Source organism: Alligator sinensis, unplaced genomic scaffold (assembly GCF_000455745.1).
Source record: "Alligator sinensis unplaced genomic scaffold, ASM45574v1 scaffold337_1, whole genome shotgun sequence".
In the NCBI taxonomy this organism is placed as follows: domain Eukaryota; kingdom Metazoa; phylum Chordata; order Crocodylia; family Alligatoridae; genus Alligator; species Alligator sinensis.
This window is the reverse complement of record NW_005841927.1, coordinates 1-51,654: the sequence shown is the minus strand read 5'-3', so window position 1 is coordinate 51,654 and position 51,654 is coordinate 1. Positions and strand designations below refer to the sequence as shown.

Sequence of the window (51,654 nt, the reverse complement as noted above, 5' to 3'; positions counted from 1 at the left end):
GTGTTGTAAGCCCCGAGTCCGAGCGGCTGGACTGAAAATCGCGACTTTCCCCCATTTTCAGCCGCGGGGAACCGGGCCCTGGGGGCAGCCCCTGGGTGCCCGGGGGCAGGGTGCTGGCATTGCCCCCCAGCTTCCAGGGTGGGTTTAAGACCCCAGTCCGAGGGGCTGCTCTGAAAATCCCAACTTGCCTCTCATTTTCATCCATGAGGCAGCCCCGCATTGCGCCCCTCCCTGCGGCTCTCGAGGTATTTTCAGACACGGATCCCAGGGGCAGCTCTGAAAATCGCGCCTCACCCCCATTTTCATAGGGGCTCCCTGCGTCCCTGGGCTACGCACAGCGTTCAGCCCTGACCCGACCCCGCGCGGCGGCTCACGGCGAGCGCCTTCCCTGCCTCGGAGGGTCTCTCCAGACTTCGCGGGGGAGCCGAAACGCCATGGCCTTTCCTCGCCGCCCGCTCCGCACCCTTGTCTGCTTGCCGCTCTTCTCCAAGCTAGCCACCTCCATCTGTCCAGGTGTCGCGGCATCGGGCGGAGGCGTGCCGATGGGCGCCGTGAGTGGTGCTTGGTCATTATAGTGACCTAAAAAGAGTCAGTTTTATTTCAATGGGGATTTTCCAAGATCAGCGACAGTCCCGCCTTGCACGGGGGCTGTGCGAGGTGCCCCCCTGCGGTCCCTTCCTCGGATCCAACCCCCCAGCCGGTTGTTGCAGGGATGGACACTTGCAACTGTTGCATTATCAGTTGTTGCACCCATGGACACTTGCAATTGTTGCACTGGTACCAGTTGTTGCACTGATGGATACTTTTGAAATGAAATATTTCCCCTCTTTTGATCCCTCCCCAATATCCAGTTGTGGATTTGCTCTGCTGTAAAGCAAACCTGTGTTTATTTTTATGGTAAAAAAAAAAAAAAAAGAAGGTCCCAGCCAAACATGGACGAGGGAACGATCAGCCTTCGTTCGTCCGTGAAGTGACGAGTTTTCTTCGGCGAAGCAAATGGAAACTGCCTTAAATCTGACAGCCGGCGCCTCTTAAATCGGGAGTTCTTCGCCTTTGAGAAATAGGTGCGTCCTTGACTCGTCGCCGGTAGATCTTGCTCGGCTCGGAGGGAGGCACAAGGCTGAGCTGCACGTGGTTCGGTCGAGTGAAAAGGATGCATTGCTTCGTGGAGTTAGCAGGTCGCCCGGTGCTAGTCTAGTTATCTGGGTTTCACAAAGGGGGAAATCCTTGGAGGTTTTTAAAGCCCGGCTCGACGTCCCAGCCAAGGCTTTGATGGAGTCGGGGCTGGTCCTGCTTGGAGCAGGGGGTTGGACTAGAAGTGACCCCCTGAGGTCCTTTCCACCCTCGTTTTCTGTGAGTCTCTAGTATCTGGTGTTGGTAGTGGTTGAGCTCTGACCCAGGGCTGGCACCTTTACCCCGGATGAATCAGGGCTACGTATCTTTTCCTGTGGAAATTACTTCTGATGCTTTCAAATGTTCACTCTGCTTATTTGCATGGAGCAGCCACAGCATGAGGTGCTCTAGCTTTGTGTTTCTTATTTTATTTTTATCTTCATTTCTTTTATTCACTCCTCCCTCGCCCTAGGGATTGTCTAGGTGGGGAAGTTTGGCTAGTTTTGCCACTATGGGGTGAACTGGTATAACCGCTCGTGCGCGCTTTGACGGCAGTGCAAGAACCCATCTGAGCTTGGAGCCAAATGATTCTGCGTGTGAACGCTCGTACGGAGACCTGTGCGCGGTTATTCAGGAACAGCTATTATGCTTTTAAGCAGGCAAATTTCACGTAATCCAGATTTAATTATAAAGTGGGGAAAAAGCCTAAAGAGGATTTTTTGGTGTGGTTCAAACTTCTCCCCAGAGGACGCGTGTTAAATGTAGAAAAGCACTAATGCCAGGCTGTTTCTATTGTGACATAATGTTGGCATAATTATCTTGGTTTAAATTCCTACCTTGGATTATACCCAAAAAGCCTGTGGGTAAAGAAGACCTTAACATGACTTTTCTCACGAGATTGAAACCATGTAATTTGTCTGCTGTGGGCTAACATGGCTTCAAATGGATAAGCCTGCGTTTTACTGGAGTTTGTTAACGGTAGGCTCACATGTTAGAAAAGATGTACCTTTTTTGGCCTTCATGGTACACTTCATTTATGTGCAAGGTGGAACAGGTTGGAGCTCTGGGAAGGGAGGGTAATAACGCGACTAGATCGGGATTTGGGGGCGGGGGGGGGGCATCAACATGGACAGGCAAAATGTGATTGCATCTTTGTTTTTGTGCTGATGGCTTGGAAATCTGTGCTTACACAGCCTTCTCCTTCCTTCAGGCAATGGTAAACGTGATTTCCAGTTGAATTTGCTCATCTTGAGAGCTGCATTGATTGCATTTCAACAAGTTGCATTTGTTGAGCTCATGCTCGATTGCTTTAGCTGCATACGTAGGCATTAAATGTATTAAAAATGGCAAATGCTGCCATTTCCAGTTGCCCGTTTCAGCAGCGTTGCAGTTGGTTTTCAGGTAAGATGGTCCAAGCGGGGCTCGGGTATGAGACGCTGTCTCGATGATGCTTAGAGAAGACTTGTGCGGCGGTGGAGGTTATTCGTACGTCAGTCTGTTGTTCTGATATAAATGGACGCTCAGCCGAGCGACGTGCACGTGCAAGCGCAGGGAGGATGCACTCAGCCGTTTTTTTGGAGCAAAGCAATAGTAACGGACTGGGTTGGAATGGGCGGAAAGTGCTGTAAATTAGATAGGAAACTGAATGTGGCTGAGGGGAAAAGTTAAGCTCTTGGCTGTCTATTAATTGGACTGGAGTTGATGGGAGAAGGTGGTTAATTAGGAGGCTCTCCGTATTTTGTGGGAGCGGGGCCCTCTGCTCTTTGACAAACAGGATGACAGAATCCGTGGCTAGCGGGTGGGCTTGGAAACCAGCATGCTGTATGGGTGCAGCGCTTGCTTGGCTTTGTGTAGAGAGAAAAAAGCCCTTTCAGAGCTCAATTTTTATCAGTTAATTAGTGGTGCTTGCTGATTTGCCATTGCTGGGCGATGACTATTTCCAGTTCTTTCCTGCTCGGTGGGGTTAGTCCATCGCTGAATGTGCAAACCAGCCGTTGGCACCTTTGCAACTGCTTCTAGTACAGGCGTTCCTCGGTTCCTTCCAGCGCGTGCCCCTGCATCAGCCGCTAGGCTAGCAAAGTCAGCTCTCGGAGTCCTTTTTGTTTTCTCAAGTGAGGTTTCTGTGGCCTCCGTTTAGCAAAACGTGAGTCTGTAAAACCATATAGATGCAAAAGCGTGCAGGTCTTTCACTCGGAGGATCTCGTTGACTTTTGCTGAGCAGCAGAATTAGGAAGGAGAAACCTCCTAATGCATGGCAAGGAGCTGCTGCAGGGTTTGTGGGCTCCTCCAGTGACCGCCGAGTCCCTCTTCAAAGCAGAGAGGGCAAGTCCGCCAGCGCAGGTGGGAGGTCTGGTGACAGCCCGAGTCAGGAGCTGCTCTTCTCTTGTCTCGCTGATAACTAGCTTTAAAGAACTAGCAGGCTATCTGAGGATACTGCTCTGCACACAGATTTTTCTATTGCCTTCACTGTTGACCCTCCTTGGATCTCAGGGGTGCTCAGACACCAAGGTGATGGGCACCTTTCAGACCCAGCTGCATCCTTGGTGACAGCGTTGTTTGAATGCCTTCGTGCTATTTCCAAGCCACAGTAGAAGACAGTTCATCTCCTGGCATGGTACCAGGCCGATGAACACGCGTCATCTCTCGAAGAAGGGTGTTTGCGCCCGAAAACTTGCAAAGAGCAATTTTTCTGACTGCTTAGTTGGTCTAATAAAAGAGATAGCATGCACCCAAAGAACCTCATCAGCCCATGCTTCATCCCTTAATTGGATGATGAATGAATGAAGCATCCCTTCCAAAGGGATAACTCGTCTAAACGAGTATTTTCTCTTGCTGCCAGTGGTTGCATAGCGTGTTATTACGTAGTTAACCCCGTTGGCCGCCTGCAGTGCTGCGGGTGAGGGGGAAAGGGCTGGAACATGGCTTGTTCATTGGATTCTTTTGTGTTTTGTGCCTTTGGCATGCTGCTTTCCAAACACAATGGAGAACCGCTTACCTAACAGCTGCGAGCCACGTCGGAAGTGGAGATGGGCTAGCAGCTCTCTATGCAGTGACCAGGCCTTTTGAATGTCAGGGGACAAAGCAACACACCGCAACAAGAGCCTGGTCCCCGGTCGCACTCTCCCAGGTATTTGTACCCGAAACCTTTCAAAGAAGAGTGTTTCCAACTATTTGAGTTGGTCTAATAAAAGAGATTGGATTTGCCCAAAGAACCTGTGTCCTTAGACAGATGCGGCTACAACTTATACTCTCCTAGTGCTTCAGTCTGGGATCCTAGGAATCCTACTTTAGGGTAGATCGGGATTTTTATTAATTTATTTTTTGCAAGAGGGAGGGGGAAATGTGGGGAAAATGCCTGTGATGCAAAAGCTGAAGTCAGTTTTCAAGTTGGGCACTTCAGTCTAGCTCAGGTGCCCAAGTCACTTTTGCAAACGGGACTCTAACTCCTAATTCACTTTGCATTTGCAAATTTTACCCATGATGTCTGTAGGATTTTTTTTTTGTCTCAGCATTTTTACCTTGGCAAAAGTGCTATGGAGGTGTCATTTATATCCCCCGAGAAGTGCCGGTGCTGGTCTGAAGTGGCGTCCCTTGTTTTCCAAATGCACGTAAGTTGTGCCGGTAAAGAACTGTATTGCTGGTACCCGTGCTAGGAGGATTTGCTGACCCGCCAAACCTTTTCTGGCATCGAGCTGGCCGCGGTCGGGTTACTCAGGAACACGCGTGGTGGGGAAAAATGTCAGCCTAGGGAAGCGATTGATCTTCCCTGAACTTTTTGGAGAACTTTTAACTGTCTCAAAGCTCTTCTGCTAACGTGATTCGAACGAAAGTGTGGGTGGTGCCCGCATGTCTTAATTGCCACCCATAAATGTCACTGGTGATACTGGAACTGATTTATCTGGTAGTAGATGTGCTTTCATTTTCAGCTGGGACCTATAACAGGATGATAATTGCTGAAATAAACTGAACAGGCCAACTGGCTCAGGCAAACAGGGTTGGTCTCTGCTGTCACGGCTGTTAGTATAGTTATCTCCTGCGAACACAGTTTAATTAAGTGCTGGATAGGAAAGGGCCTGTTACCCATTTGGGTTCGCTTCTGTATACAGGATGTTTGCACGGTGCCGAGAGAGAGGACACGGACCTGAACGTGGAAACAAAACGTGTGTGAGAACAGATCTGCTTGCTAGGTGATGCCGTATGTCTTAAATCACTGATGCCTCGCGTGGATCTGGCTGTGAACTCGGATTTAAAAGCCCGCTGCTAACCTGGGGTGCCACCCTTTTCTCACCGGTGATACGCCAGGCCCCTGGTTCGGTAGCTGGCGTGGACCAGGCTGGAGCGTGGTAGGATGCATTATAAAAAGAAATGCGGCGATGCGTGGCCTCGTGCATGCAGGCCAGCAATGCCGTTACGAAACCGGGGCGGCTGGCGTGCTCCAACATGATTTCTGAACTCTTCTCCGGTTCACACGGGCCTTCAGTGTGGACCATCAGACTTTGTGTGGACTTGCCAAGTGAGCAACGTGCGCTGCTCTCTTGGCGGCTCTGCCTTGCAGCAGAGTTTTGAAATGTAGCTGGGGCTTCAGGCTATTGGTTTTCTATCCACTTTCTCTGCTTTGGGCTGACGTAGCAAGAAAGGCCAGTCCAGGCATGGCTAGTCCTTTTTCAGGAAGTTCGTGACTTAAAAACTCAGTGCAGCGCGTGTGGTCAGAAACGGTGGAGCTTGCACTGGTTCTGCGGTTTCGTTGTTGGGTTTCATCCATCCGAGATGATATCTTTTATTAGGCCAACAAGATTTTTGCAAAAATGTTGTCTTTTAATTGCCAGGTTTCAGGCACAAACACCCTTGATGAAGGGTGTTTGTGCCCGAAAGCTGGCAATTAAAGACAGTTTTTTTGCAAAAATCTTGTTGGCCTAATAAAAGATATCATCCCCACTATGAGTCCTGATTGGTCTAGAGGAAAAGGCAATACGGCTACAACCTGGATATCTGTCCGAGATGCACTTTTGCCAAATATATGGGATAACTAGGATGGAGGGGAAATGGAGAACTGAACTCAGTCACAGGCAGCCTCCTGAAGATGGGTTTTGACATCTGAAGGCTGCCGGAGCTATTTTTCCACCTCGTTCAGGGAGCACTGGTGCAGGCGTGTTAGGCTCTCCGGCTTCCCCAAGACACGCGGATGAGCTCCTACTGAACGCATCAGGGGGATTCCTGGATCTTCACGAGTCCATTTGAAATGTGCTTTTGAAGATGTCTTAAAAGCGGGAGGATCTCGGCTCCACACCGACTTTGTGGAAACGGGAGACTCCTCCCTAGCTTGCTCCTGTGACCCTACGGGGAGGGCGAGCGAAACTCGGGGGCGTCTGACCCCCAAGACTTTGAGCTTGGGCCTGCACACGTGATGCCCGCCAAAGGATTTGGAAGCATCTGAAGCCCCAGGCTGGGGTGGAGGATGCTCGCCGGCAGCAGGGCCACATATGGCTCTTGAATGATTCACACGGATTTGGAATTGGTTTGGCTGATTTGACTTGGGATGCAGAAAGTTTTGCAGTAATAAGACTGGAGATTCAAGTTCATATATGTGTGTGTGTGTGTGTGTGTGTGTTTGTGTGTATATGTATATATGTGTGTGTTTGTGTGTATACGTGTATATATGTGTGTATGTATATGAACTTGAATCTCCAATCTCATTACTGCAAAACTTCATATATAATATAACAAATATGAATTGTAGCCTGTTATGTCCCCTGTGCTCTGGGTCGGCAAGCCTGTAAGTCTGTGCTGGGCTGTGTTGCTCGCCGTGTTGCTTGATGTTCCTCGGGTCATTTCTCCCCGAGCCTCGGTTTCCCCTCCCAGGCGGCGTCAGCTCTTTGTAACCTAGGTCTTACTGTTTGTATCCGGGGTGTGATGATTATTCGAGGCGCTGTGTGATCTCCGCGAGGCCTTTAGGTACCCGCTCGCATCCTGACAGTAAAACATGCGTGTATCCTAGTGAAAGGGATGCTGACTGTTTGAGTGACTAATATTTTAATTTAAATTCCTGTGAAGCTTTGAATGTGTATTCAGCTCTAAAATATTTCTTTCTGTTTTCTAGTATTGGTATTGGGTTGAGGTTTCATGTTTGATTTCTCAACTTCCCTTGCATCTTTCTTTTTGTGTCATGACACATTTTCCTTTTATTGTCTCTGTCTCTGAAGTGGGAGGTATTTTGAGCTCTCTGTACTCTGATATGAATGTGTTTTATGATTATGCTTTTATTCATAGTGATGTTATGCAAAGTGAGGGGTTAGGTTTTTTTTTTTTTGGTGCTGTCTTACTGCATTTCAGACCGAAAAGAGAAACCTCCCCCCCCCCATTAAGATTTCCCACAATTTTTTTAAAGTTGAAATATATGTAGAGAGAAGAAAGCCTCTGCCATAAGCACTGGTTGTGTTAGCATTTCAGACTGGTAAACTCATGGATCATCTCTTCTTTTGAAGGATTTATTTCGATGCGAGAGCATTAGTCTCTTGGGAGGGGGGAAAACAAAGCTTTTTAAAATCAGTTTGCTGCCCAGACTGGGAAGCTCTCTGCCGAATGTCTCCCCACTGGGTCGACTGGCAGTGCCCCGTGTTGAAATTTTAGACGGGCCGACAGCCTGGCAAAATAGAGGTGGAAATTTGGGAGGCAGCAGTTGTGCGCCGTCGCTTTGAGGGAGGCAAAAGGATGGTTGTTGAACACGTCGAAGTAATGATTCAGCGGCAAAGAATCCCGAGTGGTCACATTGATTTATTTTAATTGCATGGAAAAATAATCCCGGTGCAAGCTCGCGCTGGAGCTGCAGACGGACTTCCAGCAAAAACTCAATTAGCGACAGGATTTGACGATCGTTCGGTTTGCTCGATGCTTGCCCATAACTCGCCTTTGCGGAAAGTCTTAAAAAGCCGGCGCATTTCATAGCTCGAGGCGACTCTTTTGCCGGTTGGTGAATCCGGGCTGTTGAATCTGGCAGGGCAGGAAGAAAAGTAACCTTTCTGGGGACGTGGTACCAAACCCCTTTGAGATGTTGGGCAGGGGATGGTTCCCGGACCGGTAGCAGGACAGGACTCCGCTAGGGAGGAAACGGAAATAGTGAATATCTCGATTTCTTGGGTGCGGCTTTCTTAACAGGGTAGGCCTTACTTCCCCGTGTCTCAGGTCCGGTGTTTGTATTCTGCATTTGCACTTCGCTTGCCGACCACTTGTTAAAGGGATGCTTTGGAGATTAAAAAAACCCACAGCCCAGGCGGCGCCAAGGCTGGAAACTTTATTCCTGTGTTGTTGCTACACTTGTGTAACGCGCGCGTGTGATTTTGGACACCGCTGTTCCTGGGTTTCTTGTGCGACTTGAAAAAGCTAGCCAGGTGCTAGATTTGATTGCGTTTCTGCAGGACTGCTCTTCTCCAGCCCCGCTGATTTCTTGGCCGCACGCTGCCCAGGGGAGAGTTTGGTTTTTAAGATTGGATAGACATGAAATGTCTCTTGATGGCTGCAAATCTCAGGTATGCCCTTGATCGCCGAGGCGCACCTCCGGTTCGGGTAGTTAATTCATGGTTTGGCACTTTTAATCCTAGTTTCTATAGCAGCAGACTCTTTAACAAGCGGGTGGAGTTCGTGGCAGTAGGTATTTCATACTTTATGGCTCGTGCGTGTGGTGCGGCTTGCTTTTTTTAATGGAGAAGTTACATCTCAAACCATGTTTATGATGTATGTATTGAACGGAGTTAGATACTGCTGACTTTTGGTAATTAGTGAGCAATCACTTGTTGCATGGGAATTGTATGTAGTCCTGTTAAGTCTGCATGACGTACAGGTCAGTAAATGGAGCAGGTTTCCTTATGTCCGTGTGACGGGGCAGGACTAGTAGGACTACGTCAGTGCATGTAACTGAATGACTTCCTGCAGGTCACGCGTTTCTCCAAAGGGTTGGGGTTTTTTTTTGCTTTCGCTTGCCCCTTTCTCTTTTTAAAGTTCATCCATTTTTATCATAAGTTTGTAAAGGACACTGCAGAAACATTTGCTGGATCGAGTATTATAGAAAACAGTCCCCGCTTCATGTTGGCGTGAAATATTTGCTATGCGACTGTTCTGCAACCCTCACTTGAGCTCTGATTTTTTTAATGACAGCGGCAAGCGTTTCCACGTGTAAAATCAAGACGATCTGATGGGCGAAGTATGCCTTTTGCATATTCAAAACTTGTAGCCTCCGTGCTATGCTGTGTCTCATCAAAAGCCTGGTGCTGTTCCCGATCTCGCGCTGTGCGCCTGCCCATGGTGTCTCGGTCGGTGCATCTCATCATGTGGGACAAGCCCATTAGTTGGGTCTTTTGAATATGGGGAACAATTTGGAGACAGTTACGAATATTAGCAATGAAGTGCTAGATTAAAGGGGGCTTTGGGATGATGCCACTCTAACGTGAATGGAGTTGGTGGTTGCCACAGGGAAAACGGCTGCAGGTGTCCGCTGCTACCTACATTTTGAAGTTGCTTCTCTATTGGCCTAAAAAAAATGCCTTTATTTCTAGTTTCTTTGGGTAAATGTGATATCTTTTTTTGGGCCAGCTAAATAACCCATTCTTTGCAAGCTTTCGGGCACCCTCCTCCAGGCCTAGGGAGTGTCTGCTGGTGGTTTGTGCTCTCCTGGGTGGAATAAAAGCCGTGATGCCAAATGCAGGTCTGTGAAAATGCAGATGTGTGGCCGGGAGGATAAAAGGTGCTGGCCAGCATGTGGATGCAGGGGATTAATAATAAATAATTCTTTAAAAAACAGACGGATTTAGGCTCTGAAACCAGTAGGTTTTCCATGCGTGTCTCTTGTTCCTGATAACACGGAGGAGTGAGTTATGGATCTGTTGGGGTGGCTCGGCTGGTTGCACGAGACCAGCGCAAGGGAGGGTTCAGTCTTTGAGCTCTTCCTTGTGACTAGAGGTAGGATGCTTAATACTTTTGCTTTATATGTTGTTTTTTTTTAAATTTTAAATAGCTTGTCTCCCCTCCAGGAGCTTGAAGAGGGAGGTGCCTCCTCTTCCCGAGCTCTTCTGGGGGCAGCTCCCGGGGTAGCAGCCTGACTCTTGCCCAGGGCTCAGCATCCCACCCTGCCTTTTGCATTTCTTTTGGCTGACTCGGCTCAACCTGCCTCTGACGCCGTCAAGGGGCTGATGTGTGTGAGGAGCCGATGTGGTGCCAGTCAGCATTTTGCCTGGCTGTATTAATTTCTCCTTTTTAATGAGCCTTGGCTCACCTATATATTGCTGCATAGCAGGTGCCTGGCTCATGCATTGCTCCCCAGCAGCTTCAGAGCTCATCTGAGAGTTTTGAGCTCCATTATATTTCTCTCTTACCTTCATTTATGTTGTCTTTGACCTTCAGTTTTAGTGCTGAGCTACTATACCGGTCTGCTACCCCCAAAACTGATTCAAACCCCTTTATTTTGGTACTTGACATGCAGGGCTCCTGAAGATCCCTTTTTTTGAAGAAAGGTGCATTGTTTTCAGGCTCCAACAAGAGAAGAGGTTAGACCTGCCACTGCTTCTCTGCTTTCTTCACGTGCTTTCTTCCTCCCACTCTGTCTCTGGTGGGCTGAATCTGTCGTTCACATTTTGCATTTAATAGACAGGCGCTATCTGACTTGAGTTTCCTGCTCTTCTGTGTAGGAGCATATAGCACAGCCCCTAATGTATAGTAATCAAGTCATGATCTTCTACACCTTCATTTGCAGTAGCTGAAAGCATCAGGGAGGTGCCTTACACATGGCTTTGAAAGCATCTTCATATACATCGTCATGTTAACACAGTGAGTCTCAACCGGGATGCCGTGAGATGCTTTCAAGAGTGCTGTGGGGAGTTAGCACTGTTAAGTGTGCAAACACAGTTCACTAGAGAAACCCAGATTTCAAACAGCAATCTGTACCGTTAAAATGTCCTGGCCTCTTGTGGTCTCTTGAGTTCTTTGCAACAGAAAAATTGTTTTTTAAAAAAAAAACTTTTCTGTAGTCCCAAAACAAGTGAAACCGAAGAGCTGGTTTTTCGGAGAGGTGCCTTGCGTCTACAAAGGTTGACAACTGTTGTATGAGCGTTTTGCATGTGGTGGGATGATTTGGGTGCTTAAATTCAGTGTGCTAGCAGAGCCGTTTGGACAAATGTTCAGTGCTCGAGAAGGGCCAACATTTCTGGGGCTGGTATTACAAGGCCGGACGGCAGCGAGCCGCGCTACAATTGCTCTTTGCCCATGTTGACACTGGCCGGAGAAGCTGTTTGCCTTTTCCTAGCTGAGTGTTGTTCAGAGGCTGTTTGAATTCAGTGCACACTTTCTTCGTAATGTGGCTAGGTTTCTTCACACTGCATACTGAACGCGATAAGGCTGTTTTTGCAAACTTGTACTCACCCACTCAGTGTGCGAACTTTTAATTTTGACAGGCAAGTAAAATGCCATTCTGTTTTCTTATGACTCAATGTGGTTGAAGAATAGCAACTCTTTTGCGCTTGGTCTGGGTCGTCTTTAGTTTTTTCTTTCTTTCTGTCTGTCTGTCTGTTTTTTTTTTTTTTTTGCAAGGACATTTAAGTCTGAAAATGAAGCTTGAAAGCGGAAAGGTAACGGAAACCATTTTCAATAGGAAGCAGCATCTCGTGCATTGCTCAGGATGCATCGTCTGGTTGTGTGGACCGAAAGAGTTTGCTCTTGTGAGACGAGAATAACCAAATTGCAGGCTTCACGAGTTCTCCCTCTTGCCTGTGCAATGATAGGGGGACCTTGCCCATACGTACTGAAGGCAAATAGAGCTGCTCTATCTGCTCCAGCTTGTATGCAGGCTGGTTGCAATACCTACTGCTCCCCGTTGCTGCTCTCGGTGTGGTTGTGATAACACGGTGCCACTTTTTTGGTTGTCCATAACGTGGGATAGCAGGGTAACACAGTAGTATCACAAGCAACAATAAATGCATGGCCCAGAAAAATTTGGGAGCAGCTTTTTAAGAGCATCTAATGAAAAGAGATATGCATTATGCAAGGTTCGCTGTTCTGGGCCAGCCGGTGGTCTGTCGTGGTGGGGAGATGGGTTATGGGGTACGTGGGCCCCTTTACCGGTCAGGGCTCTGGTTATGTAACGATGATTAGCAGTTATTTTGCAGATCTCATTAAGTTAAGCAGGTTGCTTTGTCTTTGTGCAAGTCTGAGCTGGGCTGTCATGGCTGGCGTGGTGCGACGTTATAAAATGATCCCTGAGCAAAGCAGTTTTACTAATATAGTCAAGCCCTGGTGCTTGCGGCCTTCTGCCTCTGTCCCCTGAAGTAGAAATTATTTGCTGGATACGAGGCAGGATTTCTGTGCAGCGGGTCCTCATCGCATCCATCTGTCCACAGTTGTTGGCCCAGAATTGGGATTTGGAGTTGCTCCCTAATTATGTCAGGATCAGCATTTCGGTGCCTCTTCGTCGCATGGGTTTGAATGCAGCTTGCTTAATTAGTCCGGGTCAAGTTGTGGGCGACGTTTTGGAGCGTGCAGGGAGAAAGCATGGGAGTGTTCAAATTGGACTTTGGGTTGTGGTGGACCTTTCGAATTGTTTTTGATTACTCTTGATATCCCACCAGGAAGCAAATCCGATTCAAAACGTGAGGTCTGGTGGGCAGGACTGGGCAGGCGCTTCTCGAAGTGTTTCGGATAGTTTATTTGTATTCTCATGTGCATTTAATCATAAGTCTACAGTAAAGAGATCAGAGGGGTTTTTTTCTTCCCCCAAAGGTAAAAATTCTGATGTGGGAGAAGGTCTGCACCTGCATTGTGCTAAAGAAAGGCTTGCATTGATCGATCTTGATTTTTATACAGAGTTTATCAGAATATACAGATCTTGACTCTGGCTGGTGCTGTATAAACTGGATCCAACTTTGCCTGGTAGATGCAGGATGATAAGATCAGTGAGCTATTGCACTCTCAAGGGGCTGAAGTCAAGGGATGATTAAGGTAATCAACTTTGAGATTGTTATCTGCGGCTCTTACGTTTTTTTTCTCCTTTGTATTGGGGCTTCTTCCCATGCAGATTCATAGCTGGGCATTTCCCCTGCTTTTATAGTGTTATAACTTGTCTGTAGTGGTCACAGAGTAATCCTGCTGCTCCGTGAAATATCGGCACTCTTGGTACCGAGGGCAGATTTGCTGTCGAGTAGGTGTGTATGTATACATACGGCCATTGGGATTTTACCGTGGGAGACCTACCTTAAATAAAGATTGCTAATGCAAGAACAGCTCCGGCTCTTTGCCTGCAGCCTGAGACTAGGCTGGAGTCTCTTGTACTGTTAGAGGTGCCAGCAGAAAAAATAGGACCGTCGCATCCCTGGCGCACAGGCATCGGCACCCAGCCGGAGAGGCAGCACGCTTTAGCGGTGGAGCGCCGCGTCTTCCCTGCAAAGTTAAATTGAAGATTACCCCGAATTCAAGTCCTAACCATGCATAAACCCTTCCCTTGGGTTGGCTGGCTCATCAGTTGGTTACCATTTTGGTTAAGAAATCTAGTCTAGTTTTTAATACGGTTGCTTTCTCCAGCTATCCAGTCAAGCTGCACAGATAAATGGATCGACTACACACCAAGTTGAGTAATTGTGTGGACACACTTATTAAGGAGTAACGCCATCCCTAGACGAGTACCAAGACCATTTAGCTTGGATGCTGTACGTAACTCAGAATGTATTACTTGGGTAACTCGGTGTAAAAAGGGAGAAAGATGCAATTCGAAGGTGCGGAGTAGAGAACTTGGGGATTCACGAGGTAAGGTTCTGCCTGGATCCAGCTTCGGTCTCTGTCTTGCAAGAAAACTAGCACGATTAAATCTTTTAGTCTGATAACCCAGGACTCTGTGTTGTGCGTTAAAAAAGTGGGGCGGGGAAGAGAGGCAGGGGGAGTTCAGGGACCTCATTGCATCCAAATACAAGGTGCCCTTGGAGGGGAGTCTGACTTGACATGCAAGAGGTGAGAAATGATGATGCTCTCGGTGTCCAAATGATGGAGGGGCAAAGGAGATGGGAGAGGATGGGCTAATCTGTCTGTTGGACTAATAGGGTTACTCTGACTGCCTGTAGGGTTGCTAACCTCGTTTGTGTGTCCGGTTGTACTGCGCGTGGCTTGAGCTGAGCCTGCTCCCAGGGTCTAGATGGGCAATTTTCTTCCGCAGCAGAATATGGTTTTCTGAGCGAGCCTGCGGGATGGAGAGGCTAGGAGTCTCGGCTAGAGCCAGGACCACAGCTTTCTGTGAGTGCCACAGAGGCCTTTAACAACACAAAACACCAGGACCGGAGTGCGAGTTGTAGAAAATGTCACCGTAGCAAAGATTAAATCCCTTTTTAAGTTGGTTTATGCATTGTGCCCGGGGAATATTTCTCCGAAAAAGAAACTACTTCCCATTTGCTGCCCTCCCTTCTGAATATTTGCACAAGGAGGAGGCATGGAAACAGAGGGCTTCATTTCTGTAGGCCTGCAAACAGATTGCCTTTAAATCCAGTTCATTCTCCACCTGTTGATACTGTGCATTATTTCGGCTTTCTTTTAATGGGCCCAGCTGTTGCGGTCGGATGCTTTCCTTGGGTGCCTGAAGTCAAGTCTGCAAATTAATACGTGGACACACAGACCGAGTGCCTTCATTTCCACAGGTGCAGAGGAGCTTGCAGCCACCCTTGAGGTTTTGAGAGTTTGGATTTGCTGAAAGCCTTTGTTAAACATACAAGAAGCAAAGAGGATGAAAAGTTAATTCCCGCCCCCCCAGGTGAAATTTCTAGTTACGTGTTAGGAAAAAACCTAATTTTTTCCATCCTGGGCACTTTAAAAATGGGTTCAGCTCGTGGTTCAGATTACAGTCGGTGGGTTTTTGTTGTGGGTGAAGTCCCATTCGGAAGGATTTAACAATAGCTCGAACTATACTTTGTTTTAATGTTCTTTTGGGAACATTACTCTAGGTTGGCAGGAAGCGTACAATTGTAACCGGCCCTGCCTGCTGGCGTGCATCAAATTGGCTTGTTTGCTGAACAAACTTTCAGTTTTCGGCCTTGTTGATAGCGCTGCTGGAGAGAATGTGTTTAGGTCAGTTGGGTTTTTTTGTGAACCTGCTCTTTTGTTCAAGGACGCAGCATTCAAGGGGAACAAAAAGCCTATTGAGAGGGTCTGCCTGCAAGAAGATAAACTGGGTTTAAAAAAACCCATTGCTACAGTTTAGGTCTTTTATTTATTTGTTTTTTTTTCGGGGGGGGGGGGGGGGGGGGTTAGGATCACTTTGCCATTTTTTCCATTTTAGTTTGCTTTTGTGCCCTTGAGGCTTCCTGCAAACGTTGAAACTTGCGGTTGCCTTCGAGGCGGTGGGTCTGACTCTTGTTTTAGCCTCAGGTGAGTTGAAGCGACGTGCCCAAGGACAGCCAGCGAGAAGTCGATGTGGGAAAACAGCCCAGCTAGCCCGAATCCCAGCTTCCTGCAGCAAGCTGTTGGATGTTGCTGGTGTGTTGTGTTTTTTTAAAGACATTGATTTATAGTCGCTCTTGCAAGCCCCGCATTGCGAACCAGGATTGCTCCTCCTCCTCCGCAGCAGTTCCTGTCCCTGAGTTCGATCTCAATCTGCAGATCTAGGTACAGTTGAGGAGGCGGACTCTTCCCCCCGTCCTGTCTCGCTGGTTAATCAGCTGAGTTGCATTTGACTTCGGCTCTTGGGTTTAAACTCTGCTCCTTCTCAGCTGATAAGTTCTTACTCGTGGGACCTGATTATTCAGGCAGCACCATTTTACCTGCCTGCCAGGCAGGCTTCCTCGTTCAGTCATTTGCATGTCACGGGGAAGATCCCTCGTAGCAGGAAGGGGGCCGTGATCGCTTTGAGCTTTTCCTATTGCCGGGACCTGTAGTTTGGGCTCTCGTCTTGCAACGGTGTCATTTAGGGGTGTCTGAATAAAGCATGTTTAAAGAGTGATTGAATAAAGTATATCTAAAAGAAGTCTTCCTGTCTTTGAAAAGGCATTTGGGAGGTACCCATGCATGGAGGAGGGATGGGGTTATCGCTGACAGTCTCTTGTTTCTGGGTGGCATGATGGCATCATGAAGAGGGAGGTTTGGGAGATCAACCTCTCCCGGTTGTAATGAGCAGGGGTTTGGGGTGCCTTTCTAAAAGTTTTGGGCTGCCCTGTGCTGAGCAGCTGGACGTGGCTCTTCCAGGAGTTGAAACAGCTTTGAGACATGCTAGGCTTCAGGTTTGAAGTACCAGACTCACTCTGAAGTATTAGATTTGGTCTGAATGGATAGATTGAGATCAGGTATTGAGCACGCCGCGTTGATCATTACCAATACTATAGGCTCGTCGGATGGGTTGCATTATTACAGCAGCTTTATTCTCGTGATTTGAGCATCCCGTTGACTACGCTGCGTGGGTTGAGAGAACAATCGTGTTCACCACATTGCTTCAGATGTGTTAAACTGAGGGGGAGTTTAATTTCCATCTGCAACCTTTCACTACCCGTTGTGTTTTCTCTGGTCCTAGGCAAAATGGGTGGCAGTGCACAAGTGAGCACAAAGTTCGTGTTGGGCTGGGTTTCTTTGAAAGGTCACTTATTATGATATCATAAAGTCATTGCTTGGGTAAATCATTGTGGGGAAAGAAGTGGCACTAGACCTGACTGGCAAAACCCAGCTGAACCCTTTAGCCGGCTGCTTGGAGCCCTGCTTTACTAGTCAGGTTTGCAAACCCCCGGGCGCTGCCTGGCACCCTTGCACAGAATTAGTGATGATTTCCAAACACCCAGGATGGAAAATTAAAGTTCCCACAGGCATCGTTACCTGTTTGCAGCGTGCTTCCTTGTTAAGGCATGGAGCCGTGGCCAAGAAAAAAAAATAGCTCAGCCGTGTCCAGCCAAGGGATAGGGACATGAATGTATATTTTTTTTTTAATTCAGATGCAACGAGCAGCTTTCTGGCATGAATTTTCTTCACTTGTGCAAGCGAGGGTGCTTTGTTGCTCTCACGTGAAACTCGAGGAGACGTGCCCTTGTACTTATTTGCATGCGTAGGTCACACGGTCTGCTCCGATTGTGTAAGCCTCGGGGATTTGTACGTCCCAGAGGGCCGTCTTGCATGCAGCAGTGGAATATGCAAACTCCACGGTGTCCCAGATAAGGGAGCTGGCATGCAGATTCAGTTTAAACGCCCGCCCGCCAATGCCGAGTCCGGCCACTGACTTCCGTGTTGCTTCCTGGCGCTTTGGGAGTCTCCTGGAGTAGCGTGGTTGAGCATGAGCTGCCGCTGGGCCGTGAGTACTTTTTGGCAAGGCAATTGTCACTTCATTTTTTGACTCTCCGTACGTTGCTTGCTTCTTTCTGGGCAGAGAAATACAGGGTTTCCTCTTGTGCTTCGGTGTAATATGAAGTGTAACCAACACTTTCTGGAGGGTGTGGCAAGGCGTTCACACACTAGCTCTTTTCTTGACCTGGCTGTTTCGGCTTCTCCTTGCCTGCTATGCTGCATATCCGTAGTGGTATCGATTGCATCTGGGGCAAAAGAAAATCTCTGCTCTGTTTCTGCTGCAGCCAGAAGCGGAGAATTGTGGGTTTGCTTTTACACGGTGCCGTCCCGTGCGTGAGAGCTGGCTGACCTGGTTCCCAGGACTTGACAAGCCTGGCGTGTGTAGACACTAAGCAGCATCTGACAAGCAGAGTTGATTGCTCCATCCTTCGTTTAGAAGCCACGTGTTAACAAAATACCATGTCTGGATGCAAACGGTTTGGAGCGGACTCTGCTAGTGCTTAGGGAAGATCAGATGATAAGGGTGTAAACGAGGCAACGTGCCGTGCTCTGCTGTCATTGCTGGGTTATGCAGGGTGAACATCTTGCTATCCTGGAAGCGGCACGGAGTAGGGGTGCTCGGGAACCACAGCCTGTTTGCAGCGCTCTGACAATTTTGGCTGAACTAAGTGTCGACACAGGCAGCCAGCTTGACGTGGTCTGAGGGTGGGGATGGAACAATTTTGGAGTGGAAACTGTGGTTTCAAATAAAATGGTCTATCCACTCATCACTTGAGAGCCAGTGTCATGGCATTCGGATGTGTACCCAACCACTGTATTTTCACTGAGTTTGACGAATATGGAAACCACAAAACTGAGGCTAGCGTGGTTTGTGCAAGTTACCCCAGAAGCAAATATGCAGCCCTCTTATTACGCACACGTTGGGTGCATGCTGTCGCGTCATGCAGGAGTGCACAGGATGTAGCCCAAAGGGCACATGTAGCCCACAGGATCCTGGAGCACAGTTGAGTAATAGCAGGTTGTAGATGGATGTACAGCTGCAGATTTTCATTGCTGGCATTATCAAACCAAGATATTTCTTGCATATGGAGGCAGACGAAAGGGTGAGTAAACACTGGGGTTGTGATTGCAGTTTCCAAAGTATGCATCCACGTAAAACTGATTTTGGCAATTCGAATGCAGCCTGTAGGTTCCTGGCGAGCTGTGCATGCGATCCACCCTGTTTCAAAGGCAAAAGTTTCCTTCTGAAATGGCAGATCTTGGCTTTGATCCAGTGACAGACAAGGTTCTTGGTTAAAATGTGCTATCTTTTATTAGACCAACTAAATAGCTGGAAAAATTGTTCTTTGCAAGCTTTTGGGCACAAACACCCTTCTTTAGGCATAGGGAGAGTCTGCTGGTGTGTGTGCGCTCTCCTGGGTGGAACAGAAGCCACTATGCAAAATGCACAATGTGAAAATGCAAATGTGTGGCAGAGGATTAGCAGCCATGGGAGAGGGTAGGTGGGGAGGGGAAGAAGAGTGGGGATATTGAACTGGCGATGGAGTGTAGCTTATCAAATCTAGAGAGGTTATCTGGGGTTATCAGATGACTGGCAGGTTATAATATGCCATAAATCCAATGTCTATCTTTAGTCCATGATTTTTTGTATCCAGACTTGTGAAGTGAAGTTCGTAGGCTTGTCTCTGAAAAGTGTTTTGTAAATCTCCTTGGAGGATTAGAACAGAGACTGGGAAGAGAGGGTTGTCTCGTGAGAAGCCTGCACCCACAGGTCATTGGGGATTTTTCTTTGATAGACTTCCAGTGTGCATTCATTCTGGTACGCAGTTTTTTGGGTTTTCTTACATATTTTCCGTTGGGGCATTCAGTGCACTGGATGAGATGTATAACATTTCTGGAGGTGCAGGTGTAAGATCCAGGAAGGGTGATGGGTCTGTTGTGGGGTGTAGTTATCGTGGGGGTGGTGGAGATGTGTTGGCAGGTTTTACATTTCTGGTCCTGGCCTGGTCTGGATGCACTCGGTGTGTTTTGGACCATAGGAAGTTTGCTTGTGGGGATGAGGTTGGCGAGGTTCGGTGCTTGTTTAAAGGCTAGGATGGGTGTTGCAGGGATGCACTCGGCAGTTGAGTGCATCACTGAAACGGTTCCAGTAAAGCACTTAACAGTAACTGGAAGTGAAGGCAAGGGGTGGGGGGGAAATCTGGTCCCTATTTCATGGGGCAAGGGAGTACTTGCTATAGCTGTAACCAAGAAAGATTACCTTTCTAAGATAAGCATGCTGCATATGAAGTTGCCTTTTCAGAATACAGTAAGGGGCAAATATGCTCTGCTGGAATGGATCTGGTGCACTTGAACTTGTCTAAAATACAATTTAAAGGGGGGGGTGCTAGATCAAACTGGTGAGGGTGATCTAACCCCTTCAAACCCCGTCAGAGCCAGGTGAGCTGTCGCGCTGGTCAAGTTGAAGAGACTAGAGGGGTTTTGGGGGTGTTGGTTGTAGCCGTGTTGGTCTAAGGACATGGGCAGACAAGGTTTTTTGGGTAAATCCGGTATCTTTTATTAGACTATTTAAATAGTTGGAAAAATTGTTCTTTGCAAGCGGTTGGGTACAAACGCCCTTCTTCAGAGGTGCAGCTGAATCCAGCCTAGGATTGCAGAAGCTGGGCTGATTTTTCTTTACCTATTTGCACCAGCACTCCTGTGACCTGAAGAAGCGTGTTTGTACCCGAAAGCTTGCAAAGAACAGTTTTTCCAAGTATTTAGCTGGTCTAATAAAAGATATCATGTCTACCCAAAGACCCTTGTCTGCCTAGAGGGGCTTTGGACACTGGGTGTAAAATGCATCCGTGACATGTGATACGTGGGCTGGCCTGTGCATGCGGGCACCGAGCAGGGTCAAGCTAGGGCAGTGGCGTCGGAGGGCATCCCCAGAGGTTTCTAGTACAGGAAATGCTGGGGGTAATGTGCTGAGTGACATTTTTAAATTGGTTTTTAGTGCATAGTGGGTGCAGTTAAAGTTAACTGGTCAGTGCTTTGATTTTTGCAAAGATTATCCCTAGCGATCCAGCAGGCGCGTGCACGGGAATTGATAGCTCTGTGGTCCTGATGGAGTTTTGGTAAACTCTGCATACCTCCGATTTCCCCGCTCTCTGACTTGCTACTCCTTATTTCTGCATGGTGCTATGCTCGGCTTTTAAATTGCTGCCTGCTCCCTTCATTTTAGGAATAGCAGCAAATGGGACCTATAACCCTCGCCACCTCCGTCAGGTGGGTCAAGGACAGCGTTTGTACCGTGCCGTGCAAGAGCGCGCCAAGGCAAGTGGCTGCTTGAAGACGTGGGATTTGAGTTTCCAAGCAAATCCTGAGAAGCCCTGCTGCCTGCTTTGCTTGCAGTCTTCGTTGTTGTTCAAGAAGATTGGGCTATTTTAAATGGGAGCATGACATGTAAAAAACAGTATGTTATCTGGCTGTGTATTGGTGTTGAATCTGAAATGCGACGTGTCAGTCTTCATGTTTCAGGCATGCATGTTGTAGCCATGCTGGGCTACAGGCAAAAGGAATCCGAAGTCTTGGTAGAGGTGATATCTTTTGTTAGATCAATGAAATATTTGCAAAAAATTGCAAATAAAGATCTATTTTTTTTGCAAATATCTAGTTGGTTTAATAAAAGAGATCACCTCTACGAAGAGTTCTGAGTCTTAATGTTTGTGTTATACCTCTTAGCATATGCATTCCTCTTAAATCTTTCCAAGGCACACTAGTTTTTAAGTACTTTTCAGGCCCGTAGGAATGGGTGGCTAGAGAAGAAATCCAGCGCAGGGTGACATTTTACGGAAGGTATTTCCTGATCATCTATTAACAGTTGGTTTCTTTTGTGCTTCTTATCAGGACGCTGATTATTTATTTATACAACGTGTGCTCAGGTGCAGGGCTGGGCTCCGGCTCTAGGATTTCGGAGGCCAGGCTGATTTTTTTTCTCGGCCTGTTTGTAACGGCATTTCTGCGTGTCCCGGCCGCACCTCCGAAGCACCGGTGGCTCATGTCTGATTTTGTGCTGTTGGGACTTGCAACGTGGGGGTGAATTTTGTGCTCTTGGGAGACAATGAAAGCGCGACTTCGATTTCGGGTAAAGAAGCTGCTCTGAAATATTTATTCAGTGGCGTTTAGTTACAGAGCAGCGAAGCAGCCGTCGGCAATCTGGAGGGGCCGGGCCATGCCGTTATGGTCAGCTGTGCAGAAGGGAAGAGATAACGTTACGCAGGATACCTGGTCTTCTGCGCCGAAATGTGTTCAGTCTGTCCCTCCTTCCTTCCTCTTGCTTTGGGCCTGCCATATCCGTTCAGGACAGGGATGACACCCGGGAGCTCAGAGGTTTCCTAACACGAGTGCATCACAGCGGGGTTGTCCAGGGAGAGCAGGAGTGACTGGGTAGCTCTTGCGGCCAGCCCAGGATCCTGGAGTAGTAGATCGCAGCATCTTCACGCGTTTTCATGATTTTCTTTCCGCAGCTTGAGCCTGTTGGCGGTCTTGGTTCTGATTTTTGAATCTTTCTTTAAGTTACTCATAAGTTTCTTGCTCTCTTTTTTTTTTGCTCTGTTGAAAAGAATTTAACCTTGCTGTATGTGGGAGCTGTCTTTGAGCATTGTGATTTGCCTACGCTGCACAGGGCAAGCTGGTGGCTGCGGAAGCTTAATCCTCGTCTGTTATGAAATACTTTCTCCCACTAAAAATGTTTGTATTGGCCATCCATCCCTAAATAAAATAAATAAAAAGCATAAAATAATGAACACGTGAATAAAATAAAACCAAACACAAATAAATAAATAAACGCACACATTTAAACGCATAATCAAATAGATGAATAAATTAAAATGTATATTAAAATAAATAAATAAACAAAAAAACACAAATAAATTTAACCGCGTAATAAAATAAATTAATAAATGAATTTAAATAAAACAAAATGCATAATAAAATTAAACAAATAAAATAAATGCAGTAAACGCAATAAAACATACAGTAACAAAATTAATAAAAAAATGCATAATAAATGCATAGATAAAAGTCATGAAACAACATGCATAATAAATAGATAAAATCAAATCAGTACAACAAAATGCATAATAATTAAATAGATAAAATCAAATGAAAATAAAAGGCATAATAAATACAGATGAATGAAAATCAGTAAATTAAAGTGAAAATAAAATTAATAAAAATCAATTAAGTAAAACAATGAAAATCAACAAACAAAATAAATAACATGAATAACATAGAAAATAAAATGCATAATAATGGAATAAATAAAAATGGGACTTGAAGAACCTGGTGCGCTCGGTCCCACCTGTCCTCTCAGATCGCCCTTGTGCTTTGCAGGTTGTGCCTCCACATCAGTTTGCTAGGGTCTTTTCTAGATCTGCTCAAGAGACTTTAATGTTTTTTAGTTTCCTTCTCAGTCAGAAGAAGGACGCATGGAGCGAGTGATTGCTGATGGATTTAAATGATCCTTTGACTGTGGGTCAAAAATTTATTTCATACTTCTTGGGCAGAAATCATTTGCCCTGCAGCGCTTTGTAAAGCCTTTCCTGTCTAGATCAATAACTAGTTCACATGCCGTCCCGGCTGGTGTCCGTCTCCAGTGTGCCGTGCAGATCTGTGGCAGTGCAGAAATGGGACATTGATGTGTCCCAGTAACTCTTGAAGCCAGTGAGACCTGAACTGGGGTATAGGCTGCACTTCCGTTGGTGCCTCCATTGCACGAGTCCCGCACAACCGCGGGCGTTAGTGTAGTGAGGGCGGAAGAAGCCTGGAGCTACTTCTTGCTTGGTGGTTTCTCCTGGAGGAGATTCAGGGTTTACTTCCACCGTGAGTTTTTTTAAAATAGCTATATTTGATCAGCTTCCTGCACACGTGGTCTTATTCTGGAGTCCTTGTTTAGAAATAAGGATCAGCACGTTCCCACAAGAGTAATTTAGCTTCACTCTGAAATATTGTTCGGGTGTAAGAGCACCTGCCCCTGGAAGCAAATGAGGAATAGCTAGTGTTTAATTTCACATCCTACCTTTTAATGCAGATTAACTTCCTGCTCTAGGCGTCTCCTTAAATTACACTGGCAGGAGAGTGTACGGGGAAATTTATACTGCTGTCATTGTTTCCTAGGTAAATCCAGAACCTCAGCCTCCGAGATGATTAATCCTGTCGTTCATCAGCCCCAAATCCTTATGCACACTTCAGAAAGTATTAAATGGAAAATTTTGATCGATTTATAAACAGAGCTAGTGACAAATCTGACAGTACTGCCAGCTAACCAAGAGCCTGGAAAGAAGAGTGAGGGTTAATTTTGTGTCATGCTTTCCTTTTAAGTGTTGATTTCTTATTTCAAGACTTGGTCTGTGTGGCTGGTGCAGTGAACTGGAACACGTGTGCACTGCAGCTGCTGGACAAGGGAAATTGGTTTTTTGGGTTTGTTTTTTTTTTTTGATGAAGACATCCAAAAGGCTGTCGTCTTGATAGGCATGAGCAAAATCTGGTTTGTTTAAAGTAGAATTGTACGCAGATAGACTCCACTGGGTGTATTTGGCTTATAAATCGAATAAGCCATTCGACACTCCCAGCACGCTGTGCGAATCCCGTGCAGCGTACCTACTAGGAATGGCCCATGTACAAGGCCCTTTGCTTTCCATGACATGCTATGCTATCTAGCGCTTTTCATGAGATCCCAAAGTGCTCTACTGAAGAGGCTGGAATCATTATTCCCATTTTACAGTCAACACAACTGAGGTGCAGAGGGAGGAAATCACTTGCCCAAGGCTGCCTAGCAGGCCAGACCAGAGACAGAGCTTGGTTCTCGCAAACTCCCGTTCAGTGCTCCCTCCAGCATGTGCTGTTAAGTAGTTTCTCTTAAGCTGGTGTTGGTTGTACGGCAAAAATCAGGATCTAAAATCCATTGACCAACAAGTGGGAATGCAAACACCTTTTGGTTCAGAGCTGGTTTCGATAACTTTTGTGTTATCGTGCCACCCACAGGTAGCTACTATGCTGCTGACAGGAGATGTGTGTTGTTTGCATAGGAAGCCAGTTATCAGACTGATCTGTTGTGAAAGTGCTGGCTTAACATTTGCTGCAACTTGCATCATTTTCAGGTTTTCCTCTGGCTGTTGGCCTGGTGCGTGTTTGTGTGTAGCACTCGGGTGCTCTCGGGTTTAGGGTAGCAAGCACAGCCAGATGTGCTCTTGGCATCTAAGACCTTGCCATTAAGATCTCCATCCCATCCCCAAAACTCAAACGTTACGTGCGGATGTGCCTGTTTAAGTCCTTTGAGTTCCTTTAGGTTGGAAAGTTTTTAACTAATCATGTTCTGGTGAATGGATTTGTATTATTGTCAACGTAGGCTTGGAGGAGGGGAGCACTGCATTGGCAGCCAACCTCCACCTACAGCAGGAGTGGGCAATTATTTCGGGTGGAGGGCCACTTACTGAGTTTTGGCAAGCCATCGAGGGCCGCATGACAGGCAGCCCAGGGCAGATAAATATTAATTTTCTAAATTTTTTAGGGGCTCCACAGGCTGGATTGAATAGCGTGGCAGGCTGCATCTGGCCCCCAGGCGGCATTTTGCCCAGCCCTGACCTAGAGCTTCCTGACCATGCTGCGTCTCCACTGACAGCTCCTCCCTCTTATTAGATTATGTGAAACTATTCCAGCATCCTCACGTGTGGCTAGGCGTACCACGGGGCAAAACTGTGTGGTTTGAGAGATGTAATCCTGAAGATAAAATGCTGGTTTAGAGCAGTACCATCAATGCTGCCTGCGGAAGATCCTTTAAATCCAGGGGGAAGACGGACACGGCAACATTAGCGTCCTCCTGCAAGCAAACACCTTGAGCATCAAGACCTCAGCTTCGCTGGACCAGCCACCGCATCTGGGTGTCTGGCTCCGGACGCCTGCAGCAAGCTTTGTTCTCCCAGCTCAGTCGAAGCATACGCTGAAGAGGAGGCAGAGGAAGCGTCCGTTACAAGGATGTCCTCCAGGCCAACTTTAAAAATGCACCATCAACATCAATTCATGGGCGATTATCGCCCAAGACCGCCCCAAAGAGAGGAAGAATTTGTTGCAAGGATCTCAGTACTTTGAAACTTTGCAATGACAACGCGAGATGGAAAAATGGGAGCGGCGGAAAGTCTCGCAGACCGAACCAAGACCCCAGAGCCACCCACCCCGCGTGGAAACGTGCCTGAGCCGCAGCAGAGTCTGATCCCGGGTTAACCTCATCAGCCATCTTCACACCTACAGATGAGACAAGCATGGAAGACCATCAGCCTCGACTGCGAGGGATTGCCCAGGATGCTGATTTCCAGTGGTTCATCCATTGGCTTCTAGCAAACTGCCTCCCTTTCCAGGCATTAGACTTGCCTCTGTGCACCAATGCTAGACATCGTCTCCGGGGAGTATTCGGTGCTGCCGAGCTACTCGCCTTTGTAGGGCAGAATTTTAATGTTGTTTTCCCTGCTTTTAATCTTACAGCTGGCAGATTAATTGAGTTATTACAGCCCCTTCCCGTGAGGGCTGTGCGTGGCGCCCGCCGTGGGCAGCATAACGGAGCATGATGCAAGTTATCTCAGCCTTGCAAAAACCTCCGCGCCCGCCTTGCTGTCACGTGTAACTGCTTGGCAAGGGCGTGAGATGTCATTCGTTTTGCATGGGAATGAATGGGCCAGCGGATCTAATGCTTCGGCTGGCAGGTTTTTTTTGTTGCGCTCTTTTTTTGCAAGGCTGAATTATCTGCTTTTGGGGGCTAACGCAGTGAGGAGGAGGGCTAGTTGAATGTCTTAACCCCAAGCTGTAGGATGAGACCTTGGAAGCTGGCTTCGTCTCAAAATCTGCCTCGGACCTTCTACACCGCGTCGATCTCCATGCCTCAGTTCCCCTGCTAATTGCAACCCTTTCCTCTCCCCTTTGTCTTGCAAATGTATTCAGTTCTTCCGGGAAGGGACAGTCTCTTACTTGTGTTTGCCCAGCGTTTCATGTAGTGGATGTTGTATGGCACCTCTGGCCACTGTCAGAATATAAATACCTTTTAAAATCAGCGTGGGGTGTATTGTAGCGTACAGCCCACGATTGAGCTAGCAACACGCAGTGAACGCGTCTGTCGGCACCACATCAAATCACAAGTGAATCCCTCTGTGGTTGGACCCGGTCGTTGTTTGAGAGCAGGCTTCTTTGGTAGTCTTAACATTTATTAAAAGGTGCTGTTCAGCTTAACGATGGTGCTGTGATTGTGTCTTTCATTAGCTACCACAATCCATATCAAAGCAAAGCCCTGCTTGCCAGAACATTAGCTGTTTTCACGGCTTCCTATCATGGCAGAAGGTTCCTAGCAGATCACTCACTACAAGCTTTTATATGAGCTTCAGTGTTGTAAAAAATTGATAATATACCATGGAGGCAACGAGGCAAAATTTGCGGCTATCAAAATGCCTTCGATTAGTCGAGGCTGGAGGCAGGTGTGGGCCCTCCGACGGCCCTGACCCAGTTAAATGAACGGGCAATGCAAGGCAGAGGGGACTCGCTGACGACTGGAAAATAACCTGGGTCGGGGGGAACAATTTAAACTACTCGTGCTATGTTCAAAACTACCAATGTCAGCTCGAGACAAATAACTGAGCATCGGTTGCAGAAGGAAGACTCAGGATTACAGCACAGCATGTTAAGATGCGTAAGGAATAAAATGGAGAACCGTTAAAAATGGTGCAGAGCTATTATAAATCAGTTATACCCTCCAATGCATGACACGACCATCTCCAAACGGCTCTTGCATAATAAGAGTGGGTTCAGAAATGGCTGATGGAAGCAAGACGCCTGCATAAACTGATTAGAAGAGATTGACTCCCGACGATCTGCTGGGGCCCCCTCCGACCCAAGCATCTGAAAGACTTCATGAAGCAACTTTGTCTTGGAGAAGCCCATTAAGAGGGGATGTGATACAGTTATTTCCTAGACAAGGAGGACGTGCTCCATTTACCCGGATTCATAACGCAAGAACAAGGGCAGCCAATAACGTTGCAAGGTGGTGCATTTAAAACTGATTAAAAAAAAAAAAAGCCTTTTCCATTCAACACACAATTTAACTTCCTAGTTACAGGGTGTCATTGAAGTCAATAGTTGGTTTCTAAAAGTGATTAAACACTTGTAGAGAGCAAGACTGTCCAAAAAACCCCCCAACAAACCCACCAACACAAACCATTTCTTAAGGACTGTATACACGGTGGCTAAGGCAACCTCTGACTTTTAGAGCAGGAGGAATTTGTGATTGGGGCACTTTTTTAAGTCTTTTCACAGAACTCAAATAGTTTTGGGAGGAAACCCACGTCTTTTGGCTTGTGCCCGGGTCTTTCAGCCTGTTCCACCACAGATGTGAGGTGCGCCCACTACTGCAGGACTGCCGTAGGAAAGGTGATAAAAGCTATGCAATATATCCTCTTGTCATTCTCAGCTGGCCGTGGGCCCTTGAACGTCAGCCTGCGGTAGCAGCCCTTGCGTGCTCCCAAACTTTGAGCCCTGCTGTTGTGGTTCGGTGGTAGAGTCCTTGTCTGCCTTAGTGAGACCCAGGTTTGATTCCCAGATGTGCACGTAAATACAGCTGTCGGGGTACCGAACATCTGGACTCGGTCTGACCTCGGTGGTCTACAGGGGCGAAGGTCTGGGCAGCCTCCACCCCTCCATGCTCCTGCCCAGGCAAACATGTTGAAGGTCCTGGTGACCTCGCATGCATACACCATGATCCAGACGGATCAACTGTTGCCTACTAAATTATTTTAGGACCGTCTTGCTGCAGAAGTCCTTCTGAAGTAGTGGATGCTATTGGAGACGGGGAGCTCAACTAGCGGGACCGCTAATCCAGCCCACTAAGGCATTTCCTGGGTTTCTAAATTGAGGCATCCTATTCCCACTCGCATAGTTGCATGGGAGAGGCAGGAACTTCGGCATCCTGACCCAGCTGTACCAGTAGACCTCGGTGCCCTTCCCTACTGCATTGTCTTCTGTAGAATAAGAAGATGATTTTTGCTTCTTTGCTTTAGTGTTGTGCTAGGGAGAAGCCTCTCCCGTTGAGGCTAATATGACTTCCAGCCGTGCTCGGCGGCGGCAGATGTCCTTGCAGTACAGGCACTTGGCAATCGGTGGGGAGAGCGCTGGAAGAATTAGTATTCCAATCACAAATGTGCCCTTTGTAGTAAACAGATCTCAGGGAGCAGAGCCAACGCAGAAGCGTCCTTGAAAGGGAAAAGCAAGCAACATCCCTTGGGGAACGGTGGCAGGAGGGCGGCTGTTTGTCTGACGATGCCCTAGTCGGGAGGGGGCCGTTTCCATTCCTCTCCTGCCTTCGGAGACTGTAGGTATGGAGGCTTGATCTACAGATGTTCTCTACCTTGCCAGCTGAGCTTTGAGGGGATGACGGCTCATCTGGTTTGGGGGGAAGGAGGCTGTAAACCAGCCGGGCTGACCCTGGTGGAAAGCTGCATGTGCAATTCATTCGAGCTCTTGTGTTTTGTCCTTCCAGGTAGTGTCCTCGCCACCGAGCCAAGCGAGAGTGCTTTTGTACCAGTGCTAGCGGGCAGTCTTGGCTGGAATTGCTGCAGAGATGGCAATCTGGAGCCCAGGGGATTGACTAACAAAGTGTTTAGCATGCTGGTTAGGCCTTGGTGTGTTCTGCTTGCTGGGTAGCAGGTGCTATTTCCTATCTTGATACCATGCTATCGCCACCCCGCTATATGGGTTAGAACGGCTCCAACAGGGAGCTGGACCCTAGGCTCTGGTATGGTTTTCCTTGTTTGTGGTGGGCTGATTTTCCTGTTGAAGGGCACTGCTGGAATGGCACCATAGAGAATAAGCAGTTTGGCTCTTTAGACCAAGCATAGCATCATAGAAAATGAGGGTTGAAGAGAGCTCAGGAGGTCACATCTAATCCAAGCTGCTGCTCCAAGCAGGATCAGCCCCAACTACACCATCCCAGCCAAGGCTTGGTCTACCCAAGTCCTATAAACCTCCAAAGATGGAGAGTCCACCACCTCTCTGGGTGACCTGTTCCAGTGCTTCACCTCCCTCCTAAAGAGTTTTTCCTAATATCCAACCTCAACTTCCCTTGCTGCAACTTCCCCACTCCTCAGTTCAGGGAAGTTCTTGCAATACCTTGTAAAAACTCTCCTCCAGCCAAGGTGTTGTCTCCTTTGGTAATGCAGCCTTGTAGTGGCTTCATGTACCCTGTTGATGCTGCTGCACCTTGTGAGATCATAAGGGGGGAAAAAACACACCTTAAAGTGGGAAACCTCCTGGGATTTCTGGTCAGTAAACTATTAGTGCTTCTTGCCTACCAGAGACCAAGGTGAAATGAGAGTATTTTTAGTTTGTTACTGCTGAAGGTTTGAGCAGAAATGATGGATGGTGTCTTCTGGAAATCGCCTGTCTAAGTGGGTCCTGAGCTCACTGTGACTCTTGAAATACCTCTCTCCATACGTTTCATTCACTCCTGACTCTGGTTTTGTCATCAGTCCCTGTGAATTTGTACTGCAAGCTCCTTTGAACAGAGACTCCAGCCTCTTAGTTTTGCACAGTGCTGGATTTAAGCTTAAGCTACTTAAAGCTACAGCTTAAGACCTCACAATATGAGGGGCCTCTAAATAAGAAAAAAGAAAAACTGGACATTTTCATCCTAATATGACAAACATAGACTTATATATGGCTCCACAGTTCTTATGCATATTGAGTTCTTACATTTGTGCAGAAATAACAATGATTCATCTTAAAATTTCATGAAAATCCATTTTCGTGGATTTTGTGCGTTATTTTTATCGTATGGGGCCTCTTAAACTGGATGTAGCTTAGGGCCTCGGCGTGTCATAATCTGGTACTGGTTTAGCACTTGGCTTTTTGTCCTGTTGGGTGCGTAGTTGCTGCCGCAGTCAAACCACATTGATGTGAAGGGACTTGGAAGTTGCATCTTAAACTACTTTTTAAAAAAATTTTGCATGCGTATTATTCTGGATAGGATTGGTGTTGCACTTAGCACCAGGGTAAGAAGGTGTAGAGGTTTTCTGGATGTTACAGGCGTTTCATAGTAGCTAGGGTCAGGAGGGACCTGAACAGATCATCTAGCCTGACCCCCAACCCATTTGGATTTGCAACATGTATTATGCAGAAAAAATGATTGTTGTGCTGTAGTGATTATTTGAGTGGAATAGCAGCAGCAGAAAAAAAAATCAACCCCAAAAACCTGTTCAGACCCATTCCGTGTGACACTGGAAGCTATCTGGGATGAATTTCAATATCACGCTGGGACTTCCTGCTCTGTTACTGCAAAGGAGTGGAGACTCCTTCATCCCCAACCTTACTGGGTGGGACGTCGCCCAGGTTTCATGAGGATGTACGAAGACCTCTTCCGACAGTGAAGCTAAACTAGGCGGTGCCTTTGGTAAAATGCAAGGTTTTCTTTTATCACCTTATGTTTCAATTTTGGTTTTCCTCTCTTTTGCAGTTTTTCACAAAACGAGCGTACCAGAGAAATGGAAGATAACGCTGGTAAGTATTGTTCTGTTACTTTTATTATCAAATCGCTTATATTACTCTCTCTTCACTTTGCTCTCGTTATCCTGAATGTTTTTAAAGAAGTTTCCTACATTTTGAGGCCTGCTGTAGGACAAGACCATCAGAGAGGTCCTGGTTAGGCAGAAATATTAATGTTATAGGAGAGACTAGACTAGGCTTTAAGTAAAAACGTTGCAGATCGGGAATGGGTTTATTTACCTGATTTCACAGGCGAGAGATCAGAATTTGCTTCTCCATTCCCAAAGCACTTTAAATTGGAGCTCCCCCATTTTACAGCTAGGAGAAACAGGGTGTGTCTACATGTGCGCTTTAATGCGCATTAGCCTATTGTAATGCGTATTAAAGCGTCGCAAAAAAGTGCGCTTTTGCTAATGCGCATTACAATAGGCTAATGTGTCCTTTTCCTAGTACCTCATAATGGAAGTACTAAGTTTTAATGCACGTTAACAAAAACGCATTAACGAACATGTAGACGTGCCCTCGGAAGCACAGAGCAGGGAAGTGATGCATCCAAGGCCAGACTGCAAGTCTGCGGCAGAGCAGGGCTGAGATCGTTAGCTCCTAATGCCCAGTTCCATATTTATTTTCATAGATTGTGCTGCCTTGCAAGAGATGGGTTTCTTGCAAAAAACCCCAAGACTTGTAAAGTCACTTCAGGCACTACGTGACTTGCTTGGAGGTAAACTGATCTGTATCTTAGCTAAATCTCACCTGTGATACAAGTAGGGTTTTGGCCACAATTAAAACCAGCTGACTTTGGATAGAGTAAAGACTTTAATGGCACTTCTTTCTAGCTTTTGCCTGAATGGCTGCAGATATGCTCTGAGTAGCCGGACGGTTGCTTTTCCTATGGAAACTGCTTTCTTGCGAGTATCTTATCTTCCCTGCTTCATGAATAGTCTCTCGCTACAGGCACGTTCACCTTACCTCACTCTGAAATGGGAATAGAGGGTTGCCTTGCTCCATTGCTGCCAGCCAACGGGAGAAATTATGAATCATTTAAGGGGAGGTCAGAGCAAATTCTTCTCGATTCGGCACTAGGGGAGGAGAAAACCCTTTAAAATTTCTGTCGTTAACTTCCATTTAAATGGCAGCCACGTATCTGGATAATTGGTGCCTTGTGACGAGCTATGATATAAGCTAAGTAGTCAAGTTGCACGACTACAAAAAACCATCGGTGGACCGTGCTCGTCAAGGCAAACGGTGCCACCCTGAAACGTGGGTACGGAGCAGTCCTCCAAACTGGAGTTTGGTGCCGCGAGGGCAGCAGCCTGTCACGGAGGCTAATTTAGGACTGTGGAAAATTGGTCTGTTGGATCTAATGGCCCAGCTGGAGCAGTGACGGCCCCCTACCTCTGCCAGGGCAGACGTGCAAATTGCTCGTCGCACTAACATTCCCAGTGACAGGAGTTACTGCTGTGCCCTGTAATTAGTGAGCATTTAATTTCTGGTGATCCCGCCCTGTGATTAGGCTCCTTCAGTGAAAAGAGAGCTGTGAATTTAGCTCGGGTTATAGGTGCTCAGTCGGCTGTGGATGTGGAAGCCCTTCTTTTATCCACAAAGCACAGCTCGTCCGGGGCCGGGGCCGGTATCTGCCATCCCAGCGGCGAGCTTCAGCTTGCACCGAAGGTGCTTCGTGGGGGCGACAGGGATGGATGTGCCACCATCTGATCAAACCGCAGTTGCAGTTGCTAAGACTGCCAGCAACCAACTGTGTCCGAATCTCATAATCCATCATTGCCTGTCCCCTGGCAGCCGGGCTCGGACCTCAAACTCATTTTACCGAGGCCAGAAAACAACCCTCAAATTACAGCCACTGTAGTTTACTCCTGGGTTGAAACAGTGATCTGAAGGTGAAAAGCTCCAGCTTTTTTTTCTTTTAATATATTATCGTTTTGCTGACCTTTTGTATAGCATGACTCCCGTCCCTCTCATCTTTGAACAAATTTCAGGGTGCGAACACAAACCAAAAGCACCTTTGTTGCACCAGGATTTCTTTTCCCGTGTCTTGCTTCCATCAGTTGTGGAGTTTTACACAATAGTTTGCACTGTCCATGTCCAACACACTGGGCCTGTCACGTAAGTGGTAGAATAAGCAGACGGGTCTTTGATTATTATATATTTTTTAAAAATTACTTTGCCTTTAAGGAGGGTCATTCTCCAAGTGCTGCTAAGTTCAGGACTCGTGGGTTCTGTTCCTGGCACTGTGACCGGAGACGAGGTAAGGCTGAGCCGTGCGGAGGAGCTGTGCGACTAGCTGAAGTGAGGCTGACGCCCTTTGTTCTTCCAAAGCCTGGTGATGTGATGAACTTCTGTCTGTAACCGGTTGTACATTAACCACGTTCACAACGCTGCATGGCTGGCTTTTGTTTCGACTGCATTGGCACGTGTTCGGAGCTGGTGGGCTCCAAACTGCATTGCAACACACCCCGGCGGCCGCGGGGGCCATACCATTGATCTTGATTCCTGTATAGTCTCCGGGCTTTGCTACCAACTTGCTAGATGGCTGGCTGCCTTGGCTATTGAACATTGGGATTGGCTGCTGCCTTCAGATTTTAATTCGTTTTCACTTCTAAAGGCTGCCCTGTGTGTATAGACAGTGATAGGAGAGTCTTTGGATTAATTGCGGGGCTTAAAGGCATATGGTGTATTATTCTGGATGAACGTTAATGGGTTTTTCTGCACTTGTTAGAGCTCAGGTTTTCCAGCGAGGCAGAGAGGGAGGAATATAAATGCACAGAATAGCCTTGTAGGAACAGTACTAGTGGGTGAGCGATGGTGGGGAACCCATCAAAGCTGGGAAGGAGCTGTAGGAACGGACCCAGGATTTTGTGTAGGCACCAGGGTACTGCCATAATTGGTTTATCACCTTCTCCGTGAATCGGGAGGGAACTTGCCGGTGCTCCCTTAGGTGTTGCCCGATGGAGGAGGAGGGGACGTGCCAACAAGTGGAGCAAAATGTATAGGCAAGAAATGGTGGAGCAAGTGGTCTCCCTGAGAGGCCTTCCAGAGATTGCATTTAAATGAGAACTGCCAAGAAAAATGACTTTAGAGTCCTCAGCCAGCTCTTCGCTCCCTCCCTCCATCTGGGATCCTTCCTGTTGGTGCATGGGGTGAAGGATTGCTAACCTAACGCTCTGCAAGCTGAATATAGATGCCTGCTGGTCGTTGCAGCTCATCCATGGCAGTGTCCTGTCCAGTCCACTCTCCAGTCCCTCCTGCTCACAAATAACTTCTTTCTTTGGTCTCGGCCACACTGCTCTGAGATTTTCAATGTAGGAATCCCATTTTTTTCCTTTGGCATTGAGCTCTAGAGTAAGACCTTAAGAAATAAGTGATTTAAGTGTCTGAGGGGGCAGTGGGAATTTTGCCAAAAGCCCATGGTTATTTGGATGCATTGCTATGGTGTTGGCGTGAAATAACGTGGGGACAAACCTTATATTCACTTGCCGATAACATTTGAACTGGTTATAGTTTAACAGTTGCATGTAGGGCTCATCTGGTCCTTTTAAGCATTTGACTGGTGTGTGGGAAGCATCCCTGTTGGATCCACTTGCCTAACACTGTAGCCTGTAATTATTCTGATGTCAGCTTCTGCCTCCTTCCTCGGCAATTATTAGGATGAACTCCCTGTAGCTTTCCTGTCTCAACTGTGAGCCTGCCTTACCTATCCTACGAGGAGGCAATCATGATGTGCTGTTCATCAAGCAGACGATTCCTACCAAGGTTGTATAGTCTTGCACCTAAAAGCATCTTCTTGTGCTCTGAAAGTGGCACTGCAGATGTTCAGTGTGGTTGTTTTTTTTTTTTTGTGGGGGGGGGGGGTGGGGGGCTTCTTTTCTGTTCCTTATTCAGGATCAACTTTCTCCTCTGTCCCTCTTGGCATCTCGCTGTATCCTGTGTTTCCCAGCTTAAAGGATGCAAGAGGACAGGCAACAAGGAATACTTTTTCAAGTGTCTTGTATCAGCACCTCGTGTAAATTAATGAGCAATTAGTTTTGGAATCGTGCATCCTCAGGGATCGAGTGCAGTAAATGTCTCTTGCTTTTGGAAGCTTAAACTCCAAGACTAGTTAAAGAGGGGACTAGTTAGAGAGTCAAAACGCCCATGTGATTTTGGTCGCTCTGCCTCTGATTCTGTGCTTGATATTTGGCAAGCTGCTTAATTCCCTCTATGTCTTTGCCTGTAAAAGGTGGCAATGTTTTGAGGTGTTTTAAGACCCCCCTGCCTGCCCAGGGGGAAATCAAGAAGTGGAGTATATAATTCAATATACTTGTGTGGGTGGGATAATTTATTTTTTAGACTCAAAACTCGTGAAAGAGGTGGTCTCTTTTATTAGACCAACTAGATATTTGCAAACAAATTATTGTATTTATTTGCAAGCTTTCGGGCACGCTCGCCCTTCATCAGGCACAGGAGAGAGCAGAGGTTGTAAAAAGTTCTCCTAGGTAGAAATGAAGATTCATATTTTTTAGAAGCTTTCTGATTCAAAATGTGCATGGGGAAGTTGTACTCCTCTGAATACATAACCGCTGCTGCCTGGTGCTGAGCGGCCTTCCTGTTTAGAGAGGGGCTCGAGGTTTCGAGCAGTATGGAGCTGTTTCGATTCTACTGTGTCAGGGGAGCTCTAATTGCTGGGTTTTTTTCTTATAACAGAGGTGGTGCGACAGGCAGAGTGATATGACTGGTCAGGTTTGGTTCCAAAGATGCATTGCATTTTATTTGCCTTTGCATCCGGTAGTTAAAAATACCCTTTATTTCACTCTGCTGTTGCTGCCGGCTGCTATGTGGTATGTCTGTGTGTGGGTTTGATCTTGCTTCCCACTGGGATTTCTCACTGCTGCTGCTTTGCCAATATGACCTGCCTGCTCGGTGTCTCTTCCAGGTACAGCAGGGGGATGGAGCAGAAGCCCCCAAGCAGGCAAAGTCTGTTCCCAGCAAACAAAAGCCTGCTAGCAGCAAGTGGGAGCCTGTTTGTTGCCTCTGCTCCAAATGCTTTTATGGCTGTTCCTTTGTGCGTGCTCTTTGCATAAGGAGAAAAACCAACATAAAGGTGGATTTATGAAACCCTTTGTTTAGCAGCAGTTAAAAAAAAAGGTGGGGGAGAGGAGGGGAAATGGTTGGTAGAGTATAAAGGATATATGTTGTAGCCGTGTTGGGTTCGGCAATGGAGACGGCAAAACTCTTGGGGTAGAGGTAATATCTTTTATTAGACCCATTAAATAATAGCAAAAAAAGGTCTTTCTTTACAGATTTTTTTTTCTTTTGTTCAGTAGAGTACAAAACACTTGATTTCTGCCTTGCCGGTCTGATTTCAGCCCAGGTGACTGCAGACGGCCGTCTGATGACAGTCATGTGGCCTGTATGAAATGAGATGGGGGGCCGTTGGTGCAGAGTCTGGTAGAGAAGAAGCCGCCACTTGTAATGGAAAGTCGGGCTAAATTCTCCTTGTAGACTGGACCTCCTTGTCCGGCGCGGTGCACTGTAGCATCGGGGGAAGATGCTTTGAGCAGGAGAGTGTAAGAAAGCTCACAGAGAAGTAAGAAAATCTCTGTTCTGCTTTCTTATTTAAAAAAAAAAGAAAAGAAAAGAAAGAGAAAGGTCGTTCATCTCCAGGGCTGCCTTGTGGCACTTTTGATCTGCTCTTTAAAGAGGGGCCTTTTTTCATGTGAAATTAAATGGAAAGAAATAGGGGCAGGGCATAACATTATGAATCACTCCTTGCTCTTTGCATTTGTCAGAGGTATCAGGTGAACGTGCTGCCCTCTGACTTTTGAAACCAGGAGTTTCTTAACTCTTAGTTCCGCCTTGCTTTGGGTACGGTGAGCAACAGAGCGGGGATCCCCTTCATCCTGAAAGCGTAACCATCGAGTCAGCTGCCTGCGGGTTCATGCAACAACAGTATATATATGTTTTTTGCTAATCATGCACGGCTATCTGGAGGAAATCTGGGTGAAAGCTTTTGCACGGAGAGCGTGGGGATGCTGTTCTGAGTTGTGAGATGAAAGTCCTGGAGATGCTGCGAGTCATCTCCTGTTTTGATCTGTAAAGCCAACCGACTTCCACACCAGGAGAGCGTTACAATACCATTCCTCGTTTAAAATCTACCGAAGGACGATAACTATTTCCATTGGACCGTGTGGCTTTTTAACAGCGTCGTGATGCAGAACGTCCTGGGAAGCATTGCTGCAAGTAATAAAGTTGGCGACGTTTCTAAAACCGGCGGAAGTACACTGCAGCGCATTATCCGCTTGGATTTCTGTTAGTCCTTTGAAGCGTATCTTCTAGTTGGCTCAAATGATTTGCTCGATGGTGGTACACTTGGGGCAGCCAGCTGAGACCTGTACAGCCGTCGCTGCGGTAGTTTCGAGCGGAGCAGGGCAGTTATGCAGCAAAAACGAGCCTTATGGACTATGCTTTTCTGTCCGGATCTGTAGCAGGGTTGAATCTCTAGAGATCCTGAGCTGCTCCTGGACCCCATCTCGAGTAACTGCTTCAAGGGGTAGCCAGTGGTCAGGTCTCCACAGCACGTTACAGGGGGTTCGCCTTGGGGAAACGGGGTTAACGGCCATGCTGGTGGCCTATGTATACGTTTTTAATACTTCAGAAATATTTGAAGTAGTGAAAGTCATTTTGGAAGGGAAATCTTGCAGATGCTGAGCAGTTTGTCCAGTGCAATCGCACTCCCACCTCACTCACGGTACTTCAGGCACTAGAGGCCTCTACTAGTAGCTGTAGTCTGTCTTCCTGCAGATGCAGGCCTACTCCATCCACAGTTAGGCAGCTGTCGTAGCCCTGTAGGAGGGTGTTGGGAGACCTGGACTCTGTTTCTAGTTTTCTTTTTTCACCCTAGTTGACGCTGGTTAGAGCGCTTTAGCTCCTGGTGCCTCACTTTCCCCATCTGTAAAATGGAGCAGAGGCTTGTTGCCCTTGGAGGCAACACTCAGGTGGACTTGAGGGTCCGGTTTGGATTTTTTTTCAAGCCACTGAACATCTGCCCCGTCCTTTTGGTGCCTGTCATGGCCTGGCTGTCTGAAGAATTTAGCTAGGGAAGGTGGTGGGATGAGCAGGGTGTGCGGAGGAGGTTTTGTACGCAGACTAAGCGGGGTGAACTGGTGTTACTCTTTATTTTCCTCCCCCGCAGCTTTTCTGCTTTCCAGCTCATGCTGAATGGCACACGACGGTGGTGGAGCCTTGCCATTAGGCAGACCTGATTTCTTTTATAAGAGGACGTTGTCTCTCATAGCTATTACTGCCTTCACCAGACGCGAAGGGCAATACCTGCCCTGGATCGCGTGAGCTGCGTTGCAGGCTGCCAGCGTGCTGCCGACCCCGTGCCGGTCTGCTTGGTTGCTAACTGATCTTGGTCATCGGCCCTGTTATGCCCTTATCACTTGTTGAAAAATAAGCCCAGTCCTCACTTCTGCAGCTGGCTTTTGTCCCTAAATGCTGCTGAAGTGAAGTGTGGCAAGAAACCTGGAAGAGGCGTCTGGCACTTCCCTCGGCTGTACAGCGCTAGCGGCTCTGGAAGATCGTCGGTGCCCATGATACCAATGAACTTGAAAACCATTGATCATTGCTTGGGATGGGAAGGATGTTTTATCTTCTTTCTAGTACAGGGTGCTTCTGTCTTGCTTCGGAAAGCGGGCATCTTCCACAAGCTTCCTGGGAAAGGAGATTCCAGTTTTACAATACGACTTGTGTTTGTTAATCTGTATGGGAAAAGTCTGCCTTCAAGTTATTCTCCTTCAGCTGCCGGGCTTCAAAGCTTCTTGCAAAGGGTCTGGACGGGAGTATTTATCACTCCCCTCCACGGTGCCGACCTGTCGTTGGCTTTTGTCCTGGCAATGCTTCAGAGAGGAAGGGTTACAGATTTGGGAACGGAGACGCAGGGCACGCAGGTCTCTTGTCGAGACTTGTATATCCCACCCATTTCATTTTGTAGTGCTGATATGCGTGTATTGCTCCAGACCAGGGCTCCTCCAGGCTCGTCTTTGAGGTCATCAGTGCTTCGTGCTTGGGTGGATACGCTCCCATCTCTCTTCCCTCCACCTGAAGCTGAATAAATGATCTCAGCAGCATTTCTGGTTTGGGTTGGAGGTTGCGTATGGGTTCGCTGCAGAGAGAACTCGTACGTTCGGCACCTGAATCGCCCCCCTCGGCCGCGTCGCAGGGGCACCGATTGCAGGACGAGTGTTGAGGGGAGCACGTCTCTCTTCCTAGATGTCTCTTCTCATAGTCTCAGGAAGTCGGAGGACTATCCACTTGTAGCCTGCATCTCTGCAAAATGGAGTTGGAGCGAGGCTGGCTGGGGAGGTGCCAAGAGCCCAAGTTGAAGGTGACGGCGAGCGTGGGAGGATTGCATGGTGCCAGCGTTAGGTCTGCGGCGAAGGGAAGTCCTGTGCGGCAATGCAGAGCCCTGTCCCAGGCGTCTGGGACTCTCAGACTTTCCTGGGAGCACCAGCTGGGAGTGCAGGGAGGTGAGTTGGTTACGTGGGGTTTCTCATTGCTTCTGCTCGGTAGATGCTCGTGAAAACCATTTGAAACGAGCCAGAGGGCTGCCTCCAAGAAAAGATGATCCTGGGTTGGGAAGAAAGTAGAAGCTATTCTTGTCCTTTCCCTTCTTGACCCTCTCTGTCGCCCCACCCGGTTTGTACGGCGAAATCTCTGTCTTGAACTGCAAGTTTAATATCCGCGTAGCTCGTGACAGATCAGCAGTGACCTAGCAGAGCAGATCTCCCCGTTGGGAGAAGGGAGCCCAGTAGCAGGGCTGCAGGTTCAGAGAAGGGGAGAAGTTGCAGGAGAAATGATGCATCCATCAGCTTTGCTCACACTGGGATGAAGGCCTTCCACATGAATGAGTTAATCCTTGCAGTACCTTCAGAGGCAGGGCTCGTCTAATAGACGAGGAGCAACTGAGGCACGCTAGGGGAAGTTCCTTGCCGGAGGTCAAGCAGGGGGACGGGACCAGGACCTTGATCTGGGCCTGATCCAGCGCCTTCACTCACAAGGCGTCTCTGAGAAGCAAACGTGGAGGGGAGGCCGAGATGATTCATTTTCAAGAAGGACTAAAATATCTCATGCGCGAGCATCCTCTCTCTCTTTCTGCTTCGTAGCCGCCGTACCTGCCAGCTGGCCGTTGTGTGACTGCAGACGGGAGAGGAAGCAGCTCACCGGTTTCTCAAGATGCAATTAATTAGCATCATGAAAGTTTAAGATTCCTTACGTGCCGGGCTATTCAAGCACGGCCTAGTGCCCCGAAAAGTCAGGATGAAGCAGAACACGAGGCTCCGTTTTGTGCTCCCTGGTTGCTTTCCTCTTGGTTCTTCTGCAGTCCGGCGCATTCGGGGGTCTTGGACCCGATGGGTACGAGAACAGATCTGTGCTGGCACAGGACTCCTGCCCCTGCACGTAGATAGATAGCTGTCCTCAAAAATAACCAGCAAAAGAACCTGTGCATTCGTGGGCATCATCGCTCCGGCACGGCTGCATGATGCATTTGGGTAATGCTGCGCTTGGGACACGAGAGGGCAGACGTTGCTCAGTTTGGAGCGTCTAGGAAAGGAACAGGTATGTTTAATGGGAGGCGGGTGGAGAAAGAGGAATATCTGAGATTTTCATCGACGAGTTCCCCAGCTGTAACAGAAGGCCCTGCTTTTATTTCCCCTTGATTTGCCATCTGAAATGCATCCCCTTTTGAAAGACTTGCAGGCTTGATTCATTTTAACCTCCTGATGGGGCGACTTCTTAATCTAATGGCGTTCCTTTTTCAGGAAGTAAGATCCCTGCAGGCTCCTTTCCGCATCTGTATGCTAGGCGACTTGAGCAATTTCTGCAAACCAGCGGTATAGAAAACCTGATAGCTTTTGTCCCCGGGTCTTGCAAGGTGATTTAGAGGCAGGGAGACCCAACATCTAAAGGAGGGCCTTGCATTTTAACGGAGGTTTTAGTCCGGTCAATAATTTGAGCTAACTAGTGGGATGTCTTCGTGACATCCCACTAATTTTACTGGGTTTTCAACAGCTGCCCCGTGGATCCGATTGCAGAATCGTGGCCCTTCCTCTGCAGATCAGCTCGCTCGCGCCTCCAGAGAGCGTGCCGTCTAACTGAAACCAGTACTGAAACTGGTACTGCCTCGAAAAGCAGCACAGGAAATTTGTAGTCAAACAATAACAGCCAGGGATGTTGATTTAACTGGCTGCTGGCCAGGGCTAAATCTTGGAGTGTGGCTTGAAAGCAGGCTATAGCTTGAGGATAGGGACAAAAACCTTCCCTGGTGAGCTTCAAAATGTGGAATTTAATAACTTTCAACATCTCCCGTAAGACCGTTGCAGAAAAACAAGGCCAAGTATTTTTTATTTTCCTCTCGTGGTCCCCCCTTTCTCCCCGTCGGGTAGAAAACAGCCCCACATACTGTTTGCTTTGCATGGTTTCCCTCTGCTTGCACGGAGTGGCTGCAATAAGGGCATGCATTTTCAGGGCTGGCCTTCCCGTGAGTCATGGCTTGGCAAAGAGACCGGGCTCTCGAGATTAAGTAATGATCCGCACTGGATGAGTCTGGTAACTTGATTCACAAAGGGCAGGTTACTTTCTGCAGAAGAGGAGCAGTCATTTTTGGTTGGTTTTTTTTCTATTGCACTCTGCATTAACCTGGAATTGGAAGATGTTTTAATACCGACCCTTGCTTTTTTAGTGGCAGGTTGCTGGGCTTTGCATCAGGGGGGACGTAGGGTGCAATCATATTTCAGAAGGACAGTTTTCATGGGATATGCAAGCCAGAGTTTGAAAAAGTATTAAAACCCCCCCAAAAAACAACTTTTTGTTTCAAATGCTGGATGCGGGCACTAATGGAGCGGGTAAGCTCAAGGCACACCAGAAGCGTGCTTACAGAGGCTTATTCTTCCAGGGTACCCCGTGCATTGCTTGGCACTAAGGAATATTTTGCTTTGGGGAGGAAAAGAAAATCTCTTTCTCGGTGTAATTAACTCCAAGTTGCTGACAGCCGTGAATCGCACAACCTTCGTGTGTGGAGGTTACGGGAGGGGGAGTCTCCCACTGAATCGGTGGGACTAGGGCCTCAGGAGTGCTTCTGCAATTAGGTCCAGATGAGGCTGAACACGAAACTAATCCTGTTTTCTCTTTAAAATATGAAGCAAACTGCTTGCTCAGGATAACTCTGTGATGGGATTGTTCCAGGAAGTCTGGCACGCTCGCTCCTCTCCCCTTGTTGGTTTAGCTGCTGCTTGTTTTCCGTCTTCAGAGCAAAGTCGAATCCTTGCAGAGGGAATCGTCCTACTGGGCATTCCTATAGCGCCGTCCTTCACTATTTTTGGAGTTAAATCAAAGTGAATCTGATGATGATGAGACATGACCATGTTGTGGTCAAGGACTGTGAACAAAACCAAACCAGGGGGTAGTGGAGGTCCCTTTCATACTCTGGCTTTATTCTTGTGCTTTGCAGTTACTCAAGTTGATGCGATTTAAAGCACAGGCTTTAGGGTTACGTGGCTGTTATGCTGCGTTATTCATTGTATGTTGAATGGACAGAGCCGAGTTGGGCCGTCGATCCCTGTGAGGCACCCCCCGCTGACTTCTAGTTCTGTCCGCGGTTGCAAAAGAGTAGTTACAGGAAGAAATCGGGTGGCAAAGCGTCCTGCAGGGAGACAAAGATTCAGAACTTCGACTGAGTTTGAAAGTTGGGAGGGGAGGAGCACCTCTCTTGAACCGAGCTGGTGCCCTTTGGAGGTTGAGACCCAGAGAACTGGATTCCTTGCAAAACTATTTTCAGTGTCACCGCAGGAGAATATACGATCCCCTCCGAGTGAGCAGATATTTGCACGCCGCTCCAGACACGTTCACAAATGAAGGAAAGTCTCTTTAGCGGTTGAGTTGGCGTTAGTCCCTAGTCTTTGACTGTAAAGAGAGGATTTTAACCAACTTTAATTTCCATTTGAAATAGTCAGAGAAAATGCAGGTTGGAAGGGACCTCAGGTCACATCTAGTCCAACCCCCTGCTCCAAGCAGGACCAGCCTCATCTACTTCATCCCAGGCAAGGCTTTGTCCAGCCAGGTCTTAAAAGCCTCCAAGGATGGAGACTGCACCACCTCTCTGGGTAACCTGTCCAAGTGCTTCACCTCCCTCCTAGTGAGTTTTTCCTAATATCCAACCTCAACTTCTCTTGCTGCAGACAGAGCCCATTGCTCCTTGCTCCGTCACCTGCCCCCACTGAGAACAGCCCAGCTCCATCCTCTTTGCAACCACCCAGCAGGGAGGTGAAGGCTGCTATTCAATCCCCCCTCGGTCTTCTCTTCTGCAGACTCAATCAGTCCATTTTCCTCAGCCTCTCCTCACAAGTCCTATCCCCCAGCCCCACAACCGTTTTCGTTGCTCTCCGTTGCACTCTCTCCAATTTTGTCCACCTCCTTTCTGTAGTGGGGTGCCCACAGCTGGACACAGGACTCCAGATGTGGCCTCCCCAGTGCTGAATAGAGGGAAGAATCACTGCCCTCCATCTGCTGACAATGCTCCTACCGATGCACTCCAGGATGCCGTCCGCCTTCTTCACAACAGGGGACGCTGCTGGATCTCTTTGTTGGCCGCCACCGAATTGTCCACCGTCACCCCCCGGTCGTTTTCTTCAGAGCTGCTGCCCAGCCCATCAGCCCCCACCCAGCGCCGGCGCACGGGATTGCTCCGTCCTGAGTGCAGGACTTTGCACTTATCCTTATTGAACCTCATGAGGTTTTCTTTTGGTGCGATTCTCCAATTTGTCAAGGTCTCTCTGAATCCTAGCCCTACCCTCCAGTGTATCTGGGTATTAAATGAGTATTAACTTCTTGTTTAGAGTTGTGTCCTAAATTTCCTCAACAGTCTAGGAAAGCAAGGGTTGATGATCACCCCACGTATCTTTTTTTCCCCTTCATATAGAAGCGCTTGAAAGGTCCATGCAACAAGACAGGATTATGCTTCACCCATGCTGTGGTGTCAGAACGGTGCCCCGTGACTGTCTTTGTGGTAGGAGCAGGATGTGGACAGGAGGAGCTGGCAACTCAGGTACAGATGCTCTGAGACTTGGACCCACTTCAAGACTCCCTGCAGCTGGTGAGGTGACGGAGGTGGACGGTATTTCATGGGACCCCTCCAACCCCAGCCACCGTAGTAGCACCCTGACCCTTCATTGCTTCCTCCACGGAGCTCCCTCTTGCATGGAAAAAGCTACTATGAGTGAGAATGAAGTAATCGGAGAACAAACCCAAACACGCCAAGTGTGAGCCGCACTGGTGTGCACACCCCCACCATTAAATACATGCCGTGCACCACATGGAATATCTTCTAACGCCACCTCAGGAATAAACCTGTTAGACGAATCCAGCTCATCGTCCCGTTATGATGGCTCTCGATGCACAAATCTTTCGGGGGGCGACCAGGTGGAGAAGTAGGCACTGTGCATCTCAGCACGGAGCATTGATCCGCTCTCCCCAATCGGTTTCCTCGTGGGTTTATCGTAACGCGAGGAAACCCACATCTGATAGCACTGCTGTGCTGTAGGATATTTCATACCACAGGGTTGCAAAAGGCCCCTCAGCAGATTGCTTGCATTTGAGGCAGGGATTAGTCTGGGGTGCAGCATTGCCCAGATGCCTAGCACCAGAGGTTTGAAATCTATAAAGGCCACGTTGGGCAGGGGCGCAGCGATTCACTTGGGCTAGTTTAGTGATGGGGGATTGTTTGCCCTGCAGCTTGCAGACATAACCTGGGGTTGTACTTTTATTTCATTGGCTTCTAGTAGGATTTGCAGGCAGTGCTGAGACTGTCCAGCTTTTGCCAAGGTGCGTCTGTTCAGGAGTGGTGCTGACGGTCTCCGGAGGGGTTACCCCCTTCTCGGTAGGCGCCTTCGGCTAGGATTTTGGTCAGATGCCATCAGTGGCATCTGGAGAAGGGGTAACTTTGTAGCCAGCTGTATACAAGGATACGATTAGCGGTATCACTTCTTCATCTTGGTGTTATCTCATCTCTAGACCATTTCCTTGAATTATTTAAAATGGCCTTGGCATTGTAAACAGCTATTGTCTACGAGTCTAATGCAATGCATAAGCAGTGTTTGGTCTTTTGAGATTAAGCCCGCGTAATACTTGGCATTTTCCTTCGGTCTCTGCAATGCTTGTACAAACAGCTGGAAGGAACCTCAAATGATCTAGTCCTCTCCCTTCCTCCAGGCAGGGTCATCCCTCCCCAAATCATCCCAAGCAAATGTACGTGTGTCCAACCTGCACGTAAAGGCTTGCAATGTGAACGTTTTGCAACCTAAGCAAGCTGTTCCTGTCCCCTCTGGACACAGAATAGTCTCTCGGCATCCTCCTTTACAACAACGTTTTCTTTTGGATTGGAAAACGGGCGTCTCCCAGTCTTCTCGTTTCTGGACCGTGCATAGACGCTAGGGTTCGTAGATGCTAGGGCTGGCAGGGACCTCGGAAGATCATTGAGTGCAGTCCCAGTTCTTCTGACCTTCCTTGCTTGTCATGTTTTCTAGACTTTTAATTGCTTTTTTTTTTTTGTTCTATTTTGTCCGTGTCTCTCTCTTTTTTGAACAATAGGAGCCCACTGGAGCTCTGCTCTAGGCTCCAGCGCGGGAGGCTAAATGCTTCCTGTGAACGTGCGTCGTGCAGGGGAGCACTCTCAAGTTTTATGAAGTGTGCTTAACTTGGCCAGATCAGCTCCCTAAGTGTTATCTAGTTCCTTAAGTAAATATAGAATAAGGCTTGTATTAACTTGAATCGTCAAGTTGATAAACTGGAATGGTTCCTCTTGGAGCTGTCTTCACACTGAGCAAATATTTATCGGTGTGGTTTCCGAAGGCATATTTGTGCAATAGAGAGGGAGGTCAGACCTGTAATTACCTGTTACATCCATGCCGGTAAAGATGCCTAGTAAAAAATATACTACACTTCTGGAGGGGGAAACTTGTGTAGATCTAAAACACTATGCTACAGCTGCAAATTTGGATGCTCAAGTTTAACGTGAGGGTTGCATGGCTCCAAAAAGTGTTTTAAAGTTTAGACAAGGTTCTTTGGGTGAATCTGATATCTTTTATTAGACCAACTTAAATAGTTGGAAAACCATTATTAAGCAAGCTTTCGGGTTCAAAAAGCCTTCGTCAGGCTAAGGAAGTTTCTGCCGTTGGTGTGTGCTCTAGATTTACAGAGTAAAATGAAAGCGTTAAACCCAGCTGATTTGCGATCCTTTTAACTGTGAGACGGTGGTGGGGAAACTCTTTTTCGTTTCTCTCCCAGGCAGTCAGGAGCTGAGACTATTTGTCAGATTTGCCTTGCATTTTAATGGAGGTTTTAGTCCAGTCAGTAATTAAAATAAGCAGGTGCAGCGTGGAAGTTGGGTGGTTCCCAAAAGTTGAACCAAAGCGCTTTTATAACATTTCCGCAGGCAGAGCCAAGTGAAGTGAAGGATGGTTGTATTCCCTGGTACTGGCTGGTTTTGTCGGTGCTTAAATAACTTGCAAGACGTGGAACTTGAGTGGATCAAATGCTGGGGCTGTCTAGGTGTGACGGCCAGCTGAGTTTGTCCCAGAGGTGTGCCTAGACCGAGTTCACGCAAGGTAGCAGAGGAAATGCTATAGTATTTCAAGTTGGTTTTCTTTTCATGATGAGACTTGTTGAGAGTATTCCCGTAAAATCTCAATAAATAATTCCCATTTTATTAGATCGTAAAAGGAGGAAATCCAATTTTTAGTTTGTATAGCAAGCTCTTCCCATGGGGGTGAGGCACTTGGCTGAGGTGGTTGGTGCCATCTGGAAGCCCTGCAGGTTTACAGAGCATTTTTGATGGCATCTTAAGCATTTTGGTATGAGATGGTGGATAGCCTTGTGACACTGTTCACGGCAGCTAGCTTTTAGGGTTCAAGATGCATCTCGACCTATACTCATCTTAACAACCTCACAAATGGCTCTAACAGATCTCTAGTTACTCCCATTTTTTTGCATGTTTAGTGCTTGATCAAGCTAGCCCTGTTATGCTCTTAAATGCTGCATAGAAAATATCGCATCTAGGCTGAGGGAGTCCAGTTTCGCGGACTATTTCTGCATCCGGTTAACTGCTCTTAGGAACGCATCATGTTGCATGCGTTTTAGTTCCCTGTTTAAAGCACCCGACTCAAAGACGGGATGCAACCCTGCCTGGTTAGCATCGTCTTGCTTTATAGCAATTCATTTTCAGCAAAAAATACCACCTTATTTGTGTGACTTCCTAAAGCTGATATGCACGTTCACGCTTCGGTCTGTGAAGGAGAGAATATATTTTGGCTCCATGATACAGTCGTGCGTTCATGGTCCCATTCCCCGACCCGGTGTTGCAAGAGGAGGAACTGGATGACCTCTGGTTTGTCGCAGTTTCAGTCTGAATGTCCTGCTGCGGCGGTTTGAGGGAAGTGATGGTGATGGGAATGCACATGACCTTTCCCGATTTCTGCTTGCTGTGCTACCACTTATGTAACGCAGAGGTGGCAGATGGGCACCTGACGTGCAACGGCTTGTTTTTGAAGAAAGAAAATGCTGTCTCCATACAGCTTGAACCGGTGCTTTGCTGGAAGGCGTCCTGCAGCCATGCTTCGGTTGGCTTTGGCCCAGCGCTCACTTTGCTGCTACTTCAAGATAGTCTGAGCAAGAGTGGAAAGTACTTTGTCTGCTTAAGAGATTCCTTAGCGTAGAGATGGGACCGCCACGAATTCCCGAGTTGCTTATGTTTTAGCCACGGGAGGGTGGATATTACACCTCATCAGTCTGGCTGTCTCATTGTGTTCTTAAGCACATAAACCTTTAAAAACATTTTGCATGCACAGTAAGCAACTTATGGCTGGAGAGAAGGCGTGGGAGACAGCGCACAAGACGTGTGCTGCATGAAATCTGGTTTTATTTGAAATTGTGTTTTCAAGCCATACAGCGCAGGGCTGGGAAATTAAACTTTTGTTCGCAGAACTGTCCGCTTGACACCCAAGCATCTATGCACAAAAATTTAGATGTCAGCCATTTGGATTTTGATAGCTGGAAGGATTGGGTGGCTAAGAAGCCAGAATTGAAAGCAGTTAACCGGCACATGTGAAAGATCACTGGAGCACCTTCCCACCGCCCGGCCCTCCCCAAGCATCGCTATCTTCAGCGTGTCCCACCACCGCCTCTCCTCCTCCTTGCATTCCTGAGATCAAGCTGGTTCCTTGCTGACTAATCATCTGATACAAGGGGAACAAAATGCTCCAGGAAATAGGAGTTTCCCATTTGGAAGCTTAACAGGAAATTCCAAGGAAAACATGTGGCCGGTAACGGGCTTACTTCCCTGCCCTTTCTTGTGATGGATGCGTGCAAGGTAGGGCCAAAGCATGCAAACTCTACACAAGGCAGTGCCAAACGGAAAGGGAATAAACCCTTTCCAGCCCCACACCGAAGAGAGGTGCACTTCAGCTCAACCTGGGAAAAGAGAAGGGGTTACAAGTGGCATTGCCTTGTGACCTTTTAAGATCTACCCTACCATGGGGGTCTTTAAGAGAAGGCTGGACAGGCATCTGGCTGGGGTCATCTTACCCCAGCGCTCTTTCCTGCCTAGGCAGGGGGTCAGACTCAATCTGCTGAGGTCCCTTCTGACCCTAGCATCTATGAATCTATCCCCCAATTTCCTAAACCCCCAGGCTTTCCATTGGCTGGTCATCAGGACTAATATCCGTTCCAAATGTGTGTTTCATAGCCCGGGCAAGGATGCTGGGCGCTGCGCCCGTGACTCTAAGGGAACCTGGCAATCTTTATAGATACGCCAGACCCTGGGAACCTTCATTGCTTTGCATTTTCCTAGCGATCTACAAAAGCCTGCTGTCAGTCTCGTAGAAAGTACCCAAAGCCTTGCGATTCAACTCAAATGAGCAATGCCGACGTGAATAAGTGAAGCTTCCTTAAAGCGCCCAGAAAGTTGTTGCTTCCACCTCCCTTCTCACCTTTGCACCGAACAAGTTTAAACGCTGGGCCCCAGTCCCTCTAGGTGAGAGCTCAGTTCTGTCTAATCTTCCTGAAACTTCAGTTGTGACTCTGCGCGGCTGACTGGCTCTGAAGGGAAACACCCAGTATTGTTGGTATCGGGCGCACAGCTCAGTCGTAGGTGGGTTGGATAAGGCAATCCTCCCTACCTCTGCTGCGGCTGAATCACGGAGTGGAGGTCTGAGTCACTGGAAATGAATGCCGTATTTTGCACTGTGCATCCAAAGTCTCAAGGACGAGGTCCTGGAGCAGCTAGTGCTCGTGCTCGTTCTGGGGCCTTGGGCAGGACAAGTAACGGACTCGTGGTCTCAAGCAACCGAGCTATTAATACAAACCGCTTGCTTTTAACGGAGAGGTTTGTACGCACAGCGTGTGTGTGGGGTGCTGTCACCCTGCCCAGCAAGGGCTGAAAAAGTTTCACCGTTAATAAGGGGACGGGTGTCTTCATGGGTAGACCGGACCCCAGGTCAGGATTTCTGGGCTCGGGTTAGACGTGCCGCTTTTGGAGCCCGACCGTCACCCCCAGCTTTTTCTGCCCATCCGCAAGTGCTGTTGAGTTCACCAGGAGCTGCGGGTCAGCAGGAGTTGCGGGGGCTCAGTACCCTGGCAGGATCAGGCTGTAGGAGTCGTGAGATGGATGTCCAAAAACAAGAGGCACCCTTAGATGTTAGTGTCCACTAGAGCTGCCTGGAAAATTTCCACTGGAACAAAAGTTGAATTGAAAAAAGCTGGTTTGAGCCTGAAGTAGGCTTTCAAAGGAAACCATTTGATTCAGCAACCTTTTTTTGTTTGCTGAATCCAGTGCAGGGTTTGGATGGGACCAGGCTGGATTCCTGCCCGCTCGCCCTGGGGCTGCGGCCCCGGGAAGCCCCCTCTGCACAATTGACATTCCTACCCGTGTCCCTGCTCCGCATTTGAGACCTGATGTGCCTCTCCCTGCAGTAGCTGCAGGGCTCGGGTAACTTCTGCTAAGTGGGAAACTTAGGGGGGGCCGAAAAAAAGTTTAATTCTCAATTAAAAAAAAGTTCTGTGAACCCCAAACCCTGTTTTCTAGTCTTGAACCTCTTTATTTCACTCTACTGTTCTGTCAAGCCTAAGTAATACCCATCTACCTAGCCCGGAGGTGTGGCGAAGGCTAATTTAAGTGGGTTTAAGTATGGGATTCCTCTGAGGGAAGTGCTATAGAAGTAATTAGTAAAATTGTATTCCTCTTTAACTTTCTTTTTGAAAGCTGCTCTCTGAAGTGAGCTGTTCCTTCTCGCTGCCGCTCTCTCCCCCACCCCTAGCGAGGCCAGTGCTATAAATAAGTTTGTTCTAATTGTTAGCAATCAAAGCCGGGCTCCAAACACTCGCTTTGGCATTACTCTGGGTGTGCGGTGCATTTGTGAATTAACAACGCTTGAAACCTCGAGTCCTTTGGTTATATAAAGCACATGTCTTAAGCTGGTGCTTCTGCCCTGCTTGGTGGGGCACCTGTCCCTAGCGTCCGGGGACCCATGCTCTGCCCTGGGACTGCAGGTCCCCTGACCTTGGGCAACTCACTTCACCTCCCTGCCTCATTTCATAGGAGTCACGGACAATGAGGGTGTACAGGGACCGCAGGAGGTCACGTCTAGTCCAACCCCTGCTCAGCCAGCCCCGACTATATCATCCCCGCCATGAAATAGTTATCGCTTAGCATCTCCAGTGCTTTAGAAGATCTCATTTAATAGTCATTTCTTTGATGCTCTATCCTCCTTTTGGAGACTTCAGGAGCATGACAGGCTTTTTTTCCCCTTCTCCTTAAAAGATGTTGTGCTTTGATGCATCTAGCACAGCTTCCCAGCTTGCGTGTGGTGCATCTTCTGGTCTAATTAGTTGATATTTTTCCCATTGGAAGATGTTGGGTAGATAGCTGATACGGGGTGGGGGGAGAAGGGTTGTTATCAAAGCACCGTTTGCTTAGTCTTGTTCGGCGTCTTGCCCCACTTTTGGGGGGCGATCATTGCTAGATCTCCCTTGTTGCGAGGACTCTACCTCTGTCGCTCGCAATGTTGCCTTTGGAAGAAAACCAATTTGACTTCAAATAGAAGGCACTTGTGAAATCTTCTTTCTTTTTTTTTTTTTTTCCCCCCTGTGCATAAGGTCCCTGAAACCTCTCCAAGCTCCACACCCAACTGCAGCTTGAAATACCAATTTGCAACTCTTGTCTGCATAAACAGAGCCCACGTGTTTTAGGAGCTTTTTTTTTGATTAAGAGCTTGTTTGCCGAGCAGCGCTGTCAGCTTCCTCGTGGCTGGTAAGGGGTGGCGTGCACATCTTACTCTGGTTTGACTCCGGCTTTGAAACTTGCCCTTGGCATAGGATAGTCTTCAGTAGAAGTACTTTCCTCCTGCGATAACAGCATCCGTATTGGGGAATAGCACTGATGTAACTCGCTCTGTTCCTTTTTGGATAGTTCACTTTTTTTGCTGGAAGCTGAAGGGACGTTTCATTAGATTCAAGTAGTGCCCGTGAAATGGTTTTGAAGGTTGAATGATGCCGTACGACAGCTCCTTGTACTGTTCCATCGCTGATGTTCGGTTGGACTAAATCCGGCTCCCATCGAACTCAACCGGAGCGCCTATAAGACTCACGTGATAGCTGAAATCTGGCCTCTCT

General features: G+C 47.7%; 1 long non-coding RNA gene across 1 annotated transcript; it reads left to right on the top strand.

Moving 5' to 3' along the window:
• The first annotated feature begins 17,279 nt into the window (after positions 1 to 17,279).
• LOC112549549 lies at positions 17,280 to 45,328 on the top strand. Its single transcript, XR_003093000.1, has 3 exons — positions 17,280 to 17,395; positions 30,914 to 30,957; positions 43,913 to 45,328. It is a non-coding gene; the product is annotated as an uncharacterized LOC112549549 (long non-coding RNA).
• The last annotated feature ends 6,326 nt before the right edge of the window (positions 45,329 to 51,654 follow it).